Source organism: Oncorhynchus mykiss, chromosome 2, assembly GCF_013265735.2.
Source record: "Oncorhynchus mykiss isolate Arlee chromosome 2, USDA_OmykA_1.1, whole genome shotgun sequence".
Taxonomy (NCBI): Eukaryota; Metazoa; Chordata; class Actinopteri; order Salmoniformes; family Salmonidae; genus Oncorhynchus; species Oncorhynchus mykiss.
In genome coordinates, this window is record NC_048566.1 from 58,356,767 (window position 1) to 58,428,855 (window position 72,089).

The 72,089-nt window shown below is 41.2% G+C and overlaps 1 protein-coding gene across 3 annotated transcripts; it reads right to left on the bottom strand.

The window, feature by feature from the left end:
- Nucleotides 1-1,021: 1,021 nt before the first annotated feature.
- On the bottom strand, nt 1,022-32,535 carry LOC110492691 (ceramide kinase). Of its 3 annotated transcripts, XM_036951892.1 has the most exons (14): nt 32,169-32,531; nt 13,830-13,874; nt 10,873-11,007; nt 10,622-10,744; nt 10,323-10,448; nt 9,560-9,626; nt 8,861-9,006; nt 7,317-7,391; nt 6,568-6,720; nt 6,382-6,487; nt 6,161-6,246; nt 5,843-6,048; nt 5,478-5,689; nt 1,022-4,120 (listed from the first exon to the last, which is right to left on the bottom strand). In XM_036951892.1, the coding sequence occupies exons 1-14, from the start codon at nt 32,317-32,319 to the stop codon at nt 4,033-4,035; spliced, it is 1,719 nt and encodes a 572-aa protein (XP_036807787.1). In that variant the 5' UTR covers nt 32,320-32,531; the 3' UTR covers nt 1,022-4,032. The 3 variants fall into 3 exon arrangements, with proteins under 3 accessions (XP_036807787.1, XP_036807783.1, XP_036807785.1); XM_036951888.1 differs by having other exon boundaries at nt 6,161-6,487; nt 32,169-32,535; XM_036951890.1 differs by lacking the exon at nt 13,830-13,874 and having other exon boundaries at nt 6,161-6,487.
- Nucleotides 32,536-72,089: the final 39,554 nt, after the last annotated feature.

The window sequence follows — 72,089 nt, forward strand, 5'->3', positions numbered from 1 at the left end:
CTGCAAGATCACAGAGGGGGTTTCTGTTGTGCGCTTGTTTAGGGTTTTATTGGTAAAAACATACCAATAAATCAGGATATCAGTTGTAACCTAACGAGAGTGTGCTGTGTCATTACTCATGCACTGAACCCTTACAAGACAGAGTTGATCGGTGCTACGCAGTGCTGAGCCTCATGAAGCCTCCTCTGCCATGCTGTGGCTGCGTTTACGCTGCACTTCCCACAGAGGTGTATTGACACCACACACACACTCCTTAGGGATGACGACTAGGGCCCCACAATTTCTAGTGGAGTAATGGCCTCTCAGACACACGCACACTGCTCTCCCCTCCATAGGGGAGCCGCACTCTGCTACAGTCAGCACTCCTATAATGTAAAGTGGGTTGGCATAAATGAGGGGGGCACCTCCAAGATTAAGAATGCAGCATTAAGAGTGGCCCCGCTGATACAGAGAGTTTCTAATGGGCCTGGAAGTGAACCAAACTGAATGGGTGCCTAGTGCTGGTGGTGGGGTGGATGTCACAGTGGATGATGAATCAGCGTAATTCTGTTCTGCCGAGCTAAACCTAAAAGGAACTTGGATGGATGGACGACCATCTGCCTGATGGCTGCCTGGTGTACAATTCAGAGAGGAGAGTGCATGGTCAGAAAGGAATTGTGCAGCCAAGGAGGATGCCAAAGTAAAAATCACTGCACAATGAGTCTAAACCAAGCTACGTCACCGTAGCATACAGTAGAGACTCATATTTTGGTCAGATGGGGGAAAACAGCCTTGTAGTGTTTGCTAGTCACTGTTGTCACAGTACATTCATGTTCAGCAACTGCTACAATTGTCCTAGTCTGCAGCAGCAAGACCAGTGTGACAGTGCGGAGGACAGTGACACCCAGCATAGTATGTGCAGCACGGGATTATATGATATGCAGGGCACCCAACACCGTTTTCGGACAGCTTTTAAAAAAATAGTCATTTTAGCAGATGCTCTTATCCAGAGCGACTTACAGGGGAAATTATGGTTCCTTGCTCAAGAAAAAAAAAAAGATTTCTCAACTAGTCAGGGATTCGAACCAGAATCCTTTTTGGGAAACTCCACTCAAAAACAATATTTTAGTATTTGCTTCATTAGTACATTGTTTGATATAGTCCCAAAATGTTTTGACGCTAAATGCATCATATCGGCTGTATTTCTGTATTTTGAAAGTTATACATCTTGAAAACTTGATTGCTGACATGGAAAACATTGAGACAATATCAATCAATGGACTAATGAAACAAATGTCAATAGTTTTTGGGTGGAATTTCCCTTTAACTGCTATACCTCAGATATCAAGGAATCTAAACCTGGAATGACAATGCCGCAAATGGCAGAGATAGCTTGGTAAAATGTGCCTAAAGCCACTATTTCTATGGTAACAAGTCACACGTTTTAGCGCATACACTGTGTTGACGAGCTACATTGTTGATTTTTCAGCATCCCATGCGAATCTTGCCAGTCTAGACATTTTGTGAACCATTAGATTTGGTGATGGTTTGTTTCAATGTCACATTAAAGGACATTGTAGTGTTTTTATGTCTCTATTTTTTTACCCCAACCAGCGATTCACTTCCTCATCCTTGTTGTGCAGTACAGGAGCTCTGAGAAAGCTCCAAAAACACCCAAATAAGTCCTTTTAGAAACCGGAAAGCTCCTAGTATAGTGAGGTCTTTAGAATTTAAAACTGTTCATGGTGTGGAGAAATGCTGTATGGAAAAGATGACATGAACAACTTCTATTTTTAAAGATTTATTAGACAGACATATGGAGAGGGGAGACGGACACGTTCCTCTTAAGAGATTCGCAGAAAATCTACCACCAGAGGAGGGGTTGATTAGACTACACATTTGAAACATCTTAATCGCTTAAGGACACCATTGGCCAATTTTATGGCTCAAAGGCCCAGATACCAGTTACTAAGACCTGCTTTAGTGACTTATGGCCTTAATGAGGGTACCTAGAAGCCAACTGAATATAACGTTGCGGAAAAGTTTCGGAATGACAATTACATGTGTACAATATCTAAAGACCTGCATTACTATACTGAGAGCATTGTCATTTAAAAGACTACGTATTTGGAGCATTTCCTCATGTTTTCTTCAGAGCCCCCGTATTGCACAACGAGGATGAGGAAGTGAATCACTGTTTGGGGTCTCTCACAAACGTGAAATCGCAAACAAAAAAAAGTGTCTGGACCCTTCTATAACATACTATTTACATTCGAAATACAGATTTGTTTGTAAAAAATAATAATCTAACTTCTCCTTTAAAGGTAAGAGTCTGGCTGGTATCTGGTACCCCTAGAGCAGTGTTTCCCAACTCCTGTCCTGAAGTACCCCCAACAGCACACAATTTTGAACTTGATGGAAAAGCGGGCATAGCTCCATGCAACTTCTAGTGGTATTGCAAGCAAATATTGTTATTTTGGGGGAAATTGAGGCGTTTGATGCACAGGAATTCTAACAATGTAGGCGAACAAAAACAAAACGTTGGTCTAATGACAACACGGATGCATTTGCCGTTGGTATGAAGATCGCGTAGCAGCATGTTGCCTAATATATTTAATTTAACTTTCATTATATACACCTAAATCATATTGCAGGACATCGCTCCTTTTCTGACGACTGCTTTATTCCCGCTACGCAACAAATATTAGGCTACCGTTTATCCATTACTCATTCAAAAGTAAATAGACCGGTAGCCTATATGACAGTATGGGTAGGCCACAGTATTGCTTTGTGACAGGAGCGAGACACAATAGCCTATTCATCTCAGAGCCTATACCAAGGCAGGAGATTGTGTTTCTATCTTCTATTGATAAACAAAATATTCAACAACAATTAGTATCTTACATAGAAGTGTGGGCTGTAGCATTTACTTTTAAATTGTTTGAATGGACAATCAATCGTGCAGTACGCGTGGACAGTGTTTGGCACTCGCTATAGGAGGCATAGGTCACTGCAAAATATATATATTTAAAAAAAAAATAAAAAAAAACATTCTTCACGCACATCTACAGAATTGTGTCATACAGCAAATGTGGGAATTTTTGTTACCATAAAATGTGAATGGGGGGTGTTTTCCAAGTCAGGTTTTAGTGCTCGTTTACAAGCCCACAAATATAGTATGGTTTAACAATCACAACATGCGTATGTATATGTTGCGTGTGACAGTTTGATACATTTGTTGCGGAAATTCTAGAATCTCCACGTACCTCAGAACTAAGTAAGACATGTATGCACGGTTGATAAATGAGGCCCCTGGTTCAATTGTCAAGGGCTTGATGATTAGTTGACAAGTAGAATCAGTTGTGCTTGTTCGGGACCACAATAAAAATAATGTACTGCTGGGGGTACTTGAGGACTGGAGTTGGGAAACACTGCCCGAGAGAGTTCTCTGGTTCACCCAATATTCGATCATCAATACATATGTATTCAAATTCGTGCTGTAAAATAACTTCTAACAAGGCATTGCTTATAAGGTCACAACGCATACGGCCTATTTGAAACAAAAGTGCAAGCAGCTAGCAAAATTCAAACATCCTCTAAATGTTTTCTCTAAATGAATAAATAAACTAAACGTAACAGTTATTCATAATTTGGAGCAGCATACATTGTAAAACGTGCAAAGAGGAGTTCTAAAAATGTTGAACAGCATGTTAATTGCTAGGTTAACATCGCTCGATTGAAAAAGGAGAGCGGAAAAGAGCTACATTCAATACCGCTTTAGTATTTTCATGATTTCTTCTTCAGTATAGTGGATGTGGATAGTGAACCTCTCTGTAAGTGTACCATCAACAGTACTCTTTGACCTGTGAACTTGTGACCTCTAAAATGTGGCAGACAAACAAAAATGGCCCCAGAAAACAGATGTCTGAAAGACCTCAAAGTACATCAGAAAAAGGTAGGGCACAGGGGTAAGGATATGCCAGCAGTAGCCTTTGAAATGCAGTAGGACTGTTCCAGTGACTTTGATAGGGTAGGGCAGCAGTGGGGGGGGATCTATACTGCACACGGGTTGGGAAGGTCCTCAAACACAGGCTGCTCTTCGATCCCTCGCGCAAACAGCTTGATCAACTGGCAGTGCACTCTGGAAGAGCAGATGACAAAGAGATTGTTTTAAGCAAACAAAAGGCAGGAAATCAAATCAAATGTTGATTTTCTGCACTGCACTTTCAGAAGTGGGTTACAGTGCATTCGGAAAGTATTCAGACCCGTTCACTTTTTCCACATTTTGTTACGCTACAGCCTTATTCTAAAATGTATTAAATAGTTTCCCCCCCATATTAATCTACACACACTACCCCATAATGATAAAGCGAAAATGGCTATTTTCAGGTCTCTCCAGAGATGTTCGATCGGGTTCAAGTCCGGGCTCTGGCTGGGCCACTCAGGGACACCCAGACGCTTGTCCTGAGGAAACTCCTGCATTGTCTTGGCTGTGTGCTTAGGGTCGTTGTCCAAATGGAAGGTGAACCTTTACCCCAGTCTGAGCGCTCTGGAGCAGGTTTTCATCAAGGATCTTTCCCTCGATCCTGACTAGTCTCCCAGTCCCTGCCGCTGAAAGAAATCCCCACAACATGATTCTGCCACCACCATGCTTCACTGTAGGGAGGGTGGCAGGTTACTTACAGACTTGACGCTTGGCATTCAGGCCAAAGAGTTCAATCTTGGTTTCATCAGACCAGAGAATCTTGTTTCTCATGGTCTGAGTCCTTTAGGTGCCTTTCGGCAAACTCCAAGCAGGTTGTCATGTGCCTTTTACTGAGGAGTGGCTTCAGTCTGTCCACTCTACCATAAAGGCATGAATGGTGGAGTGCTGCAGAGATGGTTGTCCTACTGGAAGGTTCTCCCATCTCCACAGAGGAACTCTGGAGCTCTGTCAGTGACCATCAGGTTATTGGTCACCTCCCTGACCAAGGCCCTTCTCCCCCGATTGCTCAGTTTGGCTGGGTGGTTCCAAACTTCTTCCATTTAAGAATGGAGGTCACTGTGTTCTTGGGGACCTTCAATGATGCAGACATTTTTTGGTATCCTTCCCCCGACACAATACGGTCTCTGCGTTCTACGGACAATTCTTTCGACCTCATGGCTTGGTTTTTGCTCTGACATGCAATGTCAACTGTGGAACCTTATATAGACAGGTGTGTGCCTTTCCAAATAATTTCCAGTCAAATTAATTTACCGTAGGTGGACTCCAATCAAGTTGTATAAACATCTCAAGAATGACAAATGGACATTTTTGGTTCAGATTTTGTCATGACTTGTCATGAATTTGCAAACATTTCTAAAAACCTATTTTTGCTTTGTCATGATGGGTTATTGTGTCGATTAATATTTTAGAATAAGGCTGTAATGTAACAAAATGTGGAAAAAGTGAAGGGGTCTGAATACTTTCCGAATGCACTGTATATTTGCACAACAGTTTATAGGGAGTGGTTACTCACCCGACTTCAATGGCAGCATGAGGGAGGATCTCGCCGTCACAGTTCCAGCTGCTGTAGGCAGGGCTACAGCTGCAGGCCGGGTGGTCTCGGCAGATCTGGCTGAAGAGCTTCTTGCCATTCTCCCGCAGGTCCAACTCGGAGTCACTCTGGCAGTAGCGCGGGGTGAAGCGGAAGCGCCGCACACGGTGCACTTCTACAAAGGTCATGTCAAACTGAAGGGAAAAGAGACAGAAGTGAGAAAATCAACTCCCTGAAACAGGGAATTGAAGAGTTAACACATCTCATGCAAACACTCCTATGGACCCGGGTTGGAGTAGCCATAAAAAACATGACATCATTGCAGTAGCCCCACCCAGTGTGGTTACCTGGTCGTATTTGCTGGTGTGGCGTAGCAGGTGGCGCAGGAAGTTGAATCGAGAGCACTTGCGTACGAGGATGAGATCAGTGGTGCCGTCAGCGAGGTGGGCAGCGGGGGACAGGCCCTTGGGGCTACGGGGACAGGCACAGCTCATACTGGCCGCGTTGATGGCCAGGAACTTCCCTCTGATCACCCGCCACCCCCCTTTGTATTCTGGGAGCAGAAATAGAGGTTGGTGCTTTTGAAGTACATGTATTGTGGTTTTTGTAGAGACCCATGGTGTGTTGGCTTGAGGTCAGATGGGTGTTCAGGCAGAAACACTTACCACTGTCTGGAACATCTGGATCAGTCTCGCAAATCTCTGGGGCATCCTCGGAATACAGCTGTCCGTTGTGTTGGCATATGAAGCACCTGGAACTCAGGGATGGAGTGAGGCTAGTCAAATCTAGATGATATTTACAGAGACAAACATGTGGGTATAATACTAAACTACACAATTGGTTGTGGATATTATTGGACAGGTTGCATTTGTACAGTAGTACATACCCAGCTCTACACCTGGTCTTGTCTCGTGGAGTTCCCAATATGTCCGTTGCTGGTAGAAAAGACACAGTCCCTTCATAGTAGTGATGTGTGAGAAACGTCTTAAAACCTGCACAAACAATGGCATACAATATCATTAGCAACAGTATTAAAAGTTTCCTAAGTGTTAAAGCTACTCTTCTGACCTACCTGAAAAGTCGTATCTGGCTGGTCCCATCCATCGTTTCCTTTCGCTGTCTGCCAGCACGTCGCCATAGAAACCGTACCCAAGCAGGGACACAGAGTACCTCAGGAATGTGTTGTTGTGATGGACTGAGCACACGTCCATTGCCTGGGCATCTCCTGTGAAGAGATCACCCCCCACCCCCAAGTCTAGTATGAGTAATCCTCCACAGATGTGTGTAGTACAGTGTCCTACACAGGTGTGATGGATTTGTGTACTTTTACTATAAAACATACACACCAGTGGAGGCTGGTGGGTAGAGTTATAGGACCAGCTTATTGTAATGGCTGGAATGGAATAAATGGAACAAAGTCAAACATGTGGTTTCCATATTGTAAATGAGCCTGTCCTCCTATAGCTCCTCCCAACAGCCTCTACTGATACAACCCACCCACATGCGCTCAAACTCACATACATGCCTACACACACCTCCAGCAGTTTCCTCTCATCTCAAAACCATTGAATAAGTAGGTCACCTGCTGCCACTTGTTGGTCAGCTGAGTGTGTGGTAGGGTTAGCATAGAAGTAACAAATGTGACAAACATTTCTATGCACAATAGAGTCCTGGGGAATTACCTGGAACGGTGATAAAAGGTGGCTTATGCTACTTATCGGTGCATCGTAAGCATTTTAGTTCCACTTCCTTTAGAGTCACTTTTAAAGGCATTTTAATGGGAAGTGCTGCTAGTATTTCAATATGGACAACTGCACTCACCCACTATGATGTGTAAGGCCGAGGTCACAGGGTCGTTGATGCCTACAGTTGCATAGCAGATGCAGTCCGTTGAACCTGGATAACACAAACAAACAACGGAACCTTATGTTTCTGACTACACAGAAAAAAAGAAAGAGAACTCTGCGGTGTGTGAGCATGCAGGACAGAAAAGTGGAACGCGGAAATCAGCACACAGGTAAGATACTGTAGTGTACATAAAATGGAACTCATCGTTGACGTATTCGTTTGTAAACAGACAACACAGTCAGGTCAAAAACTGTGACACGATAAGATGCGACATCTTGTCAACATCAGTTATTGATAGCTTATGACGTGATCATTGCCAGGGCCGGTCCTGGCCGTTCTGCTGCCCTAGATGAGACAAAAATAATTGCTTCCCCTGCAAGAATAGTCCTAGTAAGCAAAATGACGTTAAAAATATGTCTAAAATACGTATTCTTCCAGACATGGAAGGTAGGTTCAAGTTAGATTCTGAATGAAAAGGTGAAATTTTTTATTTTCCAGACAATGAAATCAGGTTAATTTTCATTTCTGAATGAAATGTGAAAATGTGTAATTCATAGACGTCTATGTTTAGGCCAAAATCTGAACCAAAAATCAACGTCTATGGACGTGTAAATCAAGGCCGGTCGGGACTGAAAAAAAAAAAAAAAAAAAAAGAAGTCCAAAAGGTGTCAGCATCGTTCTGTGCTTACTGATGTATAGCCTACAACAGGGATGGGCAACTACAGTCCTCAGGGGCAGGAGTGGTGTCACTTTTTGCCCATCCCTAGTCAACACAGCTGGTGAAACTAATTGCATTCTAAACTGAAGATTATGATTAGTTGATTATTGGTGTCAGTTGTGTTATCTGGGGCAAAAGTATGACACAATCAGGCCCCAGAGGATTTGTTGCCCATCCCTGGCCTAGTGTCGCTTGAAATACAATTTACGTGGTAGGCCTACAGTTTGTAAAACACCGAAAGAAATAGAAGGCCGGACCACAAAAAAAAAACACTGGCGTCAGTCAGTGCTTACTGGGGCGTTGTCTACCATGTCAGCCCACAATGGAATGTCCATCCATGTGGTAAGCCTGTTATCTCCAGCCTGTAGGCTACAGAAAAAGCCACGTACTATATCCGCTACATAATTGATGTTATATCCTTTTTTTGACAGAATGTTGGTGGAGTGCCGCAGCAATGCATCTCTCCAACAGCACCCTGGCGAGGCAAGCTGGGAAAGGACAAGATAAATATTTTGCATCCCTGCCTTTGACAAAGCGGGCACTACTTATCATAGGGCAGCATCAGCACTCACCTAAAAAGCAAACATGCCACTGGTTGAGAGAAATTGTCATTTCTGGGCAAAATTCTGAGCGGTTTTATTTGTTGTTGTAGGTGCATCTTGGTCAGTTTGGCTCAGAAAATGTCACCCGTGTCAATCTGCCACCATAGGCAGCCGTCTAATGCTGCCTAATGAGCGGGCCGGCCCTGATCATTGCGGTGTCAAAATAGTGGTATGTGTGCGAGTGTGTATGCTCTAACCTGCGGGTATAATGCCGATGCGCAGAGTACAGGGTACCAGCTTCTCCTCCGGGCTGTTCTGGTCCACGCCGTTGTCCCTCTGGGTCCGGGAGACCAGGCCGTGAACCATTTCACTGAACATGCCGTCCCCGCCCACACACACCACTCTGCATAGAGGTTAAAGGTCAGGTCGCACACAGAGGTCAAAACAACAGCACTAATGTTTTTGTTTACTGTTTGAGAGGAAGAATATACTGGGCCTGGGGTGGTTTTTAGTTCAACTCTGAATATGACTGATGTTTGGGCTGAAAACCAGAATACAAAGAGGGGCTTCCCAAACAAGGACATTGAGAACCCCGCAAACATCTAGTTAGGGTTTTATTTAACATTAGGATGACCACATCCCAAAAACATTCAGCTAATGTTTTAGTTTATTTCAGAAAATGTTAAAACATTTAACATTTGCACAACATATGTAAAACCACCACAGAACGTTCCCTTTAATTAAGTTTCCAGGTAACGTACCAGGTAACAAAAGATTTCCTGGGAAAGTTCTTGCAACACCAGGCAAATATTTTTATACAAACATTGTATAATCAGCATCACAACTGGACAGTTTTTGTGTTATTATAACCTTTGGGGGCAACCTAATGTATGTTCTGGGAACATTCACAGAACCAAATTTTGGTTTGCTGGGAAATGTCTCAATCCATGACTCACCCATCATATTTCTTCAACTCAGCCTCTGTCCTCAGGTGGTCCCTGGCATGATTGGCATGCTCTGTAACTATGACAACCAATGACAAGGAAAGCGTTAGACATCTCAGCATGCTTTACATTTTTCATTCAAGTGCTTCCTGTAGATAGGATACACTTGAAAAGTTAGGATTTTAAATTAATATATTGAACAGGTTTACAATCGACTAGATGATATCACTTGACGGTTTCATAATTTGCACTATAATCTGCAATATTTTGGATTGTGGGAGTAATCCTTCACTAGCTTGGAGCAATATATTGAATAAGCATTTTCCATAAATAATTCTAGCCACAAAGCAGCAATTTACCTTCTCTAACCATTATAACAATGTGTAGCTAAAGGAATAGTTTGTTTTCATGATTTCGTACCCATTTTAGATTTATATATATTTTTTAAATGCTCAACTATCAATATCTTGATATCAACCCAAGCTTCTATATTGTTGAAAATACAATTGGTCATAATTTGTGACAATGAAATTATGATGTCCACAATGGTTCTCCAGTCTGAGAAGTAAAACGAATGTAAAGTAATCCAGTATTCATTGACCATCATCCTATCCATTAAGGGACATGGCTGATGGATGGCGGCCGTAAATTATGTCACAATCATGTGCGGCTTGAGAGAGCTTTTGCCCATTTGCCTACAGTGAGAAATGTGACTTGGCCCATAAAGACTCCATCTTTTATTAAAGCATGTTTAATGTTGTTGGCAGGAACTCACCAATCACGTGCGTGGAGATGGAGGCAAGGGTGAAGAGAGGGGCGACTTTCTGCTCGTAAATACGCTCGCCTTGCTGCTTGCCCCCATAGGGGTTGATGTACACCAGCAAATGCTTGGGTCTGCTGGCTGAAAAAAGTCAAGCGAAAGATGTTACTGGGTTTTCCAGAGAGAAGGGCATAACAGTACCGACTGAGGCCCATACTCATTTCTGAGTTAGCCTCGCAACTAGACTTCACAAAGCATATTCAGTGACCGTAACAGTGTACACTGAATAGAGTCAGTAATAAAATCAGCCATACTCAGTGCTGTCAGCTGCTCTCTGATGGTCTGGACCCACTGCTGACACAGCGCCCCCTCTAGGCAGTGAAAGGTGACGTCACTACACCGCCAGCGGTGCTGCCACGCTCTCTCCACGTAGGACACTGTGGCAGGGGGACACAAAGGCAGTGACGGGAGAGAGGCTTAACAGAATATAGGATTTACTATGCAGTGTCATCTACCATATCGAATCCAATATCTGTAGATTGCTCAAGATCGTCAACATTCTTACCTGTGAATGCATATGGATAGGCCTCGGTCGATTTCTGAGGCATTTTCTGCCACCTGCCGTCATCTTTCGTCCCGCTGTCCACGTCGAGCTCCCTGACTGCTAGGATCTCAGACACTGACACACCGTGACTGGTACCTGTTGAACACACACCAAATCAATCCGTCACAATGTGGTAGGAACCAGTGATATACCCTTTATAAATGTAATTCTTAGAGAAAGGGAAAAGCACACAGATAACTGTGTGCCAGGATAATCTATTTAAGCCTTTTTTTTACCATCCCAGCCAAACAAACTGGCCAGGCTGTAACAATTACAGCTTGGATAGCTCTATTCTAATACAGTTTAATGGGTTGAAATGGGAGCTTTAATGGACTAATTAACAGTTTGATTTCAACATTAGGGTGGAGCTAGAGTTGGGCCGAGAAGGCAGGGAGTGGAAGAGCCATTAGTCTTGTATGTCTGACGACCATCATAGGAAACACTATTGATGGATAATAACACAGCAGATGAGATTATTTGAAGGCAGATTAGATCTTTCCCTATAGTCCAAACAATACCATAGTTAGCACAATGCCTACATTAATGGTGCCTCTTATTACCAGTTTATGGCCCTTTCCTGCATCATCATTATCATGATCCGAGTCTGCATTCATTTGACTTTGTGCCCACTGCCCAGCTCAGTTCTAGAACAGTATAGGAAATCAGAAACATTAATGACCTCTGAGTGACTTCTATGTTCATTAATGCACTCCATAAAATGGCCTGTTTGTGGCACAACGGAGGCCATAAGAGTTCCATTATAATAAAAATACAGTTCATTTATGCCTGCATACCACAACCCAACTAGCTGAAATCGAATGCCGTTTGTGTGCTGAATGAAGTCACTTTTCAGCTATCACGACCTGTTTATGACATGCCACTACGATGTCATTGTCATTTAGTCTTTGATGAAAGTCTCCCATTGCCAGAAGTGACAAAAAAAACATTGGCTGAGTAGTGTAAATAAGAGGCCCCTACAGGAGAGGGATGGTGCAGTGACTTGGTTCAACAGGCCGCGAGGCACTATCCGTGTACCTTTACACACAAACCTGAGGACACGGATTATGTGACAAGAGGCACGGAGGGAGAGGGGGTTTTGGAGAGGTTGTAGTGTGAGGAAGAATTAAACACACATGAGTATGGCGAGACTTCAAAAATCCTGAAGCCAATGTCATACAACATTCATGGAAGAGATACGTGCACAGGTGTCAAGTTAGGATTCAGGCCAGGGTGCTAAGGCACAGACCGAAGCGACAGGGCATGACTCAAGTCACTTTTTATGTGTATGGGTTTTTCTTGGCACAAACTCAAGGTCACGAGCATAAAACTGATCTGGTTAATGATTACCTCAAAGAGAGACTCAGTTGATGGTGCTAATCCTGACAATGTCTCCCAGGACCTAACTGAGAAACACAGCGCAGAGGGATGGGCAACGAAAACAACAAGCTCGGAAACAGTCACCAGAAAGCAATTAAAATTAGGAAATCTGGGAATGGTAATTCAACTTTTGGACTTCTTGAAGAATATAATGTATAAATGACTAACGAATTTAGTTCAACTTTTTGTAAGCAAATTGTAAACAAACTGTATAGCTTCAAAACATGGTTTAAACTATACTTTTGATCTCATGGGTGGTCGGTCTTTGCATCCATAACTCCAGCCCCAACCCTCAGCTGTTTTCCAAAACAGTGTTAATGAAAATGAAACAATAGGAACCATTTCTGTCTGGGCCTAGACACACAGCAGTGCATGTATGTATGAATCACTGGGATGATGCCCATTCAATTACATAACTTATCCACTGAGGGTGCAAAAGCCTCAGTGAAATCTCACACTGTTGCACAATGGGATGAAAATGCTACACAGTAGCAGGAGGCAAGAGCAATACAATTGTGGAATGACATGATAAATATCAGTTTATATTAGCACGAGAGAGACAGAGCTCTAATAAGAACAAAGGATAATTCCCTCTAAAAATTTTACTGCTGTGGTTCACGGGCCATGAGGGTGCCAGTAACGTAATGCCGGAGAGACACTAAGTATCACATTGGTCACGTTGCAATGCACAGCCTATTCACATTTAATGATGAAGCAAAGTGGCAACAGGACACAGGAGTGTCATTGTTCTGTTTGCTACAGGTTGTTAACAACAGATGGCTCTCCTACCCCGGTGGAGGTACGGAGAGCCCAAATGAAAACCATACATCCACTGTGATGAGTCAGCAAATTGTAGGTGTTAGTTAAACACACAAGACAGAAAGCACCTGATCATTTTTATGTCATGAGCATTAAAACACATAGACTTTACACCCCCCCCCCCCCCCCCCCCCCCCTAAGCAATTAGGTCAGAGAACATTTTATGTTCACAAGGTTCCCCCTTTTTCAAACAAACGTGTTGCAGAGAACATGGTTCATCACGCCACTTTTCTTTAGATATTGTACCAACACATCTCCCTAGGACTTCCTTGACCACACGTTTTGTACATTCTTATCAAGGTTGTGAACGTACTGAGGCATTTATGATGTGGGTGTGTGATTCCCTGTGGGAACATCACTGTTGACTGAGGGCAAGACATAACAGCACACTCCACTACAGCTAGGACCACTAGTCACCACGACACAAGCAGCTAACTGTATTTGATGTAGGCCTACATAGGCTAAATAGGAAGTAAGGGACCTTTTTGCAATGACTTTGAAGTCATACTCGTCAAGCTGAACTTCAAAATCCAGCCTGAATCAGGAGACCTCTAATCATAGCAAATGTTTTTAATTTCATCTCGCCAACTTCTCTGTCTTCTAAATCTGATCTGATCTAGTGGAACCCCATCAAACACAGCTGGCAAAAGTACTTCAAACTACTCACTCTAGCGAACACATGTCACCCAATTCTTTGACCACATTGTGGTAAGTGCTCCTACCTGACTCTCCTTTGTCTCTGCGCAGAAACTTAGGAAAACAGAAACCTGTAAGGGGAACAGTGTTATTGTGGTTGGTTGCACCAAGATGAGCAAATGCTTGATATTTAAAATTTTCCAGCCTGGAATAGGGATTGTTTTTTTTTGCAAAATAAAACTTTCAGAACATCCTGCATTGGCTTGCTTTACAATTCAGCCAGGGGAGTTCAAAGTTAAGTAAGCGTTTTTTCCTCAGTAAACCACAACAATGGCACCACAATGAATTAATTGAAGGTCAAGATGCAGCAGATTTTGTTACTGAAGTCAGTAGTGGGTTCCAGGTATAGAGCCAGCATTTGATTAAGCAATCTCTACTCCAAGATAAGGTCTTGTGTCATTCGATCCCTTTCAGCTAGAGAATGGAAAAAAAATAATCCTATGAGAAATGCGTAGAAATGCATTTACCCTTTAGGCCTTTTGTGAAAAAAAGTTATTTTTATCAAAGACTTCATTCCCCTTCATCTGGAAAGATGATCATTTCAATAACGCCCCTTGTGATTGCTCATTTTCAGGCGTTATGTCCTTGAAACATCCAGATATCTCTGAATTTGATGCTCTTTTTACAGCTCCTGAAATGAATAGGCTCGACTCCAAAGCCCATCCATTGTGAAATAAATGGAGAGACCTTTGACAGCCTCAAGATGTAAGATGGCAGATAGAAGGCATCCAAAGAACTAACACGATACGGGGAGGCTACTAGTCGATCTCTACACAGATCTGGTGCCTTCAGAAAGTATTCACACACCCCTGGACTTCTTCCACATTGTTGTGTTTCAAGCTAAATTTAAAATGGATTAATTTGAGATTGTGCCTAGGCCAGTGACAGACAATACTCCATGTCAAAGTGGAATTATGTTTATACCTTTTTTACATTTTTACAAATGAATTACAAATGAGTCAATAAGTATTCAACACCTTTATGGCAAGTCTAATAAATACGTTCAGGAGTAGAAATGTGCTTAACAAGTCACATAATAAGTTGCAGGCACTCACTCTGTGTGCAATAAGTGTTTAACATTTGAATGATTACCTAATCTCTGTACCCCACACATACAGTTATCTGTAAGGTCCCTCAGTCGAGCAGATTCAACCACAAAGACCAGAAACGTTTTGCAAAGAAGGGGACCCATTGGTAGATCATTAAAAAAAAGCAGACATTGAATATCCCTTTGAGCAAGGTGAAGTTATTAATTACACTTTGGATGGTGTATCAATACACCCAGTCACTACAAAGATAGAGGCAGCCTTCCTAACTCAGTTGCCAGAGAGGAAGGAAACCGCTCAGGGATTTCACCATGAAGCCAATGGTGACGTTAAAACAATTAGAGTTTAATGGCTGTGATAGGGGAAAACTGATGATGGATCAACAACATTGTAGTTACTCCACAACACTAACCTAAACGACAGAGTGAAAAGAAGGAAGCCTGCACAGAATGAAAATATTCCAAAACACACATCCTGTTTGCAACATGGCACTAAAGTAAAACCACAAAAAATGTGGCAAAGACATTAACTTTATGTCCTAAATACAAAGTGTTATGATTGGGGCAAATCCAACAACACACCACTGAGTACAACCCTTCATATTTTCAAGCATGGTGGTGGTTGAATCATGTTATGGGTATGCTTGTCATTGGCAAGGATTAGGGAGGTTTCCTTGGATAAAAATAAACAAAATAAAGCTAAGCACAGCCAGTTTCCTAGTGGAAAACCTGGTTAAGTCTACTTTCCAGACAAATTCACCTTTATGCAAGACAATAACAAAAAACACTAGGCCAGATATACACTGCCTTACCAAGATGACATTAAACATTCATGAGTGGCCTATTTTTGACTTAAAAGACTTAAAATGTCTGTCTAGCAATGATCAACAACTCATTTGACAGAGCTTAAAGAATTTTAAAAACAATAATATGCAAATATTATACAATCTAGGTGTGCAAAGCTCTTAATAAGATACTTACCCAGAAAGAGTCACAGGTGTAATCGATGCCAAAAGTGATTTTAACATGTACTGACTCCAGGGTGTGAATACTTATGGAAATTAGATATCTGTTTACATTGTCAATAAATGTGTAACAATTTCTAAAAACATGTTTTCACTTTGTCATTATGGACTATTCAGAGTAGATGGGTGAGACAAAATAAATATGAAATAAATGTTGAATTCAGGCTGAACAACTTAATGTGGAATAGGTAATGGGGTATGAATACTTTCTGAAGGCACTGTGTATCTTCCACATAAGAAGCCATTACATAAGTATTACAGGATAAAGTGTGTAACTATGATAACTTACTTGCTTTAACAGATAAGATGGCACCAAAGAGGATGGCTGACAATTTACATGCACCTAACCAATTGTGCTATTTTGTTTAGTTTTTGTGTTGTTTGTAACTTATTGTTTTACTTATTTTGTACATAATGTTGCTGCTACTGTCTCTTTTGATCGAAATAACTTCTGGAAATCAGAACAGCGATTACTCACCACGAACTGGAAGAAACCTTTTCCTTTAACGAGTCCGACGAGAAGGATATACTGCTCTCCCGGGAACAGGTGCAAATCCCCATTTTTTGTGAAGAAAAGAGGACGCAGATTGGGCAGCTTTCTGAGAATCCGTAGGCGAGCGAGTAAACATTAAGAACTGTAATATCTTATGTTTCACCGAGCCGTGGCTGAACGACGACTCTGATAATATTTAGCTGGCGGGATTTTCCATGCACCGGCAGAAGAGAGAAGTTACGTCAGGTAAGACGAGGGGTGGGGGTGTATGTCTTTTTGTCAGTAATAGCTGGGGCGCGATGTCTAATATTAAAGAAGTCTTGAGGTATTGCTCGCCTGAGGTAGAGTACCTTATGATAAGCTGTAGACCACACTATATACCAAGAGAGTTCTCATCTATATTATTCGTAGCCATCTATTTACCACCACAAAACAAAGCTGGCACTAAGACCACTCTCAACCAACTCTATAAGGCCATAAGTAAACAAGTTAATGCTCTCCCAGAAGTGGCGCTCCCAGTGGCCGGGGACTTTAATGCAGGTAAACAAATCAGTTTTACCAAATTTTTACCAGCATGTCACATGTGCAACCAGAGGAGAAAAAAAACTCTAGACCACCTTTACTCCACATACAGAGATGCATACAAAGCTCTCCCCCACCCACCATTTGGCAAATCTGACCATAATTCTATCCTCCGGATTCTTGCTTACAAGCGAAAAGATAAAACAGGAAGTACCAGTGACTTGCTCAATACGGAAGTGGTCAGATGATGCTACAGGACTGTTTTGCTTCCAGACTGGAATATGTTCTGGGATTCATACCACCTCAGTCACCATGCTTCAATAAGTGCATCAACGATGTCTTCCCCACAGTGACCGTATTTACATATCCCAACCAGAAGCCATGGATTACAGGCAACGTCTGCATCGATCTAAAGGCTAGAGCTGCCACTTTCAAGGAGCATGACACTAATCCGGATGCTTATAAGAAATCCTTCTATGCCCTCAGACGAACCATCAAACAAGCAAAGCGTCAATACAGGATTAAGATTGAATCCTACTATACCGGCTCTGATGCTCGACGAATGTGGCAGGGCTTGAAAACGATTACAGACTACAAAGGGAAACCCAGACATGAGCTGCCCAGTGACGCAAGCCTACCAGACGAGCTAAATGTCTTTTATGCTCGCTTTGAGGCAAGCAACACTGAAGCATGTACGAGAGCACTAGCTGTTCTGGATGACTGTGTGATAACGCTCTCGGTAGCCGATGTGAGCAAGACCTTATAACACGTCAACATTCACAAAGCCGTGGGGCCAGATGGATTACCAGGACATGTACTCAAAGCATGCGAGGACCAACTGGCAAGTATTTTCACTGACATTTTCAACCTCTCCCTGACTGAATCTGTAATACCTACATGTTTCAAGTAGACACCATAGTCTCTGTGTCCAAGGAAGCGAAGGTAACCTGCCTAAATGATTACTGCCCTGTAGCACTCACGTCTGTAGCCATGAAGTGCTTTGAAAGGCTGGTCATGGCCTACATCAACACCAGCCTCCCGGATACCCTAGACCCACTCCAATTCACATACCGCCCCAACAGATCCACAGATGAAGCAATCTCAATCGTACACCACATTACCCTTTCCCACTTGGACAAAAGGAACACCTATGTCAGAATGCTGTTCATTGACTACAGCTCAGCGTACAACACCATAGTGCCCTCAAAGCTCATCACTAAGCTAAGGACCTGGGACTAAACACCTCCCTCTGTAACTGGATCCTTAACTTCCTGACGGGCCACACTCAGGTGTTAAGGGTTGGCAACAACACATCTGCCAAGCTGATTCTCAAGGTCCGTCAGGGGTGTGTACTTAGTACTCCTCTGTACTCCCTGTTCACCCACAACTGCGTGGCCAAACACGACTCCAACACCATCATTAAGTTTGCTGACAACACAACAGTGGTAGGCCTGACCACTGACAACGATGAGACAGCCTATAGGGAGGAGGTCAGAGAACTGACAGTGTGGTGCCAGGACAACAACCTCTCCCTCAATGTGAGCAAGACAAAGGAGCTGATCGTGGACTATAGGAAAAGGCGGGCCCAACAGGCCCCCATTAACATTGACGGGGCTGTATTGGAACGGGTCGAGAGTTTCAAGTTCCTTGGTGTCCACATCACAAACAAACTATCATGGTCTAAACATATCAAGACAGTCGTGAAGAGGGCACGACAAAACCTTTTCCCCGTCAGGAGACTGAAAAGATTTAGCATTTGTCCCCAGATTCTCAAAAAGTTCTACAGCTGCACCAGCGAGAGCATCCTGACCGGTTGCAGAGGGTAGAGCATACAGCCCAGTATATCACTGGGGCCAAGCTTCCTGCAATACAGGCCCTCTATACCAGGCGGTGTCAGAGGAAAGCCCATAAAACTGTCAGAGACTCCAGTCACCCAAGTCATAGACTTTTCTCTGCTACCGCACAGCAAGAGGTACCAGAACGCCAAATCTAGGACCAAAAGGGTCCTTAACAGCTTCTACCCCCAAGCCATAAGACTGCTGAACAATTAACCAAATGGCCACCGGACTATTACACTGACCCCCCCCCCCCCCCCCATTTGTTTTGTACACTGCTGCTACTCGCTGTTCATTATCTATGCATAGTCACTTCACCCCTACCTACATGTACAAATTACCTCAACTAACCTGTACCCCCGCACACTGACTCGGTACCGGTACCCCCTGTATATAGCCTCGTTATGTTGTTGTGTCACTTTATTATTTTTTAACTTTAGTTTATTTGGTAAATATTTTCTTAACTCTTCTTGAACTGTACAGTTGGTTAAGGGCTTGTAAGTAAGCATTTCATGGTAAGGACTACATTTGTATTCGGTGCATGTAACAGTTTGATTTTATTTTGAATAATGTCACAAAGTATTTTCACGTCCGGATTTGGCAGGCAAAACCCAGAGCACAATCCATCCAGGGAATTCTTTGAGGTCACTGTGTTTTCCAATGGTTTTCTATGGGGGACCTGATTTAATAGGGCCCAGATTGCAGTTCCTATGGCTTCCACTAGATTTTAAGTCTTTAGAAATTGTTTGATGTTTTTCTTTTGAGAAATGAAGAAGTAGGGCTGTTCTTTGTAGATGTCACTCTGAAGGGCTTTAGTCTTTTGTTGCGTGTGAACTGGAGCGCGCTTCACGTTGTTTTTATCCTGTATTAGAAACAGTTTATTCTGCCTTAAATGTTATCATTTATATACATTTTAGGATACCGGAGGTTGGATTAGGACCGTTGTTTGAAATGTTTGGACCAAGTTTACAGGTAACTTATTAGATACTTTGTAGTCATGTTGGAACCGGTATATTTCTGAATCAAACGCGCCAAATAAATTGACATTTTGGGGATATAAAGAAGGAATTTATCGAACAAAACGACCATTCATTGTGTCACAGACATTTGAGATTGCAAAAAGAAGATCTTCAAAAGGTAAGGCATTATTATATGGCTATTTCTGACTTTTGTGTCGCACCTGCCTGGTTGAAATATGTTTTTCATGTGATTGTATGCGGGGCGCTGTCCTCAGATAATCGCATGGTTTGTTTTCGCCGTAAAGCCTTTTTGAAATCTGACACCGTGGCTGGATTAACAAGAAGTTAAGCTTTATTTTGATGCATTACACTTATATTTTCTTGAAGGTTGAATATTGATATTTGAATTTGGCACGCTACAATTTCACTGGATGTTGTCAAATCAATCCGAAAACGGGATTCGCGCCTAAGGGATCCATAAGAGGTTATTAACATTGCCCAGCTGAAAAGACAGTATTGCAGTCTTTCCCAACTCTCTCTTTGTGGACCACCAGATTTTGTTTTAGCCCTAAACTGGCACACCTGATCCAAAAAAAAGTGACATTTCTGGTGGTCCCCAAGGAGAAGGTTGGGAATGGAAAGTACTGCACTATTGGTAAGTTCGGTCATCAACTTTTTGGAGGTCATAGTTTATGAAATGTTCTTTAAGCACAACCATTTTTGGTTGATACATATCTTAAGTCTGACAATCGACAACTGCATAGTCACAAAATAAGCCAACATATGTTGTTGGTGGAGAAGTGAAGGGCCTTTGCTCCTGTGCTCTTTGTCAGTGTGTCAGCTCATCTCAGTCATCAATGAACATAATGTAATTAAGGCGACATTCCAATCGTGCTTGTACACATTAGTTTCAAAAAAAGGTCCAATATGCAAAAATTGCTCCCACATTTCCTGGTTGCAAAAAATTTGAATAGTTTGCAGTTTGTGGCAAAACAAGCAGAATACAGTGTAGAGAATCACTGTACTATGTAAACCGCTGAGAAATATATTTTCCGCTGGTCTACGAAACCAAAAGTAAAAAACACAAAAACTAAACTAAAGCACAGGAAGCATAAAAAATATCACATTTCTACAGTGCAGTCGGAAAGTATTCAGACCCCATTAACTTTTTCCACATTTTGTTACATTACAGCCTTATTCTATTCCACAGAAAGTGAGGTGGGATAAGGAGTGGGAGAAATTCAAACTAGAGGTCGACCGATTAATCAGCATGGCCAATTAATTAGGCTAGATTTCAAGTTTCCATAACAATCGGTAATCAACCTTTTTGGACGCAGATTATGGCCGAATACATTGCAATCCATAAGAAAACTGCGTGGCAGGCTGACCACCTGTTACGCAAGTGCAGTGTCAAAAGGACCTTGTGGCTGCAATGAGCCAAGGTAAGTTGCTAGCTAGCATTAAACGTATCTTATAAAAAACAATCAATATTCACATAATCACTAGTTAACTACACATGGTTGATGATATTACTAGGTTAACTAGCTTGTCCTGCGTTGCATATAATCAATGTGGTGCCTGTTAATGTATCATCGAATTACAGCCTACTTCAACTTCGCCAAATTATTTTTATTTAACATTCGCAAGAGAAGCACATTCGTTGCACAAATGTCCCTAACCATAAACATCAATGCCTTTCTTAAAATCAATACACAGAAAAATATTTTTTTGAAACCTGCATATTTAGTTAAAATAAATGCATGTTAGCAGGAAATATTAACTAGGGAAATTGTGTCACTTCTCGTGTCTATGCAAGCAGAGTCAGGGTATATGCATTCATTTGTGCCGCCTGGCTTGTTGCGAACTGTGTTTTTTCTAACAAAGACCGTAATTAATTTACCAGAATTGTACATAATTATGACATAACATTGAAGGTTGTGCAATATAACAGCAATATTTAGACTTAAGGTTGCCACCCGTTCGACAAAAACCAGTTCCAAATTTCACTGAAAGAACAAACGGTTTGTTTTCAAAATGATAGTTTACGGATTTGACCATATTAATGACCAAAGGCTCATATTTCTGTGCGTTTATCATAATTAAGTCTATGATTTGATATTTGATAGAGCAGTCTGACTGAGTGGTGGTAGGCAGCAGCAGGCTTGTAAGCATTCATTGAAACAGCACTTTACTGCGTTTGCGAGCAGCTCTTAGTACAGCGCTGTTTATGACTTCAAGCCTCTCGAGATTAGGCTGGCAATACTAAAGTGCCTATAAGAACATCCAATAGTCAAAGGTATATTAAATACAAATGGTATAGAGAGAAATAGTTGACACATAATTCCTATAATAACTACAACCTAAAAATTATTAACTGGGAATATTGAACCACCAGCTTTCATAGGTTCTCATGTTCTGAGCAAGGAACTTAAACGTTAGCTTTTTTTTACATGGAACATATTGCACTTGTAATTTCTTCTCCAACACTGTGTTTTTGCATTATTTAAACCAAATTAAACATGTTTCATTATTTATTTGAGACTAACTAGATTTTAGTTATGTATTATATACAAATATTGTTGTATTTGAGTATTCAGTATTGTTGTAATTGTCATTATTACAAATATTATATATAATAATAATAATAATCAGCATCTGCTTTTTTTGGTCTTCGAATAAATCTGTATCGACGTTGAAAAATCATATTCGGTCGACCTCTAATCCATACCCTTGGTAGGTCATAGGCATGCCATGCAGGACTTCTCAGCTCTGACTTAGTGTTCACTTTTCATCACTATACTAATAAGGATGGGCTCCCATGTTTGCATTGGACTGTTTTTGAACATTACAACATCTGATGGAAATGTGCCAGGAACTACATTATGAAAGTAACGTGCTAGGCCTTCCTACCATCTCTTGACAGAGAAAGTGATGGGAATGTTTGCTTTTGTTAAGGGTCCAATGTTAGAATGAGGAGAGTAGGCCTACTTCAGAAGTAGGCTGCAGACAAGAGTGCAACTCAATATGTGATAACGATCGGCTTAACTGCAAAGGTGATACTGTTCGTGCTACTGAGGGGTTATTCAAGGGGCATTAATAAATGGTAAAGGATGTTGCTAGTCAATTCCACTTTCAAATGTATGCCAAACAAAAAACATTGATTTTCAAATTTTCCTCCTTTTCATATTTGGGTTTTATTCTACACACAGGCTATTATTTCCGCTGCCAAACAAGACCAAATTTGGTTGGTCAGGACTAGAGGTCGACCGATTATGATTTTTCAGCGCCGATACCGATTATTGGAGGACAAACAAAGCCGATGCCGATTTTTAAAATGTATTTGTAATAATGACAATTACAACAATACTGAATGAACACTTATTTTAACTTAATATAATACATCAATAAAATCAATTTAGCCTCAAATAAATAATGAAACGTTAAATTTGGTTTAAATAATTCAAAAACAAAGTGTTGGAGAAGAAAGTAAAAGTACAATTTGTGCCATGTAAGAAAGCTAACGTTTAAGTTCCTTGCTCAGAACATGAGAACATATGAAAGCTGGTGGTTCCTTTTAACATGAGTCTTCAATATTCCCAGGTAAGATGTTTTAGGTTGTAGTTATTATAGGAATTATAGGACTATTTCTCTCTATACCATTTGTATTTCATTAACCTTTGACTATTGGATGTTCTTATAGGCACTTTAGTATTGCCAGTGTAACAGTATAGCTTCCGTACCTCTCCTCGCTCCTACCTGGGCTCAAACCAGGAACACAACGACAACAGCGACCCTTGAAGCAGCGTTACCCATGCTGAGCAAAGGGAACAACTACTCCAAGTCTCAGAGCAAGTGACGTTTGAAACGCTATTAGCGCGCACCCTGCTAACTAGCTAGACATTTCACATGGGTTACACCAGCCTAATCTCGGGAGTTGATAGGCTTGAAGTCAAACAGCAGAGCTGCTGGCAAAACGCACAAAAGTGCTGTTTGAATGAATGCTTATGAGCCTGCTGGTGCCTACCATCGCTCAGTCAGACTGCTCTATCAAATCATAGACTTAATTATAACATAATAACACACAGAAATGCGAGCCTTAGGTCATTAATATGGTCGAATTTGGAAACTATCACCTCGAAAACAAGACGTTTATTCAATCAGTGAAATAAGGAACAGTTCCGTATTTTATCTAATGGGTGGCATCCATCAGTCTAAATATTCCTGTTACATTGCACAACATTCAATGTTATGTCATATTTACATAAATTCTGGCAAATTAGTTCACAATGAGCCAGGCGGCCCAAACTGTTGCACATACCCTGACTCTGCGTGCAATGAACGCAGGAGAAGTGACACAATTTCACCTGGTTAATATGGCCTGCTAACCTGGATTTCTTTTAGCTAAATATGCAGGTTTAAAAATATATACTTTTGTGTATTGATTTTAAGAAAGGTATTGGTGTTTATGGTGAGGTACACGTTGGAGCAACGACAGTCCTTTTTCGCGAATGCGCACTGCATCGATATTATGCAACACAGGACACGCTAGATAAACTATTAATATCATCACACATGTGTAGTTATAACTAGTGAGTATGATTGATTAAGTTTAATGCTAGCTAGCAACTTACCTTGGCTTCTTACTGCATTCGCGTATCAGGCGTGCTCCGCGTTGGACTAGTTAACCGCAAGGTTGCAAAATTGAATCCCTGAGCTGACAAGGTAAAAATATGTCGTTCTGCCCCTGAACAAGGCAGTTAACTCACCGTTCCTAGGTCATCATTGAAAATAAGAATGTGTTCTTAACTGACTTGCCTAGTTAAATAAAGATGTCCGATTTCCGATTGTTATGAAAACTTGAAATCGGCCCTAATTAAATCGGCCATTCCGACTAATCGGTCGACCTCTAGTCAGGACCAAATCTGAACCAATCATAGAAGTCTGTTTCACATGAAAGTACAACTCAGTAGAGTACATTACAGTAGAGTTCAGTACGGTACAGTTAGGTCTGGCTAATATGGCCAAAAAATCATTTCTCAATTTTTTTCAAACCTATGGGCGATTCTCGATATATCTCAATTTTTCAAAACGTTTTCTCTAAATAAATGTTATACAATTAAAAGGTCAAATACACTGCATTACAAACAGTTAGCAGTAATCTAATGCATTTAGGGCTTGTGAAGTTATACCTAGGATAAATATAAGCCTTCCCCAACCATAATTTTGGTTTTGATTTTATCAAAATAGTTTAACCAACTTTTTTTGTTGCAATAATCACTGATCTGGCTTTGAAGTCTATGAAAATGCTTTTTTTTTGTTACACATTTAACTTTAACCATGCATAATGCACATTCACAAATAATGACTGACTTCTTGTAGCAGGCGTTAGGCTATAGAAAAATAACACAGGTCTCATCAACAATCGCTCAAGTCCAGTGCTTGTGATTAGCCAGCTAATCTTTATATTTCAAGTTTAGCCAACTTGGGATCTATTTGCAAGCTAACACGGTTGAACAGTTGAATTGTTATGAACATACCCTTCTGTCGGTCTCCCAACATTTTGAAAAGCATGTTAGCCTGTCCACTTTGTTCATAGGTTTGATGGATTCTATTAAAATGTAACATGTTTCAAGTTAAACTGTACAGTCGTGGCCAAAACTGTACAGAATGACACAAATCTAAATTTTCAAAGTCTGCTGCCTCAGTTTGTGTCATGGCGATTTGCATATACTCCAGAATGTTATGAAGAGTGATCAGATTAATTGCAATTAATTGCAAAGTCCCTCTTTGCAATGCAAAAGAACTGAATCCCCCAAACACATTTCCAGTGCATTTCAGCCCTGCCACAAAAGGACCAGCTCACATCATGTCAGTGATTCTCTCGTTAACACAGGTGTGAGTGTTGACGAGGACAAGGCTGGAGATCACACTGTCATGCTGATTGAGTTTCGAATAACAGACTGGAAGCTTCATAAGGAGGATGGTGCTTGGAATCATTGTTCTTCCTCTGTCATCCATGGATACCTGCAAGAAAACATGTGCTATCATTGCTTTGCACAAAAAAGGCTTCACAGGCAAGGATATTACTGCCAGTAAAATTGCACCTAAATCAACCATTTATCGGATCATCCAAAACTTCAAGGAGAGCGGTTCAATTGTTGTCAAGAAGGCTTCAGGGTGCTCAAGAAAGTCCAGCAAGCACCAGGACTGTCTTCTAAAGTTCATTCAGCTGCGGGATCGGGGCACCACCAGTACAGAGTTTGCTCAGGAATGGCAGCAGGCAGGTGTGAGGCAAATACTTTTGGAGGATGGCCTGGTGTCAAGAAGGGCAGCAAAGAAGCCACTTCTCTCCAGGAAAAACATCAGGGACAGACTGACATTCTGCAAAAGGTACAGGGATTGGACTGCTGAGGACATTTTCTCTGATGAATCCCCTTTCCAATTGTTTGGTGCATCCGGAAAAAAGCTTGTCCGGAGAAGACAAGGTGAGCGCTACCATCAGTCTTGTGTCATGCCAACAGTAAAGCATCCTGAGACCATTCATGTGTGAGGTTGCTTCTCAGCCAAGGGAGTGGGCTCACTCACAATTTTGCCTAAGAACACAGCCATGAATAAAGAATGGTACTAACACATCCTCCGAGAGCAACTTCTCCCAACCATCCAGGAACAGTTTGGTGATGAACAATTCCTTTTCCAGCTTGATGGAGCATCTTGCCATGAGTCAAAAGTGATAACTAAGTGGCTCGGGGAACAAAACATCAATATTTTGGGTCCATGGCCAGGACTCCCCAGACCTTAATCCCATTGAGAACTTGTGGTCAATCCTCAAGAGGTGGGTGGACAAACAAAACCCCACAAATTCTGACAAACTCCAAGCATTGATTATGCAAAAACGGGCTGCCATCAGAAGTTAATTGACAGCATGCCAGGGCGGATTGCAGATGTTGAAAAAGAAGGGCAATCACTGCAAATATTGACTTTTTGCATCAACTTCATGTATTTGTCAATAAAAGCCTTTGACACTTATGAAATATTTTTAATTATACTTCAGTATTCCATAGTAACATCTGACAAAAATATCTAAAGACACTGAGGCAGCATATTTTGGGAAAATTTATATTTGTGTCATTCTCAAAACTTTTGGTCACGACTGTACGTTGGGCCTACAGAAATAAATGCCTATAAAAACATATTTTTCCAACAACAACAAAAAATAAGTTAAGGCAAGTTAGTTAAGAACAAATTCTTATTTACAATGACGGCCTACCAAAAGGCAAAAGGCTTCCTGTGGGGATGGGGGCTGGGATAAAAAATATAGGACAAAACACACATCACAACAAGAGACAACACTACATAAAGGGAGACCTAAGACGACAACATAGCATGGCAGCAACACATGACAACACAGCATGGTATCAGCACAACATGGCAGCAGCAGGTTTAGTTTGGCAGCTGGGGTGAAAGAGGAGCAATTATGATAGAGGAAACCATGTCTAGATTTAACCTTAGCCTGCAGCTTTAATGTGTGCTGAGAGAAGGACAGTGTACCGTCTAGCCATACTCCAATGTACTTGTATGAGGTGACTACCTCAAGCTTTAAACCCTCAGAGGTAGTAATCACACCTGTGGGGAGACCTGTTTATCCACTTCTCCACCAGACAAGGCGGTGACTGAAAATGTTGTGTTGATTGATGCAAGAACCACTTTACAAAATATTCCCATACCCATTATTACAGATAATCAGATAAATTATGCTACCCTCTGCCTATTGGCTACGTACCTTATTCAAGCCCATCTCAAAATACAACACTGACTCTTTAAGACAAAAAAAAAGCTCTTACCTAGAAATGTACACATGTGTGCTCTTATGGGAAGCAATCACTCCATTGCTGACTACAAAGTATCCATAACTGGGCTAAAAACTCACTAACTAGCAAAGGATATGAAGAAAATGTGCTCATGTGGCTACATGCAGCTCTTGCTTTGATCTCAAACCAAGCGCATTTACTCACAACCACAGCTGTAAACACAGTCCAGTTCAAAGTAAATGGCACAGATCCATATATGGCAATAGTCTGCATACAACAAAATCTCTTCCATAGTTCATTTTGTTTTGGTATGTTACACTGAAAGTGGCTAATATTGCTTTGATTCGATCACAATTCCCACAATAAAGGGAAACGTTGCCAGTGTTAACAGGCAAAACTCGTTGAGTGAAGTTCAATCTCATGCTTCTCTCAGTGGGATGATATTTCTTCTGCACTGCAGTCCCAGGGGGCGCAGCTTAGAGGGAACATTAGTCTTGACTGATAAGGGCTGAGGAAATATAAGCTCCTTGTCTGCAAAATTAACAAAACAAGGCTATGCCAATGTACAAGCAAGCGCCACTGCTGAGGTTACCACCTTTTTGAAGATTGTGTTTCACTGATACTACAGTTTTGATAACTTAATCTTAAATGGCACTTGTTTTTTTATTGACTGACTATACACCGAGTGTATAAAACATTAAGAACACCTGCTCTTTCCACGACATACATTGACCAGGTGAAAGTTATGATCCCTTATTGATGTCACTTGTTAAATCCACTTCAAATCAGTGATGAAGGGGAGGAGACACGTCAAAGAAGGGTTTTTAGGCCTTGAGACAATTTGCCACCTTGAGAGTTCATGCCCCGACAAACTGAGGCTGTTCTGAGGGCAAAGGGGGGTGCAACTCAATATTAGCGAGGTGTTAATGTTTTGTACACTTGGTGTATATGAGGCAATTTAGCAATTACGATTTGTTATCTGTAATAGCTATGATAAATTAGGCATTTATTGCGCACTGTTGGCATATAGAGAAATGCCCCAAAAAAATTCCAGTGTGGGCAGTGAGTCCCATTTGAGCACTCAAAAAATAAAAGTGTGAGTACTCGAACAGCCCATCCCTAGTACAATAAAGTACATTATTGTGTTCTCAACTCTAGTGTGCTCTACTGTGTACTGTTCTGAAGTAGAGTTAGGCGGTTTACAGATTTTTATATCACTATACAAAAATGTGAAAAATACCATTGGGCATCTTACCAGAATGCTAACAAAATTAGCTCAAGTACTAGCGAATTTCCATGAGGCTACTAGCTAAATATGCCAACGAGCGCAAACGAAAATAAACAAATTACAATTACAGGCAATCCAGCTAATAAAGTTATACATGTATAGGTATGGGGCTACCGAATGTCATTTTTGGGGATTTTTTATTATTATTTAAAAGCAAATGTGAACGAGACATATTGAACAAAATAAAGATGTTGACACGCTTGTCTGCTCTGAAACAGATCTAAAAATGCTTATTTTTGTCATTTCTGCTCGGCATCAGACAAAGTTTGTGCTTCAGTAGCACTTCTCGTTTTGGATGAGAATTCACAAATGTGCATTCTATCAGCAGACAGCTCTCGTGACTAATGTGTTGCTTTTTTTCTACCTATTTCTAAGTGTAGACAGCAAGCCTACTTTTCTCCGGTAAAGTTCAAGATTAACTAGCTGGCTACATTCTTTCTATGATTAACATTAGAAATATGATGGCCATGCATCATTTGTTTCACAAAAAAAAACCTTGCAAGGTCATTTACCGTGTTTGCCAGCCAAATAGCGTTGCATTTGTCATCTGATGAAAATGAAGCTATTTTCAGACTAATTTACTAGTGCATTTTCTGTGAAAGAAAACTATATTTGCACGTCCCTGATCCCTCTATTGAAGCAAACACAACACACAGCTGGACTCACCTGCTCACGCTTTCTTTCACCTGTTGTGCTATTAACAAAAAAAACTGGTCCTGGCTGGACCAAATCTGAACCAATCATGGACATCTATGTTTTGGCCAAGACAAGGCTGGTACGGACAAAAAAATCTACATCTGTGGAAGTTGAAATTAAAGCAGGTCTGGACTAGGGCTGTTAGGGTGACAGCATTACCGCCACATCGGCAGTTACGAGTCATGACGGCAGTCAAATTCCACGTGACCGTTTAGTCACGGTAATTTGGCTTCTCCAAGCTCTGATGCTGCTGATAGTCATTATTAGCCTACCAAACTTGCTAACTGATTTGCACTCAGCACTCTATTGTCCCTCTGACATCAATGCAAATGTCATCAAAAATCTAATCAAACACTTCGTTACACTTCGCTCATGTTGTGCAAAACTTCTATAGGCTATGTAAATTGTGTGAGAAAACAAGAGTGATGGCCTTTATTAAAAAGATGATCCCATCAGCTTTCTATAGGCTAGGCCTATTATATTTATTTCTCAACTTTTCTTAATATTAAGCACATAGCTTATCTTTACAATCTTTACAATAGGATTATATAGCCTACCTGGCTGGCATGAAAATTAACCATTGGAAAAGCGTCCTCCATTCGCTATTTAAGTGCATTTAAAAAAAAAAATGTTTACCTTTATTTAACCAGGCAAGTCAGTTAAGAACAAATTCTTATTTTCAATGACGGCCTAGGAACAGGGGCAGAACGACAGATTTGTACCTTGTCGGCTCGGGGGTTTGAACTTGCAACTTCCGATTACTAGTCCAACGCTCTAACCACTAGGCTACCCTGCCGCCCATTGATGACATTCTTTTCTCTGCCCCTGTTTTGAGACAGGTGCATGATAATGGTCCATCCTAAATCAAAACACATATACTATTTAGTATATGTAAATACAATATTAAAACATGAATAGTGTGAAGAATTTGTTCTTAACTGACTTGCCTAGTTAAATAAATAGTTAAATAAATAAAATAAAAATGAGGTGACAAGATTAGCCTATCACTTGTGAATGCATTTCGCTATACCCGCAATAACCTCTGCACGTGACCAATAAAACGTTGATTTGATGATATATGATCACTTGTGAATGATGCCCAGCTTAAGGCCAGGAACCATTTCCTTGTTTGACCGCTAGGTTTCATCGGTATTATGACTCATACTGTGGTACTCTATATGCTTTGCCCCTCATCTGAATCTCAAGTGACAAGAGATTTGCTATGTAGCCTGTCATTGATGATTATAAAGAAATAACTTTCAATATTTTTTATTTTATTTATTATTTTATTACCTTTAACTAGGAAACTCAGTTAAGAACAAATTCTTATTTCCAATGACGGCCTAGGAACAGTGGGTTAACTGCCTTGCTCAGGGGCAGAACGACAGACTTTCACCTCGTCAGCTCAGCTCAGGGATTCGATCTTGCAACCTTTCGGTTACTAGTCCAACGCTCTAACCACTAGGCTACCCTGCCAGCTAATACATTAATAACATCCTAGAATTATGATTCTTTGTGAATTTATATGCAGTGTCTTTAGACTAACAACATCGACACAGTAGCCTAAAACATTAAGGCTAATTTGCAAGGGCTATGGTGGTTATTACCGTGTGAGGTGATAAAATGTCAGCCAGCTCATAAAGAAGAACTCCGAGGCCAAATTGTGTGCCATCCAATTGACCCGACATAGCGAGGCTATCCAAGCCAGGGCCGCAGCCGCACTCCGCGGACCAGCTGTCAAACAACAAACAGCTCAGAATCGGCTTGCTTTCATTTAAAATGAAGCCCTGGGCAATGGATAGAGGTCAAAAACTTCCTTCACCATGGAGTGGAGTTATGATGAATTTCACTTGAATGATGAACTTCAGTGAAGCTGTGAGGAATCTAGCTCCGATTACATTATTTGCTCATTCTCAATTCTTCCAAAAATGTCAATTATGAAACACCCACCTTGTGTTTGTCCTCGGTAGTTGCGTACCTATTTTTTCAATAAACGTTAATCAAATACAACCACTGACTGTTTACTCATTGCTGTTGCTCCAAGATGGCAACTAAGCACAAATGCGCATGTGCCCATTGTATATCAACAAGGAAACAGTAGGTGGTGGTATTTGATTAACGTTTATTACATAGGTACAATGTGGGGATTTCATAATTGAAATGTTTTGAAGTGCGAATCGATGTAGTCGGATTCCACAAAGCCTGGTCTCGGCTCCACGCTGCTGAAGTTCTTCAGAAACTTCCTTCACCATGGAGTGGAGTTTAGTCCACTAGTCAATGGATCGTCTTGCTGTTATAATATTCAAGCATATATATAAGAAAAATAAACGAGTACATGAAACTCTTAATGTCCTAACGTTAGTTGTCGGTGTCGGATAGGCTATGGGGCAATTAACTACATCGACCTTATACTTATAGGGAAAATGTAGGCTATATCATTCCATGTCATTCGTTGACAATAACAAATGTTAAGAGCATGCAACGACTAATTTATATTGCCTATATAATAACATTCAGAGGATTATGTGCATGCCCACGTCATGTGTTTACGCGAATGTGGATGGCGGATATACCCAACAAAGAAAACAGGCTAAATCACCAGTCCCTCGACCTCTCAACGTCCTTCATCGTGCACCGCGGAATATTTTAATAACATCTTTGCACTTCATAACCAGTTTATCTTTTGACACTTACCGACTTTAAATGGGTGATGCATGCCCCCAGAAACGCGTTTTTTCTTGGTCGCAACCTCTTTCCATGTCAGAAGCACACGGTTTAACGACACTTCGAATAAGCTGTTTTTCAGTAGGAGTTGGGATGCCAACAACCGTGGTTGTTTTTCCATGTCTTCACCAAGAAGCCACAGAACTGGATGACTATTCAGTAATTTATCGGGTTGTCGAGACACCTTTGTCTACAGAAGGAAACAATGTTGCTATTTTCGACAACGGCAGTGCCACAATTGGATAGCGGATTCTTCATTCACCATAGGGGACGAACTAAACATTACGCACAGCGTCACGACGTATTCTAATTTTGGTGCTGGAGAGAAATTTTAAAATGACGGACAGACAGCTTGCTCTGAGAGCAAATATTACGTGGTGGAAAAAGTACACAATTGTCATACTTGAGTAAAAGTAAAGATACCTTAATAGAAAATGAATCAAATTAATGTGAACGTCATCCAGTAAAATACTACTTGAGTACATTTTGTTAAGTATTTGATTTTACGATTGTTAAGTATCAAAGGTTAATGTAATTGCTAAAATATATTTGAGTATCAAAAGTATAATTATAATTAATTTCAAATTCCTTATAGTACTTTCCTGCAGTCAAATGACAAAATCATCCTCTAGTTGCCTCATTGGTGGAATGTTATTAGTATTTTTCACAACTTCATAATTAATTAACATTATTTCAAACCTGTCGAAAATCCAGTTTTTCTATGTCAAACGGTTTTGCTATATTTCAGTCTTCTGTGATGTATAGAAAGTGTAATATTGGGATTCTAACTCAAAATTCAATACATTTGAACTCTATATCTGACATGGTACAAGATCTTATTTTTTAAGCCCATGTGTGTGAGGTGTATACGTTGGTTTCAAAGTAGATTTGTGATCCAGATTTAGCACACTCCAGTCAAAAGGTTGTTAAGCAAACCAGACGACAATATAACAGCATTTGTGTTTAGTGAGTCCACCAGGTCAGGGGCAGTAGGATGATCAGGGATGTTCTGTTGATAAGTGCGTGAATTGGACAATGTTCCTGTCATGCTAATCATTCGAAATGTAATGAATATCCTGGAAAGGGGATGGCGCCGGAGGAGATGGCTGCCGTTTTATGGGCTCCTAACCTATTGTGCTAATGTGTGTTTTTTCACATTATTTGTAACTTATTTTGTACATAATGTTTTTGCATCCATCTCTTATTACCGAAAAGAGCTTCTGTATGGCAAGACATCAATTAATCACCTTGTACTGGATAAAGATTAATTTTCTTTAACGAGTCGGATGCGACAGGATTTACTTCAGACAAGGCCCAAATCCCCGTCACTCACATGAAGAAGAGATGGAGATATCAGGAACATAGGTCGGGGTGGACATGTAAGAATCTGACGGCGAGTGAGTAATCCCCCTCTACCACCAATCGTATTAGCCAACGTGCAATATTTGGATAACACAATGGATGAGCTCAAGTCATTTTCCCAACAATTGTTTATAGACAGATTATTTCACTTATAATTCACTGTATCACAATTCCAGTGGGTCAGAAGTTTTAAACAGCTTGCAAAATTCCAGAAAATTATCTCATGGTTTTAGAAGCTTCTGATAGGCTAATTGACATCATTTGAGTCTATTGGAGGCGTACCTGTGTATGTATTTCAAGGCTGACCTTCAAACTCAGTGCTTCTTTGTTTGACATCATGGGAAAATCAAAAGATATCAGCCCCCAAAAATTGTAGACCTCCACGAGTCTGGTTCATCCTTAGGAGCCATTTCCAAATGCCTGAAGGTACCACATTCATCTGTACAAACAATAGTACGCAAGTATAAAAACCATGGGAACACGCAGCCGCCATGCCGCTCAGGAAGGAGACGCGTTCTGTCTCCTAGAGATGAACGTACTTTGGTGCGAAAAGTTCAAATCAATCCCAGAACAACAGCAAAGGACCTTGTGAAGATGCTGGAGGAAACGGGTACAAAAGTATCTATATCCACAGTAAAACGAGTCCTATATCGACATAACCTGAAAGGCCGCTCAGCAAGCAAGAAGCCACTGCTACAAATCTGCCATAAATAAGCCATGGTTTGCAACTGCACATGGGGACAAAGATCGTACTTTTTGGAGAAACGTCCTCTGGTCTGATGAAACAAAAATATAACTGTTTGGCCATAATGACCATCGGTATTTTTGGAGGAAAAAGGGGGAGGCTTGCCAGCTGAAGAACACCATCCCAATCGTGAAGCACGGGAGGGGCAGCATCATGTTGTGGGAGTGGCAGCATCATGTTGTGGGGGTGCTTTGCTGCAGGAGGGATTAGTGCACTTCACAAAATAGATGGCATCATGAGGAGGAAAATTATATGGATATATTGAAGCAACATCTCAAGACATCAGTCAAGAAGATAAAGCTTGGAACTTCCAAATGGACAATGACCCCAAGCATACTTCCAAAGTTGTGGCAAAGTAGCTTAAGGACAACAAAGTCAAGGTATTGGAGTGGTCATCACAAAGGCCTGACCTCAACCTACAGAACATTTGTGGGCAGAACTTAAAAAGCTTGTGCAAGCAAAGAGGCCTACAAACCTGACTCAGTTACACCAGCTCTGTCAGGAGGAATGTGCCAAAATTCACCCAACTTATTGTGGGAAGCTTGTGTAGGTTTAAATGCAATGCTACCAAATACTAATTGAGTGTATGTAAACTTCTGACCCACTGGGAATGTGATGAAAGAAATAAAAGCTGAAATAAATAATTCTCTCTACTATTATTCTGACATTTCACATTCTTAAAATAAAGTGGTGATCCTAACTGACCTAAAACAGGGAAGTTTTACTAGGATTAAATGTCAGGAATTGGGAAATACTGAGTTTAAATGTATTTGGCTAAGGTGTATGTAAACTTCCGACTTCAACAGTCTTCTTATAGTCTGACGTAAAATTAACACCCAAGTGTCACGCCATGATCTGTTTCACCTGTCCTTGTGCTTGTCTCCACCCCCTCCAGGTGTCGCTTATTATCCCCGGTGTATTTACCCATGTGTTTCCTGTCTCTCTGTGCCAGTTCGCCTTGTTTGTCTAGTCAATCAGCGTTTTTGTGTCTCAGTGCCTGCTTTTCCCAGTCTCTCTTTTGTCGCCTTCTTAGTTTTGACCATTGCCTATCCTGACTCCCTGACCACTCTGCCTGCTCTTGACCTCAAGCGTCTTGTACCGTTTGGACTCTGACCTGGTTACTTAAACCTTGCCTGTCCTGACCTCTCGCCTGCCTGTCGCCTGGCACTGTTTGGACTAAGCTGGTTTATTAACTCTCGCATGTACCCGACCTGCCTTTTGCATACCCCTTTTGTTATAATAAATATCTGAGCTCTACCATCTGCCTCGTGTGTCTGCATTTGGATCTCACCTTGTGCCCTTATACCAAGTAACGCAGGCTTGTATCAGTCCACTTAAATGCATAGTTGTCTTTGATAATTGAGGGTGCATCACCAAATGTCATCATTGCAATAGTTTTTCCAACATACATTTTATAGCCTGATTTAGCACCATATTCACCTATTAATTGGAATATATTTGGAATCGTCGGCTTCTTTAACAGGGTGATGGTTGCTTCACACCAAATATCTGGGTATTTATTGTGCTCTATAACCTCATGAAGAACCCCTCTGATCAGCAGTATTAGCTCTTTAATGACATTTTTATAGAGGGGAACCCATCAGGAACCCATCAGGACCTGGACACTTCCCATTTTTCATGCTTCTGATGGCCACTTTGCATGTTCTGTGTCAGTAATGGGGGCGTCTATAATTTCCTTATCTTCATGCGATAGATCTGGCAGCTTCAAATGTGTGAGAAAGTCCTCAGGAGAGGAAACATCTATAGGTTTCTTATGTAGGGTCTCGTAGTACTCAGCAAATGTCTTATTTGTTTCATGTGTACAAGAAGTAACAGCCCTGCACAGTTCTGATTTTGGGAATACATCGTTCAACTGCATCCTTTTATAGTTACAGTGCAAGAATTTTCCCTGGTTTGTCTCCATCAGTATAGTATTAATTTCAGGCAAATGTTATAGAACCCTCAGCTTTGTGAGTAAGAAGCGTAATTAGCTCCAATTTCTCTGCAGTCAGCTGAACTAGTGTCCCCTTGTTTCTTATGTCTTTCTTCTAATTGGAAATGTCTCTCTAAATCTTCTTTTGTTTTTGTATACATACTTTTTTGAGCAGAGATGAATAAGCCTTAGCACTCTGCCATAAAAGGCTTGGGCTGATAACTTCTGTTGAGTTAAATTCCAAAAACTTAAGTTCAGCTTGAGCAACCCTTTGAAAACAAGTTTCTCCAAGAAGAGGAAGGTTTAGCCTCCACCTGTATGTATCAGGTTGTCGATCTTTTAACTTAAGTTTTAGGGATACCCGACTATGATCTGAGATGGTGATGTTATTAATAATACTGTGTTCTGCCTGATGAGCTAAGGTCTGAGTGATAATACAAAAAGTATATCCTAGAGTAAGTCCCACGAGGATTTGAAAATAAAGTATATTTTGTTGTTGGGTTTAACTTTCCCCAAACATCAATAAACCCCTGTTCTTCAAACCGAAACTGAACTGCTCAAGACATTTTTAATATGGGACCACCTGGTCATGACCACCAAATGTGGAGATAATGTGCAATTAATGTCACCTCCAACTACACAGTGTGTATTTGAATACTTAGCAATCTCTAAGAAAAATATATTAATAAATTGCGGGGAATCATCATTTGGTGCATACAAATTAGCTCAACTAAATTATATGCCAAATAATAGACACTGAATGATAACAAACTGTCCTTCTGAATCAGTTACCTTATTTTTCAATGTAAAAGACAACCTCTTATTAACCAATATTTAAACACTATTTCAATTTTGAGGAGGAGTGAGAGGAGAAGAAGGTCTGACCTACCCATCCCGTTTAAGCTTTTTGTGCTCCTCGTCTGGAAGGTGTCCTCGTCTGGAATGTGGTATAATCCCAATGGAGCGCAGGAAGGACTTGGCATCAAGTACAGAATCAAAGATGAGGGTCTTGCTCTCATGGGTGACTCGCAGCTTCGCAGGGAACATCAGAGAGTATGTGATGCTTTTGAATGCCAATTCTCTCTTGATCCCGTTGTAATCTTTTCTCTTCCGCTACAGCTCTGCAGAATAGTTATTGAAGGTAGATATGCGCTTGTCCTTGTAGAATAGTTCTCCCTTGCCTCTCGACAGCTGCATTATCTCCTGTTTAGTTTCGAAGTTGAGAAGGTGCACAATGATAAGCTGCACCTCTGTGTGTCCTTTGCTCTGGGCCTGTTCTGGGCTGCAGGTGCCGTTATGTGGGCCCTCTCCATGACCAAAGTTGTAGCAGCATCGATTTCCAAGACCTCCCTCAGCATCTTGTCCACAAATGTAGACATGTTCTGCCCCCTTTCTCCATTGGTTTTGACCCAAATATTTTAAAATTATTACGACGTGAAAAGTTTTCCAATAAGTCTCCCTTCTTTTGCAATTCCTCTACCTAGCCCATCAGGTAGTTAATAGCCTGGTCTTGTTGTGTTAGCTTTTCGTCATGTTCCTCATTTTTCTTTTCAATGTGGGTCAAATCAAATCAAAAGTATTTATATATCCCTTCTTACATCAGCTGATATCTCAAAGTGCTGTACAGAAACCCAGCCTAAAACCCCAAACAGCAAGCAATGCAGGTGTAGAAGCACGGTGGCTAGGAAAAACTCCCTAGAAAGGCCAAAACCTAGGAAGAAACCTAGAGAGGAACCAGGCTATGAGGGGTGGCCAGTCCTCTTCTGGCTGTGCCGGGTGGAGATTATAACAGAACATGGCCAAGATGTTCAAATGCTCATAGATGACCAGCATGGTCAAATAATAGTAATCACAGTGAACAGGTAAGGGTTCCATAGACGCAGGCAGAACAGTTGAAACTGGAGCAGCAGCACGGCCAGTCGGACTGGGGACAACAAGGAGTCATCATGCCAGGTAGTCCTGAGGCATGGTCCTAGGGCTCAGGTCCTCTGAGAGAGAGAAAGAAAGAAAGAGAGAATTAGAGAGAGCATACTTGAATTCACACAGGACACCGGAAAAAAACAGGAGAAGTACTCCAGATATAACAGACTGACCCTAGTACCCGACACATAAACTACTGCAGCATAAATACTGGAGGCTGAGACAGGAGGGGTCAGGAGACACTGTGGCACCATCCGATGATACCCCCGTACAAGGCCAAACAGGCAGGATATAACCCCACCCACTTTGCCAAAGCACAGTCCCCACACTACTAGAGGGATATCTTCAACCACCAACTTACCATCCTGAGACAAGGCCGAGTATAGCCCACAAAGATCTCCGCCACGGCACAACCCAAGGGGGGGCGCCAACCCAGACAGGAAGACCACGTCGGTGACTCAACCCACTCAAGTGACGCACCCCTCCTAGGGACGGCATGGAAGAGCACCAGTAAGACAGTGACTCAGCCCCTGTAATAGGGTTAGAGGCAGAGAATCCCAGTGGAGAGAGGGGAACCGGCCAGCAAGGGCGGTTCATTGCTCCAGTGCCGTTCCGTTCACCTTCACACTGAAAAGATGAGTCTTCAATAAAGACTTAAAGGTTGAGGCCGAGTCTGCGTCTCTCACATGGGTAGGCAGACCGTTCCATAAAAATTGAGCTCTATAGGAGAAAGCCCTGCCTCCAGCTGTTTGCTTAGAAATTCTAAGGACAATTAGGAGGCCTGCGTCTTGTGACCGTAGCGTACGTGTAGGTATGTACGACAGGACCAAATCGGAAAGATAGGTAGGAGCAAGCCCATGTAATGCTTTGTAGGTTGGCAGTAAAACCTTGAAATCAGCCCTTGCCTTAATAGGAAGCCAGTGTAGGGAGGCTAGCACTGGAGTAATATGATCAAATGTTTTGGTTCTAGTCAGGACTCTACTAGCTGTATTTAGCACTAACTGAAGTTTATTTAGTGCTTTATCCGGGTAGCCGGAAAGTAGAGCATTGCAGTAGTCTAACCTAGAAGTAACAAAAGCATGGATTAAGTTTTCTGCATAATTTTTGCAATGTTACGTAGATGGAAAAAAGCTGTCCTTGAAACAGTCTTGATATGTTCATCAAAAGAGAGACCAGGGTCCAGAGTAATGCCGTGGTCCTTCACAGTTTTATTTGAGACGACTGTACAACCATCAAGATTAATTGTCAGATTCAACAGAAGATCTCTTTGTTTCTTGGGACCTAGAACAAGCATCTCTGTTTTGTCCGAGTTTAAAAGTATAAAGTTTGTAGCCATCCACTTCCTGTCTGAAACACAGGCTTCCAGCGAGGGCAATTTTGGGGCTTCACCATGTTTCCTTGAAATGTACAGCTGTGTGTCATCCGCATAGCAGTGAAAGTTAACATTATGTTTTAGAATGACATCCCCAAGAAGTCATCCGCTTATAATTTTTCTCTAGAGTAGCCTTCATGCCATCAATAGAGGTTTGCATTTTACCAAGTGAGGTGGCTGTTTCCCATCTAAATAACTTCAGTTCTGCCATTGTTCTTTAAAAGTGCTTCCCTCACCATCTTAAATAAGAATGCCCTGTTCAAAAAAATGTAGAACTAAGAACAGATATATCCCTTGCTTCACTCCAGACTTGACTGCCCCTGATCAGCACAAAAACATCCTGTGGCAGACTGCATTAGCATCGAATAGCCCCGCGATATGCAACTTTTCAGGGAAGTCAGGAACCAATATACACAGTCAGTTAGGAAAGCAAAGGCCAGCTTTTTCAAATAGAAATTTGCATCCTGTAGCACTAATTCCAAAAGGTGTTGGGACAGTGTAAAGTCCATGGAGAGTAAGAGCACCTCCTCCCAGCTGCCCACTGCACTGAGGCTAGGAAACATTGTCACCACCAATAAATCTACAATAATCACGGATTTCAATAAACATTTTTCTAGGGCTGGCCATGCTTTCCACCTGGCTGCCCCTACCCTGGCCAACAGCTCTGCACCCCCTGCAGCAACTTGCCCAATCCCCCAACAGCTTCTCCTTCACCAAAATCCAGATAGCTGATGTTCTGAAAGAGCTGCAAAATCTGGATCACTTCAAATCAGCTGGGCTAGACAATCTGGACCCTCTCTTTCTAAAATTATCTGCCGAAATTATTGCAACCCCTATTACTAGCCTATTCAAACTGTCTTTCCTATCGTCTGCGATCCCTAAAGATCGGAAAGCTGCCAACATCATCCCCCTCTTCAAAGGGGGCGACACTCTAGACCCAAACTGTTATAGACCTATATCCATCCTGCCCTGCCTTTCTAAAGTCTTCGAAATCCAAGTTAACAAACAGATCACAGACCATTTTGAATCGCACCGTACCTTCTCCACTATGCAATCTGGATTCCGAGCTGGTCATGGGTGCACCTCAGCCAACCTCAAGGTAGTAAACGATATCATAACCGCCATCGATAAAAGACTGTGCAGTCATCTTCATCGACCTGACCTGGCTTTCGAGTCTGTCAATCACCGTATTTTTACCGGCAGACTCAATAGCCTTGGTTTCTCAAATGAATGTGTCGCCTGGTTCACCAACTACTTTTCAGATAGAGAACAGTGTGTAAAATCAGAGGGCCTGTTGTCCGGACCTCTGGCAGTCTCTATGGAGATGCCACAGGGTTCAATTCTCGGGTCGACTCTTTTCTATGTATATGTCAATGATGTCGCTCTTGCTGCTGGTGATTCTCTGATCCACCTCTACGCAGACGACACCATTCTGTATACATCTGGCCGTTCTTTGGACAATGTGTTAATTAAAACTTCTTCGGGCTAGAGTCTATTTTTCTCCACTTCCTTTCTGTCTGTTTGGTACTGGGAGTCAGAGTTGGAAATCAGTATGTGCGCGCGCGACGAAGATAACGCATACTTGTTAATTTTGCTTTGCTATTGAACATAATTCTTTATATTATATATTATAGTTTATTTACATTTTAGGGTACCTGAGGATTAAATAGAAATGTATTTTGATTTGTTTTAACAAAGTTTAGCGGTAGCTTTTTGGATTCCTTTCTCTGCATGTTGAAATAGTGGATTACTCAAATCAATGGTACCAACTAAACTGACATTTTAGGATATAAAGGATTTCATCTAACAAAACGACCATGCATGTTGTAGCAGGGACCCTTGGGATTGCAAGTCAGAGGAAGATTTTCAAAAAGTAAGTGAATATTTAATCGCTATTTGTGATTTTACGAAGCCTGTGCTGGTTGAAAAATATTTTGATGTGGGTCGCCTTCCTCAAACAATCGCATGGCAGGCTTTTGCTGTAAAGCCTATTGTAAACCGGACAATGCAGTTAGATTAACAAGATTTTAAACTTTTAGCCGAAATAAGACACATGTATGTACCTAGATGTTTAATATCCATAATTTTTGTGATTATTTATTTGAATTGTGCGCCCTCCAATTTCACCGGAAGTTGTCGATAGGTGTCCCGCTGGCGCCTATCCCAGAGAGGTTGTGTTAACATACCTCCAAACGAGCTCCAATGCCATACAACACTCCTTCCGTGGCATCCAACTGATCTTAAATGCTAGTAAAACTAAATGCATGCTCTTCAACCGATTGCAGCCCACACCTGCCTGCCCACCTAGCATCACTGCTCTGGACGGTTCTGACTTAGTGTACAACCTCAAATACCTAGGTGTCTTGTTAGACTGTAAACTCTCCTTCCAGACTCACATTGAGCATCTCCAATCCAAAATTAAATCTAGAATCGGCTTCCTATTTCACAACAAAGCCTCCTTCACTCATGCTGCCAAACATACCCTTGTGAAACTGACAATCCTACCAATCCTTGACTTCGGCGACGTCATTTACAAAATAGCCTCCAACACTCTACTCAGCAAATTGGATGTAGTCTATCACAGTGCCATCCGTTTTGTCACCAAAGCCCCATATACTACCCACCACTGCGACCTGTATGCTCTCATTGGCTGGCCCTCGTTACATATTTGTCGCCAAACCCACTGGCTCCAGGTCATCTATGAGTCTTTGCTAGGTAAAGCCCCGCCTTATCTTAGCTCACTCCTCACCATAGCAACACCAACTCGTAGCACGAGCTCCAGCAGATATATCTCACTGGTCACCCCCAAAGCCAATTCCTCCTTTGGTCATCTTTCCTTCCAGTTCTCTGCTGCCCATGACTGTAACGAATTGCAAAACTCTGAAGCTGGAGACTCACATCTCCCTCACTAGCTTTAAGCACCAGCTGTCAGAGCAGATTTCAGATTACTGCACCTGTACATAGCCCATCTGTAAACAGCCCATCTATCTACCTACCTCATCCCCATACTGGTATTTATTTATTTATTTTGCTCCTTTGCACCCCAGTATCTCTACTTGCACATTCATCTTCTGCCGATCTACCATTCCAGTGTTTATTTGCTATACTGTAATTACTTCGCCACCATGGCCTATTTATTTCCTTAACTTACCTCATTTGCACTCACTGTATATAGAATTTTTGTTTTCTTTTGTTCTACTGTATTATTGACTGTATGTTTTGTTTATTCCATGTGTTGTATGTGTCGAATTTCTACGCTTTATCTTGGCCAGGTCGCAGTTGCAAATGAGAACTTGTTCTCAACTAGCCTACCTGGTTAAATAAAGGTGAAAAAAGAGGAAATAGATTTAAAAAAAAATTGATCTTAAAGAAAAGGGGAACTTTACAAGCCATGTACAGCAATAAATATTGAGATATGTTTTCTTCCCCCATTGGGGTGTCACCTTCCCCTCCAGATAGGAATCCATCTAACTCATTACATGGAGGGCCTAGTGTCAGCTGGTTTTAGTTTTTTCCTTTCAATTAAGATCAGACAACCAGGTGAGGGCAGTTCCTTACTAATTAGCTACCTTCATTCATCAATCAATTACAATTACAAGGGAGATGCAAAAACCTGCAGACACTTGGCACTCTGAGAAATGAGTTTGACACGTGACAAAGATCCTGAAAAGACATGATAAAAAATTAAGTACAACATTGACCAAAACATGTGCAACGTAGAGCCACGTGTGACTTTTCTGCATATACAGCTAGACAGCTAGACACATATTTTATCCAAAAGGAGTGTCAAGTGCAGCTTACCGTTAGCCTACTTTTTAGCCTACCAGAACAGGAATCTTCTTTAGTGCATAACACCCAGTGGCAAAATAGCTAGCTATGGCGGCCACATGACTTTCTCAAACCCTTTCGCTGCAGCATTTCGCCGACTGGTGAACAGATGTTCCTGAGAGGATCATAACTCAATCATATGCTGAGTATTTTCATCAGACCAGCAAGGAGCTAGCTAGCTAACTGACTAGCTAGGCTAAATATAAAGTTGTGGCTCAACAACAGCAAGCTTATCGGGTATCCAGCTTCAAGTCCTATTAAAGTACGTAGCTAATGTTAGCTATTTAGCAAAAGTAAAGGCATGGAAGGCTGCAATTAACAATCTATTATCAAAGATGTAGGATTAAATAGTCGTGATAATATTAAGGCCAACAAAAACTAATTACCTTTGAACGCTGCAGGAAACTATTATTAATGCCCCTTCTCTTGTCAAATTTCTGTTTTTGCTGAAGCTGAAGGAAAGACTCATGACACTTAGACAGACCAGGCAGCAAATGTCAAAGGGAAATGACCTGGGCATTGATATGGACTGGTCAGATTGAGGAAAATATAGGTGATATTGAGATTGATGAGGAAACAGACCAACCAGCAACGTGCTAAGGTAACTCAGTCAGTTGGAATGAGGAGTGCTGAACTTGTTTGACAGCATGTGAAAATTGTCACTAATAAGTTATAATTCTAGTAAAATCAAGAACACTTTCTCACTCATCTTTTTTTTTGTCCCATCCTTCAGCTACCCTCATCTATCTCTGAAGACCATCCTGGTTTGATTTATATTTACCATACATTTTTCAACTGTGCTGTGATGATTCACAAAAGTTCTGAACCTTTCTATTCTCCAAGATTCTACAGAATAGCTCAGAGTATTATTATTTTATTGATTGACGATTACTTTTCAGATCACCCAGAAGTGTTATTTGCAGAGTTAACTCCAGGTAAATGTTGCAATTCTTAAGCCATTCCTGAATCTGCGACCAAAAACAAGCTACATACATACATGCATACATACATACAGACAGTACCAAAACAAATTATCTATTGATTCTGTCTCTTCGTAGCAAAATCTGCAGAGCTGTATCCCACATACAGTTGAAGTTGGAAGTTTACATACACCTTAGCCAAATACATTTAAACTGTTTTTCACAAATCCTGATATTTAATCCTAGTTCCCTGTTTTAGGTCAGTTAGGATCACCACTTTATTTTAAGAATGTGAAATGTCAGAATAATAGTAGAGAGAATTATTTATTTCAGCTTTAATTTCTTTCATCACATTCCCAGTGGGTCAGAAGTTTACATACACTCAATTAGTATGTGGTAGCATTGCCATTAAATTGTTTAACTTGGGTCAAACATTTCGGGTAGCCTTCCACAAGCTTCCCACAAAAATTTGGGTGAATTTTGGCCCATTCCTCCTGACAGAGCTGGTGTAACTGAGTCAGGTTTTTAGGCCTCCTTGCTCTCACAAGCTTTTTCAGTTCTGCCCACAGATTTTCTTTAGGATTGAGGTCAGGGCTTTGTGATGGCCACTCCAAGCCATTTTGCCACAACTTTGGAAGAATGGCCCACCCCGTGGAAAATATTTCTGCCCTCCAAATTCATAATCATTATATAAATTGTACCGTTTAATTTTGACTGGCTTGCCATTCCAAATAAAACTGAATATTTTTGCTAATATAATAAAAAAAAAAAAAGTTGTTAGGCAGGGTGTGTATTCATGGATGCAAAGGGAAGCCAAGCTTCCCCAAAAAATGTACCAATCGTCTGTCTGTGTTTCATAATTTTCCTTCAATTCACAAGAGGCAGAATTTATCTCACAGGAGAAAGCATCTGAGTGAGCAAGATCTTAAAGAGCAAGATAAGGTGTTGTATGAGATTTTCAGTTAGCCTTAATATCTCAGAACAATAATAGATTGACAAGTTTCAGAAGAAAGTTCTTTGTTTCTGGACATTTTGAGCCTGTAATCGAACCCACAAATGCTGATGCTCCAGATACTCAACAAGTCTAAAGAAGGCCAGTTTTATTGCTTCTTTAATCAGGACAAAAGTTTTCAGCTGTGCTAACATAATTGTAAAAAGGTTTTCCAATGATCAATTAGCCTTTTAAAATAATTAACTTGGATTAGCTAACACAACGTGCCATTGGAACACAGGAGTGATGGTTGCTGATAATGGGCCTCTGTACGCCTATGTAGATATTCCATAACAAATCTGTCGTTTAAAGCTGCAATAGTCAGTTACAACATTAACAACGTCTACACTGTATTTCTGATCAATTTTATGTTATTTTAATGGACGAAAAATGTGCTTTTCTTTCAAAAACAAGGACATTTCTAAGTGACTCCAAACTTTTGAACGGTAGTGTATATAAACTCACCAAAAAAAGAAACGTCCTCTCACAGTCAACTGTGTTTTGTTTCCAGCAAACTTAACATGTGTAAATATTTGTATTTGTATTTGCAATTTATTGCCCCGGCCACATCTGCAGTCCTCATGCCTCCTCATGCCTCCTTGCAGCATGTCTAAGGCACGTTCACGCAGATGAGCAGGGCATCTTTCTTTTGGTGTTTTTCAGAGTCAGTAGAAAGGCCTCTTTAGTGACCTAAGTTTTCATAACTGTGACCTTAATTGACTACCGTCTGTAAACTGAGTTTATATTCCAGTCGTACTTTTTCAAAAGCCTTTTCAAAGTCAGCTATGAATACCAGGCCTGGTTTTTCATTTTTCATAGTGTTCAATTGTTTCCAGTACTTGTCTTATATGATCTAATATGTATCGTCCATGTAAATAACCTGATTAAGTTTTTAATTCCATGCGCTATGCATGTTGCTTGAATACTTGTAAGGGGCCTCCAATAGACTACTTTAAATGTACCACCTGGTTTCAGTGAAATCAGATCTTCTTGTTGAGTATCTGATAATATACCATTTTTATAGGAAAGGTTAAAACATGCTACATAATGGGTCTCTGAGTACCTCAACTGGTATGTCATCCAGCCCTGGAATTTTCCCAGACTTAAAGTCTTTAATTGCACCAAGAATTGACTCTTCTGTAATTTGGCCTTGACATTAGTCTTTCTATACAGATGTTAATGTACATTATTAATAGAAAACAATCCTTACAATTAGGACCTCTATACCATGCTGTGTCAGAGGAGGAGGAAGGAGGAGGAAGGCTAGTCATAGACTGTTCTCTCTGCTACGCACAGCAAGCGGTACTGGAGCTCCAAGTCTAGGTCCAAGAGGCTTCTAAACAGCTTCTACCCCTAAGCCATAAGACTCCTGAACAGCTAATCAAATGGCTACCCAGACTATTTGCACCCCCCTCTGCTGTTGCTACTCTCTGTTATTATCTATGCATAGCCACTTTAATAACCCTACCTGCATGTACATAATTACCTCAATTACCTCGCCACCGGTTCCACGCACATTGACACATTGACTCTGGACTGGTACCCCTGTATATAGCCCTGCTATTGTTATTTGCTACTGCTCTTTAATTGTGGTATTTTTAAGGTATTTTCTTAACTGCATTGTTGTTTAAGGGCTTGTAAGAAAGCATTTGACTGCGTATGTGAAAAATAAAATAGGATTTGATTTGAATCATTTCAGCAAATTAAACAAATTAGGTATGTGTTTTTCTCCATATTCTGTCCAGTTCACTTTATTTTTTAAATAATATATTACACTTGATCTTTCTTGAATAAGTTCCTCCAGTTCTTTTTGTTTTCCCTCTAACTTATTTTGTGCCTCTACGGTACAGTTGTTTTTGCTCTATGTCTGTACTGTTAGTCCCTCTATTTCCTTTGTTAATATAAACTATTTTGACCTAAATTGCTTTTCTTTTAAAGAGTAATGTTGAATTGCATGGCCTCTAAAGGCACATTGAAAAGTGTCTCATACAATAAGGGGATCTGCTGTACCTACAGTATGTTATGTTGGTAAAAAACTGTTAGAAACTTTTATTTCCTGGTTAAAAACAAGTTGTCATCTAACAGTCTTTGTTTACATTTCCAATATCCTCGCCCACGTGAGAATTCTGTAAGAGTAATGTCAATTATTTAATGGTCTGACTGCATTCTGTCCCCTATCAACACTTGTACACTTTTGGTGCCAGCGAGAATGACATAAGAAAGTAGTCAAGACGCCTAGCTTGATTGAGCCTCTGCCATGTACATTTCACTAGGTCAGGATATTCAAGCATCCATATATCCACTACTTCCAATATATCCATGATATCCGTGATTTCTTTAGGCGCATGAGGTTTATAGTTTGTAATGTGGTTTCCTTTTACGGTCCATTGAGGTTTAAAACCATATTACAAAATTCCCACCATAAAATAGAGTCTTGTATTGCTTGTAGGCTTGACAAATTCTTCTATATATTTTCAAAGAAGCATTGATCATCATTATTTGGACCAAATAACTTGATAAGCCAACCCTGTTTAGGGTTCTATAACCTATTGAAAAGAATCCATCTCCTTTGCGGATCTATTTGGACAATTTGAACATTCGTATTAGCCCTTTTGAGTTTCTTTGCCCATGGGAGAAGTATATTTCACCCCCTCAGTCCTTTTTCCACACAACTTCCTCTAAAATCGTTGAATGAGTTTCTTGTAAACAATAGATATTATATTCCTTCTCTTTTAACTAGGTAAACACAGATCGTTTTTTCTTGTTCCGCTAAGCCATTACAATTATAACTGGCTATACTTATTTCACCATTTACCATAATGAGATACAAGTTTCAATTTGATATATCATAATGCAGTTGTATATCTTTGTAAACTTACCATTTAAGAGTACAATGATGATTGAGTGCTCATATAGCTGTACCATGATATTTGCACTGCTACTGAGTAAACCTCCAATTGTAAAACCTCCCCCCATCCCAATTTGGGTTGTCTAACCAGTGACTGGCAGACCACCCCTGTCCAGCTAGATCCTAGGGCCTTTTAGCGATTGGGACCCATCCTTTAAGAAGAGGACACAATGCCACCCACAGAACAGAAGCAGATCAACCACCAAAACCATTTCCAATGCCCTCACTTCAATTGTATTTTTAGAGTTATTTAAAAAAAAATACAGAACCAGTCAAAAGTTTGGACACACCTACTTATTCAAGGGTTGTTGTTTTGGCTACTAAATGATTCCATGTGTTATTTTATAGTTTTGATGTCTTCACTATTATTCCACAATGATGAAAAAAGTAAAAACATAGAAAAACCCTTGAATGAGTAGGTGTGTCCAAACTTTTGACTGGTACTATGTAATATTTATATATATACAGTGCCTTGCGAAAGTATTCGGCCCCCTTGAACTTTGCGACCTTTTGCCGCATTTCAGGCTTCAAACATAAAGATATAAAACTGTATTTTTTTTTGTGAAGAATCAACAACAAGTGGGACACAATCATGAAGTGGAACGACATTTATTGGATATTTCAAACGTTTTTTAACAAATCAAAAACTGAAAAATTGGGCGTGCAAAATTATTCAGCCCCTTTACTTTCAGTGCAGCAAACTCTCTCCAGAAGTTCAGTGAGGATCTCTGAATGATCCAATGTTGACCTAAATGACTAATGATGATAAATACAATCCACCTGTGTGTAATCAAGTCTCCGTATAAATGCACCTGCACTGTGATAGTCTCAGAGGTCCGTTAAAAGCGCAGAGAGCATCATGAAGAACAAGGAACACACCAGGCAGGTCCGAGATACTGTTGTGATGAAGTTTAAAGCCGGATTTGGATACAAAAAGATTTCCCAAGCTTTAAACATCCCAAGGAGCACTGTGCAAGCGATGTTTGACAGTGGGGATGGTGTGTTCAGCTGTGTTGCTTTTACGCCAAACATAACGTTTTGCATTGTTGCCAAAAAGTTCCATTTTGGTTTCATCTGACCAGAGCACCTTCTTCCACATGTTTGGTGCGTCTCCCAGGTGGCTTGTGGCAAACTTTAAACAACACTTTTTATGGATATCTTTAAGAAATGGCTTTCTTCTTGCCACTCTTCCATAAAGGCCAGATTTGTGCAATATACGACTGATTGTTGTCCTATGGACAGAGTCTCCCACCTCAGCTGTAGATCTCTGCAGTTCATCCAGAGTGATCATGGGCCTCTTGGCTGCATCTCTGATCAGTCTTCTCCTTGTATGAGCTGAAAGTTTAGAGGGACAGCCAGGTCTTGGTAGATTTGCAGTGGTCTGATACTCCTTCCATTTCAATATTATCACAATTATTTCACAACAGTATCTCGGACCTGCCTGGTGTGTTCCTTGTTCTTCATGATGCTCTCTGCGCTTTTAACGGACCTCTGAGACTATCACAGTGCAGGTGCATTTATACGGAGACTTGATTACACACAGGTGGATTGTATTTATCATCATTAGTCATTTAGGTCAACATTGGATCATTCAGAGATCCTCACTGAACTTCTGGAGAGAGTTTGCTGCACTGAAAGTAAAGGGGCTGAATAATTTTGCACGCCCAATTTTTCAGTTTTTGATTTGTTAAAAAACGTTTGAAATATCCAATAAATGTCGTTCCACTTCATAATTGTGTCCCACTTGTTGTTGATTCTTCACAAAAAATACAGTTTTATATCTTTATGTTTGAAGCCTGAAATGTGGCAAAAGTTCGCAAAGTTCAAGGGGGCCGAATACTTTCGCAAGGCACTGTATATACATATGTTAATTTATTTTCACAATTAACTAATAATATACCTTGTATTGTTGACAGTTCATATGCTACCTATGACCACGATTGCCATTACAAAAATGTATTTTTTGGTAAGCAATTATTATTTTGGCAAACAATTATTGTGATTCATTGTGATTTATCAATCAATCAAATGTATTTATAAAGCCCTTCTTACATCAGCTGATGTCACAAAGTGCTGTACAGAAACCCAGCCTAAAACCCCAAACAGCAAGCAATGCAGGTGTAGAAGCACAGTGGCTAGGAAAAACTCCCTAGAAAGGCCAGAACCTTGGAAGAAACCTAGAGAGGAACCAGGCTATGTGGGGTGGCCAGTCCTCTTCTGGCTGTGCCGGGTGGAGATTATAACAGAACATGGCCAAGATGTTCAAATGTTCATAGATGACCAGCAGTGTCAAATAATAATAATCACAGTGGTTGTCGAGGGTGCAACAGGTCAGCACCTCAGGAGTAAATGTCAGTTGGCTTTTCATAGCCGATCATTCAGAGTATCTCTACCGCTCCTGCTCTAGAGAGTTTAAAACAGCAGGTCTGGGACAGTTAGCACGTCCGGTGAACAGGTCTGGGTTCCATAGCCGCAGGCAGAACAGATGAAACTGGAGTAGCAGCACGGCCTTGTGGACTGGGGACCTCAAGGAGTCATCAGGCCAGGTAGCCCTGAGGCATGGTCCTAGGGCTCAGGTCCTCTGGGAGAGAGAAAGAGAGAGAATTAGAGAGAACATACTTAAATTCACGCAGGACACTGGACAAGACAGGAGAAATACTCCAGATATAACAGACTGACCCTAGCCCCCTGACATATAAACTACTGCAGCATAAATACTGGAGGCTGAGACAGGAGGGATCGGGAGACACTGTGGCCCCGTCCGACGATACCCCCGGACAGGGCCAAACAAGCAGGATATAATCCTACCCACTTTGCCTAAGCATAGCGCCCACACCACTAGCGCCCACACCACACCGCCAACTTACCATCCTGAGACATGGCAGAGCATAGCCCAGGAAGATCTCCGCCATGGCACAACCCAAGCGCCAACCCGGGCAGATTCATCCTATATTGTCCCCAACATCTTTATCCCATAGAAACAGATGTGGGATACGTACACACACTCTCCCCAACCTTCCCACACCATCAACCACAAGCTCAAATGTTCAACAGTTGTTCCATCCCTGAGCCCCACTGAGAAGAAGACTTGATGTGCGAATGCATATACAGTTGTACCTGTTTGAGAAGGCATGCACAATTGAGCAAGAATGGGGAGATTTGATTAACCAATGTCAAGTTCTAGCTGATGGAGCTCAGTAATATACCCCTTTCCCTAACGCACACACGCTGGTCCCCCGCTGTTACCATTTTCCCAAGCATCTCTGTGCAGTCGAACCTTTGATTATTGTGTGCCTCCAGGGCCACAATAATTTGCCCTCTCTCTGATTGTCCGAGTCTGACCCCCTCCCCATGGGTTACTGCAGCTAGTGTTGCCAGCACTTCCACTACCTGGGTGGGGGTCTCCATCGGAATTCCCACCGGCTAGATGCAAGGTCGTCAAGGTTCTCATTAGCAGCTTTGAGAAATTCCTTGTATATTATGCTCACACACCCGGGGGCTTTAGCTTTGTAGGACCAATCCTGCCAGGCAGGCTCTTGAGCGGGCGGAGCCGCTTTAGTGAGTCTCTGACCTCGTTTATCTTTCTGTCTTGGCTGCGTATAGGCTACTTGCTGTAGGCCTATAAAACAGATAAAGATTTCTCGATCAGGGGTGTGCCTAGGGTATAGGGTTGGGGACCGTTCCATCATGATAGGACAATAAATAAATATACTTTTTGTAATACATTTTAAAGTGTGTATCCCATATCTGCATAAATTGAAAACTCTCCCTGTTACAACTTCCGCTCGCAGACACACATGGGCTCTGGCATTTGCAACCATTTGACTTTTTCACTCACTTGACTCACCATCATTTTCCAATAAAAAAAAAACACACACCCCATCTTCCATGACAACCGCACCCCCCCCCACATACACACCCACACATACCCACATACCGTGCCTTCTATGTCCCTCTGTTTGCTGTGCTTTTAACCCTACATTGTTAATTACTACCTCATTTCCAGTTGGAAGTACTTCTGTGTTCCAGTTCCTTATATTTGAAAATGTATCATTTCAATAATTGTATTTTCTTCTAATGCTGTCTTTTCTATTTATAAAATACTATAAATTGAATGTCGAAAACTAAGTATTTTACAACATTACCTATCTTGAATGGTATATTGTATTTGTAGTTTATATTTTTATCAATTGTTGTATTTGATAGATTTCCAGTGTTTTATTACAATCCCTACCATGGATAGTATTGGGTGTTCCATTATTTGACTCCTCTATGGGAACGTTGTATTATTTACAATAGCCATGGAGTAGTCTTGGTGTCTCGGCACAGTTGGTTATCGACTACCAGAGCTAAACGTTTCCCTTTTAGTCTATTTACTTTAAAGAGTGGGTACAGAACTTTGCACCGCTCTGCAATTTCCTTTGGGAACTGATCGGTCATGCCTATTTTCATGCCAGCGAGCCTTTTGCCCAGACTTTTAACCATGATTTTATCCTTAAAGAATGCAAATTTTGCAACGATTGGGCTTTCAAATCGGTTTCCTCGCTGTCCGAAAGGATGTACAAGTTTGAGTTTGATTTTATATCGCCTGTGATCTGTAGCACTTTAACCAGGAAATCTTTCACCACACTATTATGGATCTTCACCCTCATTCTCTGTAATATTGGTAAGTATCAGATATTCTCGCATAGATCTAGTCTGTAGGGGGTGTCCTCGGATGGGGCCACAGTGTCTCCTGACCCCTCCTGTCTCAGCCTCCAGTATTTATGCTGCAGTAGTTTATGTGTCGGGGTGCTAAGGTCAGTTTGTTATATATCTGGAGTACTTCTCCTATCCTATTCGGTGTCCTGTGTGAATTTAAGTGTGCTCTCTCTAATTCTCTCTTTCTCTCTTTCTTTCTCTCTCTCGGAGGACCTGAGCCCTAGGACCATGCCTCAGGACTACCTGACATGATGACTCCTTGCTGTCCCCAGTCCACCTGGCCGTGCTGCTGCTCCAGTTTCAACTGTTCTGCCTTATTATTATTGGACCATGCTGGTCATTTATGAACATTTGAACATCTTGGCCATGTTCTGTTATAATCTCCACCCGGCACAGCCAGAAGAGGACTGGCCACCCCACATAGCCTGGTTCCTCTCTAGGTTTCTTCCTAGGTTTTGGCCTTTCTAGGGAGTTTTTCCTAGCCACCGTGCTTCTACACCTGCATTGCTTGCTGTTTGGGGTTTTAGGCTGGGTTTCTGTACAGCACTTTGAGATATCAGCTGATGTACGAAGGGCTATATAAATACATTTGATTTTGATTTGTATTTCAAGTAAAGCTTCTCTCAGAAACATGTTCTATTTACAAAAAAAAAAATCTTCAACGTCCATTTCAAAAGTATTGACTGTACCTTTTAGCTTGATTGTTTCTTTCTCCATTGTTGCTGCTTTTTCATTTACTCATCACGAGGTTCGCCTTCAACTTCTTTATAAATTTACTGACTAGTTCAGGTATGCCCAATTTATCGACTTTTGCGAGTCGGTACCTACACTCACCATTTCAGGTGGTGAAAATCATAAATCGTCTGTGTCTGTTGAGGTGTCTCGTTTTCTTTTGGGAATTTAATATTTTGGTGTTGACTGTGTTGGTAATATTGGTCGATACATTTCTCTAGCCTCATCATTTTGTTTTGTTCTGTTATCCTGATTATAGGTTATTTCCCACGAGTATGTGGAGGGAAGTGCTAAAATTGAGTCAGATTCACAGATATTGAATATGACGTTTTTATCTTGAGGCGTTCTGCACCTCTGTCTTCAATCCGTCATTGTTGTCTTTAAGTGAAGTGTTTGATGTTTATGCTATTAAAAGTAGCACGTTTTGTAAAACTTTGTAAGGGAATATGTCAGTAATGAGCTGCCCAGTGACGAGATCATTGTGCATTTCCAGTAACTTATGTTAACTTGGTGCCAGAAATGACTGTGAATTTGTAAATTCTTAACTGGAAACTACTTGTCAGTAAGTTATTGTAAAAGTCACAATAACTTACTGGTAAAATATTGCCAGTAACCTACATGACACACGCTGCCACTAGCAATCTTGCCAGTAACCTACTGTGCCTTCACTGACTCTTCTGTTGACAACATGCACATCACTTGCTGATTGGCAGCATACTGTAACAGTGCCAACCTATCAAAATATTATAGGCTTGGCTTATTTGAGGCTTTCAGCTAGCTCTTTTTGGTCTTCCATAAGCAGGAATGTCATCCCACTTAATATGCTCTGTTGATAAACATTAAGATTTCACACTGTCAGTTCTGTTCACATAAGTGCATGTGATACCAAAGAACCATATGCTATTTAATTTAAAGCTAGTCACCATGTAATTGTAGCACTCACTTTCCTACCAGACCATTAGGTCAGTGAGTGTGATGGATTAGCTGCAGCAAAATGCCTGTGAATTTTACAAAAACCCACTTGTAATTAGTTGACAGTAAGTTATTGAAAATGAAACACTTACTTCCTGTGAACCAGTTGCATCCACATAATCATAAAACCACTTATACCGGTACAACATTTCCACTGACGGTTGGCACAAATACAACCTAATTTAACCGCCCCTCAAAAAATGCGAAAGAAGTCCCTTCAGCACATTGCCCCAACTACATTTTAAAGTGCAGTAATGATTGTACGTAATGCTGCATTCGTTACCAAGTGGATAGTGGGAATTTACCACATACAACTGGGAAAAATTATTACCAATTGGTAATTACTAGTGAGAAATGCGTCTATCATCCCTAAGCTCCAACTTCTCCCACATGCTGACCTCTGATGTCTCCTATTAAGGAAATTACCTAAATAACAGCATTTTCGGCAGGTAAATGTAACAATAGAAAATGTATTCATATGGTTTTGGAACTATATTTGTTTTCAAGCATGATAGCTTTACTGTTAGTTTATAGCTGACACAGCTTGTTGGCCATTAGCCAATTGGCGTTTCCCACTAATTTCAAAACACAGTTGACTACATAAAATATAGCCCCCCTCTAGGATTTTAACTCTCAACATTTGGATTTGAGGTAAGCTGATCTTTCTGATGTGCCACACAGTCTGTAGCATGTCCCCTAAACATTCATGACCTGTAATACATCTCTGCACTTAGCAAAATAGTGCCATATGCATTGATATTTGAGTTATTCTGATTATTCTCTCATCATTGATTTAATTGACTTATTTCAGCAACTTGAGAGTTTTCTGTAAAGTTGTCTAATGTTAATTGGGCTTATTATTCAGTTTTAATGTTACTCCTGAATCACTATGATCAACATTATCATTTTTCTTGACTGTATTTTTAGCGAAACTGAGATTTACTTTGATGTGTGTATTAATGTCCCCTCCCTCTTTTTTTTGTGCCAGATTTGTCTGTTTTCGCTGCAGCTGAAGGAAAAACTTAGGACACTCAGACAGATGAGGCAGCAAAGGTCAAAGGTTAAAAGGACCTGGACATTGATATAGAGAGAGTCGGAGAGTAACTGTAAGAGTGATGATGTGTTCATGATGAACTCCAGAAGGATGGGAATATAAATTAGATAAATAGAGAATGCCAGACAGTGATGACGTTGACAAAGTAATCTAAGAGGATGAGAAAGAGGGAGATGAAAAGAAAGAGGTCCTTCAGGAGAACCAGCCAGCAAAATACAAAGGTGAAAATGAAAGAGAGATGTAGAAGACATAAAAAATAAAAAGACAGGCAATAAGTGTTAAAGTTTTTTGTTTTCCTGGTTTGAATATTGTACCAATGTTTTTGAATATTGTAACTGTTACCCCCCCCCCCCCCCCCAAAACATTTGGTCACAAAAAAAGAATGTGAGGTGAGCTTGAACACCCTCACTAATATGTTTATCTCTCACTTTTCCACTTGAGGGCAGCCATTTATTTGTTAACTGCAGAATGTTTTCAAATAGCAATGGTTAAAAGGTATTACTTGGAGTTGCTGTATGGATACAATTATGAGTGATGAGCATGTTTGAAACCATGTCCCAGTCTTTATTGCTTTGTGTTACTATCGCTTGAAAGTCCATTTAATAACACTCCTGTTTCTCTTTTCAGATCTCTCTATTTTTGCTGCAGCCAGGGATAGGACTCCCTCAGAAAGACCAGGCAGCAAGGGTCAAAGGTGAAAAAGACCTGGACATTGATATAGCTTTAAATATCAGCTATCTGAGCAGCCAACCGATCGCTGCAGCTGTACACAGACCCTCTGTAAATAGCCCATCCAATCTACCTACTTCATCCCCATATTGTTTTTATTTACTTTTTTGCTCTTTTGCACCTCAGTATTTCTACTTTTGCAGACCAGTATTTCTACTTCTACGTGTTAATTTGCTAAATTGTAATTACTTCGCTACTATGGCCTTACCTCCTCACGTCATTTGCACACACTGTATATAGACTTTTTTTTTCCTATTGTGTTATTGACTGTACGTTTGTTTATACCATGTGTAACTCTGTCTTGTTGTTTGTGTCGCATTGCTTTTCTTTATCTTGGCCAGGTCGCAGTTGTAAATTAAAACTTGTTCTCAACTGGTCTACCAGGTTAAATAAAGGTGAAAAATTAAAAAGTAAAAAAATAGACTGGTCAGAAAGTGACAGTGAAGTTGAGGAAGTAATCAAAAGTGACAATGAGTGCATAAGTGAAGAAATAAAGGAAGTTAGTGAGTGTTGCAGCCAAGGTCACAATTTTTACACGCTTCAGCACTCAGCGGTCCCGTTCTGTGAGCTTGTGTTGTTGCTCCTTGACGTTTCCACAATAACAGCACTTACAGTTGACCGGGGCAGACATTTTTTTAACTGACTTGTTGGAAAGGTGGCATCCTATGACAGTTCCCTTATGGAGATTGCATGGCTGTGTGCTCAATTTTATACACCTGTCAGCAAAATGTTTCTGCGTCGGTAGTCCTACTCTGTCTGGGGTAGAAAGGTAGGTAGGCCGAAATTTTGAAAGTACCATGGTCAGATTCCTAATGACGTCTCAGGTTTAATTATTTGCAAGGACCGACAGTTTTGTTGCAAACAAGACACATGGATTTGGCATTGGTGAAATATGATTAGATGAACGCATAGGCCTATCTCTCTGTCCATTCTTAGCATGTTATTTCAGTAATGTGGTATTAATAAAGATTCTGCTAATATGTAAAAGGATGTAGAATTGCATGAAATATTTATTAAATGCAATTATTTTCTCAAACCTGCAAATATGATGATAGATTCATGCAATGCTTTTACTATAAAGGAGATCTTTCCACCCCTACTATTGTCCATGGTGGTCTGTGAACCCACAACCTTCTGGCCCGTAGCCAGAAGGTTGAAGTGTAACGTTTACAGGACTGCGAAAAATTTGTAAAACTGCATATCTAGTTTTAGATATGCTTAGGCTCTGGTCTGTCCAAGAAGTGAGGGTAAACGTTCTCTGCTATCCACTTCATGATTTCATTATTATTTGGGGAATAGGGGAGGGTCCCTTGTTTTTTTTTCTTTCAAGCGTTCATGGAGGGTTTAGGTTAAATATATTTTGCTGATGGAAGGGCCACCCATTTTCATTTCAAAGAGGTCCGATTTTCTCCATGCAACCCTTATTAAAAATTATGTTCACTCCCTTACTGAAACTTCAAAAGTCACCCGACCATTATAAAACATTTGAAGCAATGGCCTACCCGTGCGTGGACAACTATTTCAGCACCTGTCATGCTTCTTTGAGACACACGTGGGGACTTGTCTTGATAAATCAGTCAAGGTCTGATTTCTCTTTTCACTGAATCTCTGTTTGAATATTGGTTAGGTTACATTTAGGCTGTAGAAATGTTAGCTAAGTTGAGGTGAGTACTTCTCATTTATTAGCACTGATCAGAGCATTTTGCCAGCATGTTATGTAGCTTAATAAGTGGATTTTAATACTCTTCACTCGCAGTCACTTAGTAGCCTAGACCTACTCCCGACCAAAAGCCTGTGACTTGTCTTAATCAATCAATGTGATTTAGTTTCACTGAATCTCCATCTGTATATTTGGTTAATTCCCTGGCTGTGCAAATAAGTGCAGGTGGTATAGCTCATCTATCCGTTTGCTCATCTATCACTGATCACAGACATTTAGCATGCAACAATGTAGCCTAAATCAAGTGTACGTTTATTATTTTGCTCGATCGCGTAAAGGCCACTCTAAAAGCCTGCAGAGGTTCTGAAATATGAACACGAGACTCACATGCTTTTGAAAATATAGATTGCTATTATTTTCTATTGGTATCATGCTAAAGATACTCCAAATGTACGACCCTACCACTGCTCCCTTACAAAGCGGATTGAGAGTAGGAAAGCGATTCAACGTGGATCAATAAAGCATGGGGTTGCCTTGGACTGTTTCAAAATGTCAAGTTTTTTTTATTTAAATGACTTAGATTCTATGCTTTGCCGTGACGCAAGTTGTTTGGGAAAAATGTAATTTTGTATTTTATTCTGTTTATATTTCAATATATGTGTGTTGACTGTGATGGGGGTGGGTGTGTCTTGTCTGTTTAATGACTCCTTAGGAGTCTATCCATGCACCCGTGCGTCGATCAACAGTGCTTTAGAAAATAATTCAGACCCCTTGACTTTTTCCACATTTCGTTAGGTTACAGCCTTATTCTAAAACGTATTCCGTAGTTTTTCCCCCTCATCAATCTACACACAAAACTCCATAATGACAAATCAAAAACAGGTTTTTAGAAATATATTTTGTTTAATTACTGACATATCACATTTACATACAGTAAGTATTCAGACCCTTTGTTGAAGCACCTTTGACAAGCGATTACAGCCTAGCGTCTTCTTGGGTATGACGCTACAAGCTTGGCACACCTGTATTTGGGGAGTTTCTCCCATTCTTCTCTGCAGATTCTCTCAAGCTCTGTCAAGTTAGATGGGGAGGGTTGCTGCACAGCTATTTTCAGGTTTCTCAAAAGATGTTAGATCGCGTTCAAGTCCGGGCTCTGGCTGGGCCACTCAAGGACATTCAGAGACTTGTCCCGAAGCAACTTCTGCATCATCTTGGCTGTGTGCTTAGGGTCATTGTCCTGTTGGAAGGTGAACCTTTCATCAAGGATCACTCTGTACTTTGCTCTGTTCATCTTTTTCTCGATCCTGACTAGTCTCCCAGTCCCTGCTGCTGAAAAACATCCCCACAGCATGATCCTGACAACAACATGCTTCCCCGTGTGATGGTGCCAGGTTTCCTCCAGATGTAACGCTTGGCACTCAAGGCCCTTCTCCCCAAGGCCCAGGAAGAGTCGTGGTGGTTTTAAACTTCTTCCATTTAAGAATGATGGAGGCCACTGTGTTCTTGGGGACCTTCAATACGGCATAAATGTTATGGTACCCTTCCCCAGATCTGTGCCTCGACACAATCCTGTCTCGGAGCTCTATGGGTTAATTCCTTCGACCTCACGGCTTGGTTTTTGCTCTGACATGCACTGTGAACTGTGGGACCTTACATAGACAGGTGTGTGCCTTTCCAAATAATTTCCAATCAACCACTGGTGGACTCCAATCTCAAGGATGAAACAGGATGCACCTAATATTAATTTTGAGTCTCATTGCAAAGCGTCTGAATACTTGTGTAAATACATTTTTTTTTCCATCACCAAAAAATTGAAAAACTGTTTTCGCTTTGTCATTATGGGGTATTGTGTGTAGATTGCTGAGGATTTTTTTTATTTAAATCATTTTAGAATAAGGCTGTAGCGTAACAAAATGTAGAAAAAGTCAAGGGGTCTGAATACTTTCCGAATGCACTGTAAGTAACATAATAAAAAAATCCCCATCAAAATCTTTCAGTTACAGCTGACGATATCTGTTTTTTTTGTTGTTGCATGGGTTGCGTCTCAATCCACCACATCCGCCACTGTCGGCCTTCCGCATCTGCGGTGGAAGGTGGCCGAGCTACAGCGCTGTTGGTCAGACCATGAGACCTCCCGAAAATCGGTCTTCTCATGAAAACGTCCGTTGCGTCTGAACGATTTCTCAATTTTGCTTTCATTTTGATGGTGTATATTCAATGGATTGATTCAAATAGATTCCCACCCACATCTGCACACCACTACAATGTCACCAGCACGCCAGCATGTGCACGAGAGGTGCAAAAGGTGTATGCAGGCAAGAATGTGGTCAAAATTGGCCTGTTTGTAAGGGGGTCGTATAAACATTACTCTGGCTTGACGTTTTGATAACTGTGTAAATCTCTCTAGAACAAGGTAACTTTTATCAATATATTTGCCTAAATTTACCCCCCCAAAATGCAATGCTAATTAGTTGCTACTGTGACTACCATAAAGAACTACAAATTCCATGATCATCTGGACGAGACTGCCGAATCGAGGCAAAGGTAATGTTAGCTAAATTTAGTATGGAATAATTTGGCAACATTTATTTTAATTTACAGATCTGTGAACTGCCTTGTGCAAGTTTTAAATGGACATGATACCTGTTAGCAAAGGTGTCAGCTAGAGATGACTTGCAGGAGCTTGCAGGGATTTGTAGTCTTGAATGATGTATACTTTGATGCAAATTTGCTTTTTCGAATCTGAGAGTAAATAGATCTGAATATATTTTTAAAAGTTACCATGTCCGAGAGAGGTTTACATGGATGTCAAAGCATCACGCCAGTGTAAACCTATACGAAAGACAGCCCTTATTTCAAAAGTTTCTAAAATTCCCTATGGGAAGTAATGAATGGTGTAAAAAATTATTGGAACCATTTCCCTGTTTGATCGCTAGGTTTTATGGGTATTATAACACCTCCACTGTGGGGCTCTATAGTAGTGAGGCAACAGTGGATAGTGACAATAGGTTCATACATTATGTAAAGTCGAATGGAAAAACTGGAATGTGGACATTGAGGAAAAGAAAGCTCCTACACAACTCCAAAGTGATGGTAATACAGCTGAGAGAGATGAAATAAACCAAGAGACGAAAAAGAAAGAGCGAGTTGAAAAGAAAAAGGTATTTCAGGAGAACCAGCCAGCAAAATGCAAAGGTAAAACATGTGGATGAAAGAGACTTTAAAAAGAAACATCACTAAAGAGGATAAAGAGAAGAATAACTAGATTCTTGAAGTTCAGAATGTGAAGTGAGCATGAATACCCTCAGTATGTTCATCTATCTCTCCTCTCTATCTCCCTCTGCAGATGTATCAATCTTTTCAGCTGGTGTTCAGGTCAAAGAGACTCCGCACACCCCAGCAGTGCAAAGGTAAGAAAGAGGAGAGGTGCAGCATTATGAGTTACTGTTTGTTATTGTCATATACTGTAAGACCCCACTTATTCATTTTTCCTTTTCATGACAGCCAGAAAGTGCGAAGGTAAAAAGGAGAGAGGATAGGCGGAGAATAAAGTGTGATGTGTAAGGTTAGCTTCAACACCTTCACTTATACTGTCTGTTTCCCACCTCCCTCTCTTCCAGATTTCTCCATCTTCTCAGCTAGTGCTGAGGTCAAACAAATCTTTGTTTACAGTTGTTTTGCGCAATGAAACGTTTAACTCTATGGTAGTCACAGATTGTTATTTGGATTGCAGTCTATTAAATGAACAGGATGGTCAGTTGGACTGTTGCTATTCAAACTGTCCTGAACTTGTCTGGAAAGGTCTATTGTATTTCGCTAATTCCATTTGAAAGCATACTCAATACTGCACATACAGTGCCTTGCGAAAGTATTCGGCCCCCTTGAACTTTGCGACCTTTTGCCACATTTCAGACTTCAAACATAAAGATATAAAACTGTATTTTTTTGTGAAGAATCAACAACAAGTGGGACACAATCATGAAGTGGAACGACATTTATTGGATATTTCAAACTTTTTTAACAAATCAAAAACTGAAAAATTGGGCGTGCAAAATTATTCAAGTTCAAGGCATTTCTCTTATTTCTGTTTTTCTGTGTGTATTAATGTCCCTTCACTCTCTTCTCTTGTCAAATTTCTCTGTTTTTTTTTTTTTTTTGCAGCAGCAGCTAGAGGAAAGACTCCAGACACTTAGACAGACCAGGCAGCAAAGTTCAAAAGGAGCTGGACATTGACATGGGCTGGTCAGAGAGGGACTATGATATGGGCGATGAGTTCTTACGTGCAGTAGTATGGCAAAAGTGGAACGAGGAGAATTGGGAGAAAACACAAAAACAAAGATTACAGTCACAGCATTACCGAATAGAGATGAGCTTGATGGAGAGATCTTAAGAAAATGGAGTGAAAAGATAGATCGGCCAGCAAAGGTCAAAGATGAAAAGGTCCTGGCAAGTGGGGGGATGAATCACGAGGAGACGGAGAAAGAAGTCATTCAGAGATCTTTCTTAGGACCAGCCAGATATGTGCAAAGGTTAGGAGGGTCGGAGGTACAGTACATGCTATGATATGTAGAGCTGACTGAAGTCCTTTTTAAATAGCAACTACGATGTTTATTTCCAATCCCCCCCTTGTTTTCAGCGAGCAGTGAAGGCGTGGCCAAGGTCCCCCCAGCCCAGCAGGCCAAAGTGAGTAATAAAAGAGAGATTGTCCAAAAGAAGGATGGGAATGACAAAGTTGCGGAGTTTAAGACAGATGCAGAGCTCATTATGGAAACACACAGTGCATTCGGAAAGTATTCAGACCCCTTGACTTTTTCCACATTTTGTGACGTTACAGCCCGGTCTAGTCAGCCTAGATTAGGCTTTCATTTGAATGTTTTTAATAGCCTACTATTAGGCCTATTATAGTTCCCGCATCAAACACCTCCCATTTCCACCAAACAAACAATATGCTCATTTGCTTGGAATACAGTTGATCAACCTTCCAGAAGTTGTGCTCACAGTTTCAGATTTGCGTGGAGATAAGCACACCTTCCCCCGTCAAGTTCAAAATGGATAATTACCAACCGTTGCGGAAAAATTGGCACATGCAAAGTTTAGTCTTTTTTTGTGCACACAGCAGCTCCTCGTCTTTTCAGGGGCACTCTGCCCAATTTTCTGTTCAAACGGGCCAGGGTGACACTGAGTAGGATATCTATATTTAAAGGAATGACAAACCAATGTTCCACCTACATATTGTTTATCTTCTGTTTGCACAAAGAGACAACCTCCCACATCACGGATATAGGGCCACATTTGAACAAATAAACCAATATTGTGTGCAAAGTGCTGTAGACAAACAGTTTGTCCTCTGTATACATGGCCTACCTTGTTTTCATGTGTTCTGTTTAACTTCCCTTCTTACCATGCATAAGCATGTCTAAACATGTCGATAAAGGGAGAGAAAGACGTACAAGCCAGGTTGATACTGTGTGTGGGAAGATCTCGTTGAATGAAGGCTGTGTGCTTACTTACGTGTGTGCACGTGCGTGTGCGTGCATGTGTCCGTGTGCATGTGTGAGCTAGTGGCACCGGAAGGCAGCTTCCTGCAGTGCAGTGCAATGTAAGAGCAGGGGGTTGATGAGCTTGAATCACGCCTCTATTCAATCACTCAACCACTGTAGTGCGTTGACCACCAGCTCTATGCGGAAGTTGGTGTGCTGAATCGATAACTCAAGTGAATAAGTAAGACATGCTGTTCACTTGTTCCACTACTTACTTTGTTTCGTTTCTACTTAAATGACCCTGATGTCCGGGGATCGATCACATTGACCTGTCCCTCTCCACAGTTGCACAGCATTTCCAATCAATTGAATAAATATTCGTCATCCAACACATTACTCTTTCTTAACATTTATGATATTTACTGTAAACAACCACATCCAGCATCTGCAGGAAAAACTCCAAACAATACAACAACATCAATTCCCTTTTTTTTGTCATATGTACTTCATTCGGAAAATATTCAGATCCCTCAACTTTTTCCACATTTTGTTGCGTTACAGCCTTATTCAAAAATATATGAAATACCAAATAATGACAAAGCAAAATCAGGTTTTCAGAATTGTTTTTGGTTTCTTCTATTGTTTTAAAATGTATTTAAAAAATGTATTGTAATGTATTTTAAAAACACCTGTTTTGGGGAGTTTCTCCCATTCTTCTCTGCAGCTCTGTCAGGTTAGATGGGGATCGTCACTGCACAGCTATTTTCAGGTCTCTCCAGAGATGCTCGATTAGGTTAAAGTCCGGGCTGTGGCTGGGCCACTCAAGGACATTCAGAGACGTGTCCCAAAACCACTCCTGCGTCTGAAGCCCCAGTCTGAAGTCCTGAACACTCTGGAGCAGGTTTTCATCAAGGACCTCTCTGTACTCTCTGTGATCCGTTCATCTTTTTCTCGATCCTGACTAGTCTCCTAGTCCCTGCCGCTGAGAAACTTCCCCCACAACATGATGCTGCCACCACCATGCTTCACCACATGGATGGTGCAGGTTTCCACCAGACATGATGCTTGGCATTCAGGCCAAAGAGTTCAACCCTGGTTTTATCAGACCATAAAATCTTGTTTCTCATGGTCTGAGAGTCCTTTGGGTGCCTTTTGGCAAACTCCAAGCAGGCTGTCATGTGCATTTTACTGAGGAGTGGCTTCGGTCTGGCCACTACCAGTGGCCAAACTACCAGTTTGTTGATACAAGCTAGCTAACGTTAAAATCCTGGGTGTGTCTCACATAACACCCTTGGGTACAGATACCCCGAGAACAAGGATCAGGGATTATAAGAAGATCGAGTCCAGCTAGCTAGCTATTTACCAGCTTTAGGTAGCTTGCTAGCTAATGTTAGCAGTCAAGGCATGAAATTCTATTCTGTATGTGCTTTGTGAATTTTATAGCTAGATACATGTTTTGGGGTGGTCCTGGGCCGAAAATGTTGTCTACCACCTAGCTGCGTAGCTGGCATTATCATCTACAAACGAAACACACCAACGTAAACTCACGTATACTCATACATCGCCTTGGTCCGTACAATTGACCTTATTTTAGCGCCCCAAAAATGTAATACTTCCAGATCAACTGTAATGTCAATACCATTGTAAAGCACAATTTCTCCCCTTTCCAACAAAATCAATTACATGACCTAAACACTGCCCATTTCTGCATAATTCAAGCAGGCAATGAGCCCCGTTGGGTCTTTTTAAAAATGGCGGGTGGGGAAGCGAAACGAATGCGTGATAGTGAGAAGGACAGATGTCGTGTGGGACAATAGCTTTTTTCACTCGATCTGTCCAACTTATCACCTTATCGCCTCTAAAATGTAAATAAAACACCATAAAGAGTTTATATAATGTGTCATTACATACCTATTTGAAGGTTTGTGTCGAATTTGAATTGGGTTTTTACGGTGGTGCTAAAGTGATCTTAGAAGTAAACAGCGGCTTTGAGAATGATGATCGCATGCAATGACAAAAAAAATGACTGGGTATCCCCCCTTACCCCCGTCACTGTCCATTTCTTGTTTTTAAACTATGAGAGAAGTGCTACACCTGGTGGAGAGAGTAGCTTTATGCGTGCTGTACGTTACGACATGACACGTCAAGATGTAACGGAGGGTCAGTTTTTTCTACTTTTCTCCAATACTATAGAGCCATTAACATGTCAATCAACGCTTGAATAGAAACCTAGTTCACACCCCCAATTTTGACGTCAACACAGTCGCTACAGTCCCATTAGTTTTCTTTGTAGCCTCATTTGAATGTCGCGGTTACGCATATTTGTACGGAATGGGGTGAGTTTACGTTAGCTATAATGTAAACAATCTGCATATCTAGCTTTAGCTAGCTAATGTTAGCGAGTTGAAATAAAGGCATTGGGTATATTGTGGGGTTTATGCAGTGTAGCTACATGATGCTATTGTTTGTGCAACACTTTTGAGTGCAACATAGTCAGAATACAGAACATGTTAGCTAGCTAGCGAAGTAGCCTTGTTAGCTAGCTTGAATATTGAACACACTAAGGTTAGCAGCTAATGTAGCTAGCAGGCAAAAACGCAACCCAACACTTACCGTATGTTACCAGTCCATGAGAATTGTGGCCATTTCTGCATCACTCTTCCACCTTTCAAAATTAATTCCAATGTTTATCCGGTTTATGAGTAGTCTTTTTCTTGTTGCTTTTTCTTTGGGGTTGAGTTGATTCTAATCCAAGAACTGAGAATGATGCTTGTTGGCTTCTTCTGCTCTGTTTGTTTCTCGTGGCTGTAACGTTAGGTTGCAAGTGACTTTCACTTCTTCTCCATCTCTGGGGCAGCAGGGTCATTCGAGAAGGCACGATTAGCTCAAAGACACACCTAGCCCAGAAGGCCAGCCCAAGACGGCTGAGGGCTCAAACCCCTAGTTTTCGTTCAAAGTGAAAACACTATACATGAAGTGGGGCGGCATAAGGTCGCCCACAACCTGTGGATTTTTTGCTTTAATAGGCTCACAATTTTGGAAGCATTGAATGACTATCTCACAATTTTAGCCATAACTGTTTATTAAAGTGTTAAAAATGGTTTGATTTCACCCATTGTCAAGCCCTGATGTCCTTAGCTACTGTTGCTTCTCAGCTCAAATGCACCGTTAAATTATGTAACTGTTTTGTCATGTAGCCCCCGCCCCACCCCCTGTTTTTGCCATAGTGCTCAAAGCTTTCATGCATTTCAAACGAAAGCTGGACCTGGGCCTGGAATCCAGAGCCCTTTATAGCAGAGTTGTTTCAATGAGGTGGTTGGTTTTCAGTAGGCTAACACTTATAATGTGGTTTGTGCAGGCTGAAAAATGGTGTGTTCGGTTCGGATACTATCTGAAAATGTTACATTTGTAAAAAGCACGGTAACAAGCATTACATTTTTTACACCTTTGTAATTACAGACTGCACTTACCACCAGCTTCATGTTGTTAATACAGTGTAACTAGGCACTGTAATAAGGACAGCTTAAAATTAAGTGTTAACAATATGTGTTGAATCATATGCTTCCTTCTTATTTAGACTATTTTCTTTTTTTAAAGAGGAGAGCAGCCTTCATGGCTCAGTGGTTGCCATGGTGATTCTCTCCCTTGCAGGGTCTAAACTCTTTCTCACTCTGCCTCACTCCACTGTTTTCACTCTTTCTGTCTCGCTCATAGCTTCTCTCTCTGTCCCTCTGGCTTCTGCTTCTCGACACCATTTCCGCTCCTTTTTTCTCCCTCCCTCACACATTTCGGTCTCCCTTTTTCTCTTGCCCCCTTTCTCTGTTTTCTCTTTCTGTAACTCACTCAAACACAGACACACTGCCTTCCTCTTCCTTACTGCCTCATTCTCAGTGTTACAGCTGGGGGAGCTGCTGGTCCACACAACGGCTCCGTTCCCTACTTTTTCACCCTGTTCTGGCAAATGAAAAGCATGAGGAGACATTACAAATCTGTAGCTTTTTACTTGGTATGATAGGGTCATCTTCCTCTGTGTAGCTCTTTCATGCTGCAGTATGGTGTTGACTATGATACTGCTGTATCCTGATAGAAATAGGATGCCTGCCTGGAAAAAAAACCCTCAGATGACAAGGCATATTTTGAGCTGTTGCCCCTCGTACCGTGAATGAATCTGGGATCATGAAACCAGGAATCGAGAACATTGATCTAACATAGTAGCATCCTCCCAGCATATTCTAAAGTGACCCTTTCCTTGTCTTGTTTTCGTTATCTGCATCTATCTAGAAATACTGGACAGGTGTAAGCGTGCCCATGGGAGGCTCTATGACAGTCTCCTATTAATTCTTCTCAGGTTCGGACACAAGGATGCCATTTTAGAGTATTGGGATGCAGCCACTGAGTGGCAGTGATGAATTTGCATTTTCTCTGTGAAAGGCATGACGGTGCAAGATCGCTGGGGATAAGTGAGCTAATGTATGTATAGGGCGTGCTTGCCTACTGCCTACACACTGCATTCTTTCAAAGGTAGCTCTTCAGACCGTCACACTGTCCAGCCATGCCTCCTAAAAGAGCAGGAGAAAGGGGTTGTATACAGGTAAAGACTCATAGTTAAAGTTATATTCCTCTCAAGTACATGCATGCCCACTCAGGTACTGTATCTACACACGTAAACACATCAATGAAAACGCCACATTTTACGAGGTCACATTAAATGACACAAACTGACAGATGCAGCCGATGTGTGTGTGTGTGTGTATTTGTGTGTGTTGTTCGTCTGTGTTTTTGTCTGTGTCTGTATCTGTGTGATTGATGTGCTTAAGCCCCAGATACCTGTGTGGCTGCCCTGAGTGTATGACGGACATCTCCTTTACTGACAGAGCTGGCGAGAAAGAAGTTCCTGATCTTCTAGAATCAAGCTTCTTCCTTTAGCTAAAATACAAAAAATGTTTGAGAATACTTTGCCTCTGGTTTCAGCTTGGTCGTGAGATAACAGAACAACATGATTGACATTTAGATTTATTTGCAGATGGGATTGTCGTATGCAGAATGACACATAGACATGGCACAATTTTGCAACGCAGGAGCTATAATTTGAACAGTCTCTTCAAACTGTCTTTTGCAACTGACATGCTACATTTGTGAGGCAGCCCTTCTTTGCAGTGCCTGATCATCAATCCTCTTTAGGGACAAAATAGGGGAGGGTTGTCTAACTTTTATTTCTGCTTTGGGGAGGGTTGTGTGTTTTTTATTGGGCACAGGGGAGGGTAGTATGTTTTTTCCCTGATTTACATTCGCTCTTTTGCAGGTTTTACTATATAATTTCTTACTTCCTAGCCACATTTCAACATCTGCTTGCATGTGCATGCAATCAACATGTTTTGGTACTTCCCTTATGCACTGTTTTTCAGTGCGCTAACTTTTACTATACCACAGGTCAATATAGTCTACAAGTCTAACTGTCTATCCTGCCCTTTATTCATCATTCATAGTGAAAATAGTGGTAGGTGGATCGTTTGTCTAGATCTGCAATAGGCTAACTAGCAATCACACCACACATAAAAGCATTCAAAGCTGCATCAATTCTCAACATGAATCCACAAGAACAAACAGGAATAGCTGATAGGCAGCGGAGAGGCCTGGTGCATACAAAATTCTACTCTATGCTGCAGTGAAAATACCATTTGAATAATGGCGCAAAAGCCGTGTGATTTGAATGTTTAATTCCATTTGGATCAGTTGTGGGTCTACTCTCTACAGTTTATAAGGTCTAGAAAGGCACAGTAGCAGGCCAGTCTGGCCGTAATCTTACTTCTGATACTGAGATGCAGTGCCTGTTGCATTCTTGCAAGTCATCCATTAATAATGTGGCCACATATGCTCACAGCAGGTCCCTCTCCTAGTTGAGTGGCTGTTTCCTCGCACACCTAGAACCTAACACCTCATTATAGCCAAAATATTTGTCATTTAACTTTGAAAATGAATTACCTTTTATATGTGGCATAAACACAACCCGTCACAACGTTTTAGTCCAATTAGGCTACTTCAAAAGTCTCCTGTAGGCAGGCACAAAATATAATTCCAGCTTCCTCAAAATTGCTTGACATTCACTAGGTTTCCATCCAAGCTTTTTATGCGAGTAAAGTACATGGACATAAAAAATGGCACGACATCATGGGAAAACATGCAGTTTATTAGGTTACAAATGAAATAAGTTATATTAACTTCACAGAGTGGTGAAAGTGCACGGTGATGAGCTTGATTCTCCTTTCAATAAATATATAGTGATTTGGGAAAGTTTTCAGGCCCCTTGACTTTTTCCACATTTTGTTACATTACAGCCTTATTCTACACACAATAGCCCATAATGATAAAGTGAAAACACATTTTTGGAAAATGTATTACAAATAAAAACAGAAATTCCTTATTTACATAAGTATTCAGACACTTTGCTATGACACTCGAAATTGAGCTCAGGTGCATCCGATGTTGGAGTCCACCTGTGGTAAATTCAATTGATTGGACATGATTTGGAAAGGCACACACCTGTCTATATAAGGTCTCACAGTTGACAGAGCAAAAACTAAGCCATGAGGTCGAAGGAATGGTCCATCGAGTCCGAGACAGGATTGTGTCGAGAAACAGATCTGGGGAAGGGAACCAAAACATTTATGCAGCATTGAAGTACCCCAAGAACACAGCTTCTGCCATCATTCTTAAATAGAATATGTTTGGAACCACCAAGACTCTTCCTAGAGCTGGCAGCCTGTCCAAACTGAGCTATCGGGGAGCTGGGCCTTGATCAAGGAGTTGACCAAGAACCCATTGGTCACTCTGACAGAGCTCCAGAGTTCCTCTGTGGAGATGGAATAACCTTCCAAAAGGACAACTATCTTTGCAGCACTCCATCAATCAGGCCTTTATGGTAGAGTGCCCAAACATAAGCAACTCCTCAGTAAAAGGCACATGACAGCCCGCTAGGAGTTTGCCAAAAGGCACCTAAAGGACTTTCATACCAGGAGAAACAAGATACTCTGGACTGATGAAACCAAGAGTGAACTCTTTGGCCTGAATGCCAAGCATCACGTCTGGAGGAAACCTGGCACCACCCCTACGGTGAAGCATGGTGGTGACAGCATCATGCTGTGGAGATGTTTTTCAGAGACTATTCAGGACTGAGGGAAATATGTATGGAGCAAAGTACAGAGAGATCCTTGATAAAAACCTGTTCCAGAGCCCTCAAGACCTCAGACTGGGGGTGAAGGTTCACCTTCCAACAGGACAACGACCCTAAGCACACAGCCAAGAGAACGCAGGAGTCATTTCGGGACAAGTCTCTGAATGTCCTTGAGTGGCCCAGCCAGAGCCCGGACTTGAACCTGATTGAACATCTCTGGAGAGACCTAAAAATAGCTGCGCAGCGAAGCTCCCCATCCAACCTGACAGAGATGGAGAGGATCTGCAGAGAAGAATGGGAGAAACTCCCCAAATACTGGCGTGCAAAGCTTGTAGCGTCATAACCAAGAAGACTTGAGGCTGTAATCGCTGCCAAAAAAGAAACATCCCTTTTTCAGGACCCTGTCTTTCAAAGATAATTCATAAAAATCCAAATAACTTCACAGATTTTCAGTGTAAAGGGTTTAAACACGGTTTCCCATGCTTGTTCAATGAACCATAAACAATTAATGAACATGAACGGTCGTTAAGACACTAACAGCTTACAGACGGTAGGCAATCAAGGTCACAGTTATGAAAACTTAGGACACTAAAGAGGCCTTTCTACTGACTCTGGAAACCGAAAAAGAAAGATGCCCAGGGTCCCTGCTCATCTGGGTGAACGTGCCTTAGGCATGCTGAAAGGAGGAACGAGGACTGCAGATGTGGCCAGGGCAATAAATTACAATGTCCATACTGTGAGACGCCTAAGACAGCGCTACAGGGAGACAGGACGGACAGCTGATCGTCCTCGCAGTGGCAGACCATGTGTAACAACTCTTGCACAGGATCAGTACATCCGAACATCACACCTGCGGGACAGGTATAGCATGGCAATAACAACTGCCCAAGTTAAACAAGGAACAGACAATCCCTCCATCAGTGCTCAGACTGTCTGCAATAGGCTGAGAGAGGCTGGATTGAGGGCTTGTAGGCCTGTTGTAGTAAGGCAGGTCCTCACCAGACATCACCGGCAACAACGTCACCTATGGGCACAGACCCACCGTCGCTGGACCAGACAGGACTGGCAAAAGGTGCTCTTCACTGACAAGTTTTTGTCTCACCAGGGGTGATGGTGGGATTTGGGTTTATCGTCGAATGAATGTACGTTACACCGAGGCCTGTACTCTGGAGCGGGATCGATTTGGAGGTGGAGGGTGCGTCATGGTCTGTGGCAGTGTGTCACAGCATCATCGGACTGAGCTTGTTGTCATTGCAGGCAATCTCAACGCTGTGCGTTACAGGGAAGACATCCTCCTCCCTCATGTGGTACCCTTCCTGCAAGCTCATCCTGACATAACCCTCCAGCATGACAATGCCACCAGCCATACTGCTCTTTCTGTGTGTGATTTCCTGCAAGACAGGAATGTCAGTG

Excerpts from the sequence above, each read along its gene's own strand:
- LOC110492691 (XM_036951888.1), bottom strand. The coding sequence starts at position 32,319 with ATGGAAAAACAACCACGGTTGTTGGCATCCCAACTCCTACTGAAAAAC. Across the intron at positions 6,488-6,567 it reads AGCCAGATACGACTTTTCAG|GTTTTAAGACGTTTCTCACA; the intron begins GTAGGTCAGAAG and ends TTGTTTGTGCAG. Across the intron at positions 6,049-6,160 it reads TCCAGATGTTCCAGACAGTG|AATACAAAGGGGGGTGGCGG; the intron begins GTAAGTGTTTCT and ends TTCTGCTCCCAG.